The following is a 70,112-nucleotide window of genomic DNA, read 5'->3' on the forward strand; positions in this document are numbered from 1 at the left end:
CTTTATTTCCTGTAAGGCGATTTGTTGCCCTGGTGTTACTATTTCCTTGCTCTGTCTATCACTCATTTACCAGAACGTTGGAGCGAAAACCACTTTTCTGAATGGTCAACGCGCCAGGAATTCTGGGGGGATATTTCTGCTCATCGAGGTTCTTCCCAGGGCCTTCTGCCTGCTCAGCCGGCCGCCCGGACTCACGGCCTTGGGGCCGCCACCCTCCCAGGCCACGTGCTGAGGTCAGATAACTGCTCAAGTCATTTCCTGGGAAATGCAACAATGACACCTTGCATTGTTTTTCCAATTTTTTTTTTTCTTTTTTGGTTGCCTGTCGTGGTACCTGGAGTTCCCCGGGGCCAGGGAGTGGATCTGAGCCACAGGTGCAGCCTGCGCTGCAGCAGCAGTGGCAACACCAGACCCTTACCCCACTGTGCCAGGCCGGGGATCGAACCTGCGTCCCAGTGCTCCAGAGACGCCACTGCCGCCGATCCCCTCGCGCCACAGAGGGCACTCCAGACCCTCTAATGTGATGGCTGGTTTGACGAGCTGCAGAAATCCGGGCTGGAAGCCGCAGCCCTTCGGAGCTTAGAGGACGCTGGCTTCCTGAGCCTGCTGCCGAGAATGCTGATCTCACGCGGGTTCTGGAGCCTTGAAGGTCACGAGGTTTGTCCTCCCGTCTGTCTGACCCCACTTTTACTGCTTCCTCCATCACCGCCGTCCTGACGGCTCGCAGCTCTCAGAGCTGGTCTGTCCTCACTTGGCTGAGAAGGAGTCTCTGCACTTGGGTCGGAACCCGCAGGTGCTTCGGCCCCGGGAGCATCTTTCATTTCGGCGACATCATCTCCCTGCCACCCCGTTTGTTCCCGTCCCAGAACTTTTGCTCCCCAGCTTGAACCTGGGGGTGATTTTTCTCCCGACCTTTACGTCCGGGGCTCTGTCGTGGCAGCTTCTGTCCGTTTGCTGGTCTGAACGGGGTGTCCCCCCCCCAACAGTGTGCTTTCTCTTCTGCCGTTGCTGTGCCTGCTCCCCTGTCTTGTTTTCAGTTTCTTGTTCTCCGTGAGCCTTTATTTCTGCATCTCCTGACCTCACGGGCAAGGTTCCTGTCTCTGCAGAGACCGGGCGTGCTTCTGCCTCCTTTGCTGGTGTTTGTCCTGTTCTTCCCCCGTCGTCTGCATGTCTCCGAGGCCCTTCTCTGTTTGATGCTCTGGTCCTGTCCCCACGCTGGCGGTTTCCCGCCATCTCAGTGTCACCACCTTTAATGCCTCACAGTCTGGCTCTGTGGCCGGCGGGCCTGCCCCTCGGCTGCACCCAGGAGGCCACGTCCCTGGGGGGTCCAGGGGGGTCTCTGCTGTCTGGCCGCCCCCCCAGGGAAGAAACGGGAGGATGAGAGTGCACCCGCCTCTGCTCAGGGAGCCCGGTCAGAGCAGGGCTGGGGACCCCTCCCCTTGAATGCCCCCCCAACCCCCTTGGCTCTTCTTGGCGCCCCAGGTCCCAGAGAACTGCGCTGTCCATTTCAGAAGGTTCTTCTGCAGTCGCTGCCAGGCGGCGGGGAGAGGACCAGGCCTGCCTGTCCCTCAGAAGGACCCTCCACCCCCTGGGGCTCTGAGCACCGCTGGCCCCCCTTCCTGGGGGGCCTCTGTTCTCCGTGGCATCTCCCTGGCAGCCTCGCCTTGGGCTTCCGAGGGCCTGTGCCCTGAGCCACCTTCTGGTTGCCCTGACACCATCTGCCCTGTGGGATGTGGTCCGCGTGCTGGGTGCCCCATGTGTCACTTGAGGCAGAAGCATGTCCGTGTCTGATGCCCATGAGAGCCAGGAATTCCGTGGTCTCCTGCGCACATCCCAGCCTCAGGCACTGCCCCCTCCGCTGCCCGCCCCCCCCCCCCAGGTCCAGAGGATCGGCTGGGCCTCATTCAGAGACCCTGACGCAGGGGGGTGGCTCCTAGGGGGACCGTGGCCTCCGTTTTCAGAGCCAAGGGTCTGCAGAGCAGAGATGAGGATGGTTCTTCAAAGCTCACTTTACGGGCCGTGCCTCCAGGTCCTCAGCTCTTACTTCCTGCTCTCAGGAGTGCGGATGTGGGGACCATCCCCAGGTCAGGAGGGCCGATGCAGCAGGCATCACGCCGGGTGCCTCCCGGAGCCACCGCCCCGGGACCCAGTGAGGCTGGGGCTGCCGTCAGCCCATGACGGTGAGGGGCTCAGTCTCGGGGAGAGGCGACGGCTCACCGGGGGTGGAGCAGGTAAGGACGGAGTCACGGCTCAGGCCAGGTGTCCAATGACAGTGGCTCGGCTTTCAGCCCTTGGGGTCAGACCCCAAGGCAGCTGGCACGTTTTGCCAAGATTTTCTGCTGGGATTTTTTGTATGTTTCACCCCAGGATGGGGGCGAGGATTCAGCAGGAGGTGTCAGGACGTGCCTGGTCTCAGAGCCTCCATCGTCCTCGCCCCGAGCGTTGCATGCTAGGCTCAGGGCTGCTGCCCCAGAGGGTGGCTTTGCATCCAGATCAAGAGGCAAGTGGATGGGCTAGGCCCCGATGGGGAGGGCATCCCAGGCACAGCGGGGAGGGATTGCTCCAGAAAATACTCAGAGATGGAACACGCGTGGTGCTGCAGGAGAAAGTCTCCAGCCGGGAAGCCTAAGAGCCACATATGGGGTCTGCAGGGATGGAGAAGTGTCTCTTGGCTGGAGACAAAATTGCAGAGAAAAGCAGGTGATCAGCAGCAAAGAAAACAGCGTCGCCTCGAAGCAGAACCAGAAGCTGCTGCTGCACCAGCCGGAGGAATTAATTTAATTCCGTTGTTTGTGCGCTGGGGGCGGCCGCAGCGAGGAGGGGCGGCCGGCGGAGCCGCTGTGCATGCAGGTGATGTGATTATGCTCATATCTTAATTTCATCTGCCTGCTCTCACTCCAGACAGTTTGCAGAAACGACTAAATACGCACCACACGCCATCGACGCGGCCCTGGGCCTCCGGCTCCCACTCAGAGCCAAGCCAGCTCCCCGGGGCCGTGTGTGGCTGGTCAGCCAATGGTGACGGCGCTGAGTGCAGAAGTGACCGCTTCAGCAGCTGAGGATGCGGCCAGCGAGCCCCAGGCTCCTCGGGGAGCTCCGGCCACCTCAGCTTCTTCCCTCAGAGACCTGTGGCTTCCCTGGCCCTCCCCCCATGCCCGGCTTCCCAGCTTCTCTCCTGCAGTGCCCTGTCTTGAGCCTGTTGTCCAGGACAGCTCAGGACCCAGGGCCGTGCTGCCCTTCAGGCTTGGCCTGAGCCCCCTCCCCCGTCGGAAGTTCTAGGGGGCTCCTGCCCCCCACCACCTGGGCCCCTGTCAGCCCCAGGGCTTCTGGATACACGGACTCGGCCTCCATCCACCCTCCTCCCGACTCTGCCTGGGTTCTGATCAGGTCTGTAACTGGCTAGCTGTACAGGGCCCAGCCAGAGCACAAGCTCAGGAACCTGCAGCCTTGGGGACAGGGCGGGGGCGCAGAACAGGAACAGGGCAGCCTGGGAGGATGCAGGCATGGCCTTCCCTGTGCGTGCTGGGAGCTGCAGGTGCATAGCCTCCCTGGGGTTCCTGGGTCCTGGGGTCCTGGGGTGGGGGCAGGGAAGCACACCTGGAGAGGTCCAAGCCCCGTCCCCAGAGGGCCCCTTGGTGAGAGGAGCTCTGTGGATGCGGCATCCTCCTGAACTTTCTGGGAGAAACCAGTGTCATTTCAGAGGAGGGGGCGGGGAAGGTGGGACCAGAAGCCAGAAGCGGAGCTGCTGCCCTTAGAGGAGGGGGCGCGGCTGCGAGCCCAGGAACCTGGAAGTCAGGAAGCTTCTCCCCGGAGCCTATGAAGGAGCGCGGCCGGCACCCTGACCAGCCAGGAATGACGTTGGCTCTCTCTGGGCCCCTGGGCTGGGGAGGGCACCTGTGTTGCTTTAAGCTCCCCCATCTGCGTGGCTCCATTCCAGCTGCCCAGCATGTGCTGTGGAGGTGGGTGAGGAGGGCGGGCAGCGGGCAGTGCCAAGGGGCGGGCAGGGGCCTCCTCGTCATTTGTACGGAGGGCCTGGACATCTGGACAATTCACTGGAGGGGGGTGTGACCTGTCCAGGGAGTGGGGGGTGGGGCGGTGGGAGGTTCCCATCCTGGAGGTGGGAGGGGTCACTCTGGGAGGGAGGCACTGGGTGGGGGGGAGCAGATACAGCCACCTGTAGGTTGTAGGAGGAGGGGCCGGGGGGGAACCCAGGATGGAGACGCTCCCTCACGGGAGGGGTAAGCCTAGAGGGGGTGGGCCTGGGTGTCAGGGGGTCCCCAGGAAAGGGGCACTGACCATGGCCGGAGATCTAGCTGTGGAGGCTGATCAGAGCTAAATTAATCAGCAGCCCGGTGGCTTCCGGCTACCATGCTGGCTGGCACTGACCTTGAACAGTCCCCTCATGGCCGACCTCTGGAGCCAGCTTCCCACCAGCCGGCCCCAAGCCCGTGCCTGCCACCTCGCTTTTCCACCTTGGACCAGTTCCAGCCCCCTGTGCCTCCGTCTCCTCCTGTAGAAACGAGCGCAGGGAGGGGACCTACCTTCTGGAGCCTGTGAGGGTCGGGCGAGTCCTACATGGTCAGCCGGCACTGATGCTGGGACCTGGGGCCGGGGCTGGGCTCCCTTCTGCCTCCCCCATGGGTGAGTCCAGCTTGTCCCGTCAGTGTGAACAGGCCAGTGCCCCCCCCCCACAACAACCTGGGCCAGCGACTGCCCATGCCCGGTCCACTACCTTCCCCAGGGTGGGCGCCTGTGCCCCGAACCTTGGAAGTGACCCCCAGTCCACACACAGAGATGTGGCAGGACCCCGCATGGACTAGGAACTGGGCAGCCTGGCAAGGCCCAGATGACCACTGCTCCCAAAGGGCTCCTCAGCATCCTTGACCAGCTGGCCATCACCTGCCGCCCAGACCTGTTCTTCCTGCGCGTTCCCGGGGACAGCCTGCTGAGGGATGGCTTGCCTGGTGCCACAGCCTGGCAGCTGTTCTGCTTCGTCTCATTGACAGTGTCCCAGCCCTGAGGTCCCTTCTCCCTGAAATGCAGCCCCCCTGTCACCAAACTCACTCCCGGGATCTGTGCCCTTGAGAAGCAGCAGACGAGTCGCCAAGAACTGGGGCCGGCCGGCCGACTGCCCTCATTAGATGACTGATTAATGACCCAAACAGCAGCCCACGGGAGCAGTCCCTGCCCAGCGCAGCCAAGGCTGCAGGTTGTCCGCATTCCATCCATTGGGCACCTGATGGTGCGGGGGAAGTGAGCGGGAGGTGAGGACACAGGCTGGTGGATGAAGGACCCAGCAGCACAGGGGAGGATGGCAGAGAGGAGGGACCCAGGCTTGGGGCGCAGACACCCCAGCCAAGGAGGGCAAAGTAAGTGACATTTCAGACAAGACTCGGACGGGGCCGGGAGAAGCCCCGGTGGCTCCTGAGTGTCGGTCACTGCGCTGAGCCTGGCACGGACAGCTTGCCTTGTCCCCAGCCAGGCGGCAGGCGTCACCCCTGCACAGAAAAGACAGCACAGACCAGCACTGCAGGTGGCCAGGGGGAGGAAGGAAGGACAGGGTGGGGTGGCCTTTCCGGTGGGTGTTTGGGTCCCGGAGTGGAGAGAAGCGCTGATGGCACCGTGGGCAGGGCGGGGGCAGGGGGACCTTCGCCAGGGCTAAAGCCGCCCATCCAAGCTGTGCTGGGAGCGGGCCTGGGTCTCGGGAGTTGTTAGCTAGGGCCGAGCTCAGGAGATTCAGGAAAACTCCAGCGGTGGTTAGAGACCGACTCTCACCCACGAGACGCGAACACAGAATCACGGCCATCAGCCTGGAGAGAGTCTGGCCCTGGGCCGTCTGTGGCGAAAGAAGCACCCCTTCCCGGGTATGGATGGCTCCTTGTTTCCGTCTTATTGGGCAGGAGCTTGGAGATTCTGCTATAGCCAAAGAGGAGGCCAAGCGCCCGCGGGGGAAAAGTGTCCTTTGTGGTAAAATCAAGAGGGAGGTCAGAAGCGGCATCACAGCCACAGAAAGTCCTGCAAAAGGACCAGGACGTCTGGCGCAGCGGGGGCTCGGCGAACGGACGCCGTGCGGCACAGGGCCCGCCCCACGGATGGTTTAGCTGACCGCAAACCAACCCGCCCTTCCAGCGAGCCAACCAACCGACGGCCCTTCCCGCTCAGGAACTATTCTGGACAATGTGTCAAGCAGCAATTTCTCAGTGTGAGCGGCTTCATCCCCCGCCTGAGAATCACAGGGACCCATTTTCCGTCACTGGGCAGTTAGACAAGCGGGGACCCTTCACGCTGTACGGCAGCCACTTTCTCAATGACTTTGAGCCACACGTGCTGCTCGGCTCGGACACCCCAGCACGTGCTGCCTCCGGACGGGAGTCCTGCCCGTGGCAGGCGTGGTCGTGAACGGTTCTGTGCAGCAGAGGCGGTGCCGGTGCCGGGGGACACGGCCTCCAACCTCAGGGTCCCCTGGGGGGACCAGGACAGAGGGGCACACAGGTGGCCGCTGGGCTCCCTTTGCCCCCGAGCATGTGTGGGTCATCCTGCTGTCCCCCTCGTAGCAAAGCACATCAGGAATGCAGCTCGCAACACGGTCTTTCCGATGCGAAGGTGGCTCCGTGGATCTGATTTCCACACTTCCTGCAGAGCGGGGTGACAAGGGCAGCGGGCCACTCGCGTGAGATGACGTGAGGCAAGTAGCCAGTGTTATTATTATTATTATTTTTTAGGGCTGCACCTGCAGCATGTGGAGGTTCCCAGGCTAGTGGTCCAATCAGAGCTGCAGCTGCCGGCCTACACCACAGTCACAGCAACACGGGATCCGAGCCTCGTCTTCAACCTACACCACAGCTCACGGCAACGCCGGATCCTTAACCCACTGAGCGAGGCCAGGGCTCGAACCTGAGTCCTCATGGATATTAGCTGGGTTCATTAACCCCTGAGCCGTGATGGGAACTCCCCCAGTGTTATTTTTAAGTTTGTGCAGGTACACCCTCTCCCACACACACACACTCACACACCTACATATCACACTCACACACCTGTAAGGAATCTGCATGAAAAGATTGGCCACTGTCGCCAGATTCTTCCAAGTTCTCGAGGAGCTCACGGCTCCCGCCTGGGCCTGACCTTGAGGAGGGGCTGACGAGAGGCTCCAGCCCTGCCCTCGCTCTTCCTCTGCGGCCCGCCTGTCCTGTCTGGAGACAGCCCGTGCGGGAAAAGCAGGGACGTGCCCAAGTCCTGCCCCTTCATCGCCAGGCTTGGGAGGACCGGCTGATTCTGCAGTTTCCCCTTCACCTGACCGCGGTTTGGGGGAAGGGGCTGGGCGGCCTCCACTCAGCATGTTGGACGTGTCTTCACTAAATGTGCCTCTCTCTGCAGTTCCGCAGATCCGCCCCCTCCACCGCCGGCCTCCCTCCCCCAGAAGGCCGGGCAGGGGCTTCTGCTAACAGGCTGTTTATGGAAAGCAGGCTAAGATCACGTTCCGTTCGAGGCTCTGTCCCACCAAGCCGTCCCACCAAGTGCCTGCCGGGAACTCACCGAGCGGCTCCTCTCCTGTGGTTCCACTTCTGAGTCAACACACATTTGGAGCGCTTGCTCCATCTTCCACTTTTTGGAAGAGTTTTTCACTCTGATTTACTGCCGCTTTGTAATCATGCAAAACGCACATGTGCCGGGCCCTTGACAGGCGCGTGCTTGTGTCATCCTTCCCCGCGACAGGGAGCCAAGCTTCACCCCGGTTACCCGTGGGGAAGCTGAGGCACGGAGAGGCCGAGAGCCCTGCTTGGGGTCACCCGGGAGTGAGGGGCGGCGGAGCCCGTCTGCGGGGACACAGGGGTCGGGGGCGGGGCACGGCTGCCCTCCCACCTGCACCTCCACCCGGGAGATGAGGAGGCCCGCGAGGAAGGGCATGGAGCCCCCGCCGCCAAGGCAGGGTCTGGGCGGGAACGCACTCGGGCCCCTGTGAAGCGAGGCCTCTGTCCCAGCAGGAGGGCCCCGTGACGCTTCTACTCTCGCAGCCCCCAGCAGGAGATGGTGACTCGCAGCCCTGGGCACGTGTGCCTGGTGGGCCCCCTCCCCTGGTGGGGCGCGTGAGGGGTCTGCCCAGTGGCCCACAGGCCCTGAGGGTGGAGCCCACCTGGATGTCCCCCAGCCCTGCCCCTTCTCCATCAGAGCAGAGAGGGCAGGGGCCCCTGGGGGCTTGGGGCTAGTCCTGCTGCCATGCATCAGGATCTAGTACCCAGTGCCCAGTGCCAGGACTCAGTACCCAGAGCTCAGTATCATTACCCAGTGCCTAGTGTCAGTGCTCAGTGCCTAATACTCAATACCCAGTGCCCAGGACTCAGCACCCAGCGCCTAGTGTCAGTCCTTAATGCCTAGTACTCAATGCTTATTATCAAGTACCCAGTGCCAGTACCCAGTGCCTAGGGTGGCTACTTAGTGCCTAGTACTCAGTGCTTATTACCAAGTACCCAGTGCCAATACCCAGTGCCCAATACCAGGGCCTGGGTTGATCCTCGCCTGTCCTGAAGGTCCAGCACAAGGTGTCATCATGCCAGGCTTTCCCCAGGTTCCTGGAGGGCCACCACTGCACACATCTGAGTTTTGGTGCTTATTCTACTGAGCACTCAGACACCTCTTTGGGGGCCTGGGCCTCACGCAGGACGTTCAGTCCTGGGCCACCTTCCGATCTCCTTGGCCTTCGGCACGCCTCTGCCTGGAGCCCCGGCTGTTGCAGGCTCAGCACGGCACCAGCCCCCACAGGGTGGGCTGGGAGGGCCCCTGCCTCTTTGCCCTGGGATTTGGACCCCTGGCTTCTCTCTGGGCCGAAGACTTCTGGAAGATACAGCCCAGACATCTCCAGGACCCTGGCCTGACTGTCAGGCCGTCCCATCTGGCCCAGAGCCCAGCCCCCACCCTCGCCCAGGCTGGAGCCACAGTCCTGCTCCTTGACAGCCTGGGGGGAGCAAGCTAGCCGTGGTGAGCTCATGCCCATCCCAGACCAGACGCATCTGCACAGCGCCTCCCATACAATCGAGGGGAACACAAGGGACCCTCCATCCTGGGCACATGGGGGAGGGGCAGACCTGGGACCACCTGTCACCCTAGACCCGCCTGCCCGAGTGCAAGGGTGAAGCCAGACCCTGTTGAGGAGGGGGCCCAGAGCTCCTGCGGCCAGGCCACCCCCCAGTGTGCACCCGGGGTGGCCCAGGCACCGGCCTTCCTCAGAGGCTCTGAGATGCTCCCCTCCGCCTCGGTGCTCGTGAGCGCCTCCGGCCTCAGGGGGAGCCGTCCAGGCTGAGCCCCTCCCTCCCCCCCCCACCCTGCCTCCAGGGACACTCGGGTCCCCCAACGCGGACATCTGGCTTCCCTGATAAGTCCTCCTTCCAAAGAGACTTCATCTCCCGATTGATTTTTCAGCTGCTCTGGCTTTTTTCCCCCAAATTGAAAAGGGTTTTACCCAATTGACAGATTATAAAAATAGGTCTATCAAAGTGATTTATCTTCCCAAGGGAGAGGTCCCCCCCCCCACATGAGCCTGCGGCTGCTGCGCACTCAGAGCCCGGCTGCTTTCTTCCTCCTGCAGGAGAAGAGGAAACACCACCGTCTCCAAATCCGGGAGCTCAAAGTACCCTTGATCCTGGCGGGGCCCCGGGATGCGCTCCAGCCTGCTGGCCCCGGGGACCTAAACTCCGAATAGCAACCCCCTCCAGCCCCTTGGTGACACCACCTTCCGGGGGGGGGGCGGGGGCCCTCCCGTGCTTCCAGCAGGACAAGGAAGGCCAGTGTCCTGAGTGCAGGGGTGTCTCCTGGGACACAAGACACACCTCCTTCCTCCCGAGAGGTGTCAGGCCACGTGCAAAACACTTTAGACACGTTTTCCCAAGAAATCCCTGCAACGTGTTTTAAAAGCGGGGCTCCAAGAGGCCGGGTCACTTGCCCAAGGTCAGACCCCAGGATGTGGTTGCTGGGGGGACAGCCCTCTCCGAGGTCAGCCTGATGTCAAAACCGCGTCCTCTTGGCCACAGGTGGAAACTTTCTGAAGCCACCATCCAGGAAAGTGGCCGGCAGAGGCTCCCTTTCCGGGATCATCAGAGCAACGCTGCAGATAGAAATCGCTCCCAGTGCACGCAGCAGGCCCGGGGCGAAGTTGACTTCATGATTAGATAAATTATAAAGCATCCAATTTATCTGCCCATCTCTCTAATTAGCCTTCCCGACTAAACCAAACCGTATCTGCCCAGACGCTCAGACCCACAACTTTAATACACAGAAGGGAGCGAGGCTGCCTTAATCTCCCAGAAGCGGGAGATAAAAGATTCACCCTGTTTACTGGGGATTAGAGGAGCGCCTTGACCTTGAGCGGGGAGTTCTTGTTTTCTGAGTTGCTTTCATTGGAAACGTTGTTGTCTTTCAAAGGCCGCGGGCACCCAAGACGTAAGGAGGCACAGACCATGCGGGGTCCACACGGAGAGCCGGTTCAAGCTGGAGCCGCCTTATCCAAAGAAAATAGCTCATTTTAAACTGTGATCGCGTCCGGAGACGGAGGCGGCAGTGTGTGCTCATCTCCCGGAGGGGCGCTGCTGCGCTGATCTGGGTAATGCGTGCCTTAGCGATAAGGAGATGCTTAGTAGGCTAATTATTTTGTGAATCAAATCAAACAAAATCAAGTAAGCAAACAACAGACAGAATGAAGCTCCGTCCTGAAGGCTGGTGGAAGTCCGATTCCACCGGGTCATGAGGAGAGCGGGTTCTCTGGCACCCAACGCGGCTGAGGACCTGGAACCGGAGGGGGTCCCTAAAGAGCAGGGGCAGGGCCCCGGTGTCCTGGGAAATGCGGGGCACACGTCTGGTGACACAGGCCCTGGGGTGGTGATCATTTTCTCCATCAGCCTGAGCCTGACGGGCGGGGCAGTGTCCACTGGCTCACCTGCCTGACGACATCTGTCCAGAGGTTCTGCTCAGGGGAGGCGTGAGTGGGGGGGACAGCTACCGTCTACTTGCCGTCTGTCAGCAGCCCCAGGCCAACCCCTCCTCTCTCTGTGCTGGGTCCCCAGAGGGACGGGAAGACCCCGAGGACAGGCCCTAGCGTCCGGGACCTGGCCTACGGGCAGAGGAGGGCGCCTCTCCCCACCTGCCCAGGTGAGAGGAGCCTCGCTGGGGCCTGGCCGAGCCTTCCCGATGCTGTGTTCTGGCTTCTGACCCAGGAGAAGCCAGCCCGGAAGTCACTTCCCTGACTCAGACGCTCAGCTTAACTTCCACCCGGTAACCGCTGGCGGGGGCGGGGGCGGGTCTGGGGCGCTTTCTCCACCAGATCCTGAGAACCCGGTGAACACCAGGGGTTGGCAGACTTGTTTTGTAAGGGAGTCAGTGCTTGGTAAAGGACAGTACTGGTTAGTTGCGGGAAGTCCGGATAATCCCACAGAGGCAGGATGGACACATTTTAGGTTTCATGGGCTGTGCCGTCGCTGTGACACCCACTTAACACGCTGTGTTATTGCACGAGAAGCCATGGACCTCGAGTACACAAAGGACACGGTTGTTTTCAATAAAACTTTATTTGCAATCAAAAGGCGGGCTGCACTGGGCCTTTGGGGAGAGGGTGACAACTGGGACAGTTGTTGGCATCCCCCCCTGTCTCTGGAAAGAGGGGCTCTGGCCCCAGGTGTGGTCAGCGCAGGTCACCAGCAGACCGCTGAGCTGTGAGCGCTTTGCCGCAGAGCCTCCAGGCACCAGTCCCCTGCCGCATGCAAGCCAGGCCATGGTCTTCAGGTGACACCTGCCCCAGGACCTCTCCCTGGAAAGATGGACACCATCCTGCAGCCCAGGTGGGCTGGGCACCCACTGAGCTGTTGGCCTATTCGCAAACAGGGAGACTCCAAACCAAACCCGTGGTGCAGACCCCCTGTTCTCACGGGGGCCATGGAGCAGAAGGGTTAAGGCAGGTAAGATTTTCCTTTCTTTTCTTTTTTTAGGGCCGCACCCGCGGCATATGGAGGTTCCCAGGCTAGGGGTCAAATCAGAGATGCAGCTGCCGGTCTACACCACAGCCACAGCCACAGCCACACCAGATCTGAGCCGTGTCTGCGACCTACACCACAGCTCATGGCAACACTGAATCCCTGACCCACTGAGCAAGGCCAGGGATCAAACCCACATCCCCACGGATACTAGTCAGCTTCTTAACCTGCTGAGTCACGACGGGATTTCTGGACAGTGAGATTTGAATCCTACAGAGCGTTGGCTTACACGAGCCCATTCACCTCACGTCTCTGAAATCTCGGTTTTTACATCTTTTTAAAGAAAATTTGCATCTTGAGGAGTTCCCATGTGGCTCATTGGGGTAAGGACTCGGCATGGTCACTGCTGTGGCTCAGGTCACGGCTGTGCCTTGAGTTTGATCCCTGGCCCGGGAACGTCTGCATGCTGTGGGCACAGCCGAAACAAAAACTTGCTTCTCAAGATCCCTGCAGCATCCAGTGAGACAATGAATGTGCCTGTGAAATGACAGCACTTATTAGTGGGTCGCAAGTCCCAACCACCAACCCCACTTGGGAAGAACCCCTGCGATGTGGCGAGAGACAGTGGGCGGGGGCGGCCCCCCCCCCCCATAAAGCCAGTGTTTTCAAGCATCTTTTTCCACTAAGAAATCACACTTTAATCACAGCCTAACAGGGGAGTAGCGATGGCCGACTATCGGGTTAACCGCACGCCCAGAGATCTGGGACTTGGGGACGAGAGAAGAGTCTGGCCAGGCACCCAAAAATGGGATATTTATATTTGATTCTGACCCCAAATACAGACGCAGGTACAGCTGCCTGTTTTCATACAGTCTGGTGCGTCTGGAAAAGAAGCACACCACCCCATCCGCCTGCCTGGGGGGAATCCGATTAAGCCATTTCCACGGAGTGGAGCTGTTCAAACCGGGATAAAGTGGATTTGGAAGGTACAGTGTTGTGGCTGTTAAAATGCATGGGGTGGGGGAGGGGCAGAGCCCTGACTTCAAATTGGCTTAAACGTTGTCTGCGCCCTAACGAGATTTGTCCTGACCAAGTTATCCTCTGCCCCGGGGAGCCTTCCGCCCCTCCTGTCCCAGACGGTGGGCTGCAGAGGCGGCTGGCACACCGGGCCGGGGATCCTGGGCCCACAGGGGCCGACCCGCAGTCCTCACGGAAGCCCGAGGCACGTTGGCTCCGGGTAGCAGCACTGCCAGCAGCGGTGCCGGGGCCCTGGAGTCCGAGCAGAGCGCCCGGGTCCCCACGTGCCCACCGCAGCCTCCTCCCTGCCCCCTCCTCCCTTCGCTGCGTCCTGGAGTTCTTACCTGCAGCAGCCCTGTTCTGGAGCAGGGCGCCCCGCAGGGAGCAAAAAGGGACAAAACCCCTGCCCTCAGCAGGAAGATTCCCTTCAGGGAGGGACAGAACCTGGACGAGGTAAACCATAGAATTGGCAGCTCTTTAGACGGCAGTCGGGCTAAGAGAGGAACAAAGTGGCTGGGGAGGGGGCAGGAGTGTGCGGCTGAATTCTGCACGCAGACAGGTGCGTGGGGGCTGCCCCGAGGGCATATGGTGCTGGACGAAGGACCAAGGACAAAGGGGGGACATGGAAAAGGACCAGACGTGGAGGGAAAGCAGCCCCTGGAGAGAGAGCAGCTGTGCAGAGGCCCTGAGGCGCAGCCAGGGTCTGAGGTTGCCTGCGGAGGGGGTCCCCGGGGACACTCCGGGAGCAGAGGGGCCTCGTGAAGATGCGGCTTTTCTTGGGAGGGAGATGGAGGCCTGGCAGGCAGGGAGCAGCCCCCACTCACGCTCCCCAGGACCCCTTGGTGGCGGTGGCGGCGGCGGCTGGGGTTCGAGGCACCTGTGGCTGTCCAGGCCATCCAGGCCTTCCGGGGGCAGCTCTCAAGAGCCAGCCTCCTCCCCGCCTCACCTGTGGACCCCTCCTCACCCCCTGCCCCTCAACAGGCTGCCCTGGGCGCCGGCACCTGACCGCTGCATTCTGGCGCCCAAGACACAGCAAGTGTGTGTTTGCTCTGCCTGCGCCCCGGATGCCTGCTCCTGCAGCTGCCCTTCCTGCCTGCGTGTGTACATGTGTGTGTGTGTGCCTGCGTGTGAGGGTGTGCATGTTCACACCTACATAAGCCCATTCGTGCAGTGTGTGTGGCCAACGACCAGTGGTTAAGGAGCAACGAGCTTCCCTGTGACCATGAGGTTGGGCAGTGAGAGCAGCCCTGCCCTGAGGGGACACCTAAACCCCAGCCCGGGGGGGAGGGGAACGCCACCCCCCAGGCTTTCCGACCCCCGAGGCCTCAAACACGCCTGCACATGTGCACACACAGGCATCGTCGCCCCCAGGGTGGAAACAGCAACCTGATTTGCTGAAACCACTCCTGGGGGGGCAAAGCCCAACCCCGCCGCTCCCTGCGCCTGTGCCCTGTGGCCTGGGGAGTCTGGAGTGGATCCGTTCTGGCGTCGGCCCGGCCGGGCTAGCCTGGGGTTGGAGGAATGAGCTGTACGAAGAGACGGGCCCTCGTTTCTTCCTGTTTTCCCCCAGCGAGTTCCAGATCCCATCGCGCCCAGGACGGATGCAGTAGGCTCCCCCCGGAGTATCCCACAGCCAGAGAGCTCCTTTTGATCTGATTCCCATTTTCTAACAAAGAGAAGGGACATTTCTGAGTTTTGCCCGTAGGTGAAGCGCCTGCTAAGGGCCGTGTCAGAGGCATAGATGACGCACAGGGACCTGGAGCAGAACACGGGTGCTTCTCTCTCCCCAGAAGGGGTCCTGCTAGGCTGGGGCGCCAGAGCCTCAAACACCTGTGCATCCTCAGCTTAAATCCATCCATCCACTCGCTTGCTGCCATGGCAACACATGCACACGAACACGCACACGGTGGATTCACATGCATCTTACATCCTTCTTGAGTTTGAAGCTTCAGGTTTCCCTGATGGTACCACACGGGCCAACCCTGGCTGATCAGACAACTCTCAGGGACAGAGTGGACAGCCACCGTCCTTCAGGGCCCATCGTGAAGCAGGCTCTCCTTTTGGCCGATTAGTTAATCCTCACGGCAGCCCAAGAGCCAGGGGCCGTCACTGGCCATTTCTGCGGCTGGAACGCCAGAGCTGAGGTCTGGTGGTGTCCAGGGAAGGCTCCGAGCTGGCACCCACCCCTGGGCCCTGGACCACCGTGCCCCCTCCCCCCTCACGTTGCCTCCGCCTGGGGGCGAAGCCACGGAACATGAGGGCTGCTGATGGCTGTGTTCACGCTAGAGGCCAAGAGGCAGCCTGGGTGCATCTGTCAATATTCATGGGAAACCTGAGAAAGTGTCCCTATTTAAAGGCGCTTGTTGCACCTGCGATCTTTGTTTGCACAGCACAGAGATGTTTACCCCAGGGGTGCAAAATCTCTCATGCAGAGGAACCGGAAGTCCTTCCTGGCTGGACGCTCTGCCAGAGACAAAGCCTGCCACCCACCCCCATCAGCCGGAGCGTCCAGCCTCTGGGGCTCTGGAAGGCTGGATCCCCGATGGTGCGAGCCTCGTTCCTCTGTGTGAGCCATACCAGGCAGCGCCGGAGCCCTGGCCGGAGCACGTGGGCCTGGACATGTCTGCTTAGCAAGCATCCGTGGGCAATGAGCTAGTGCATGAGCAGGAAGAAACCACAGCAGCCCTGACTGGGCCGGCCAGTCGCTGCCTTGGTCTGGACGGCGAGGCTGCCATCTGCGTGGTGAGTTGGCTGTTTATTTATACATTTATTTATTTCTGTATTTTTAGGGCTGCACCCGTGGCATGTGGAGGTTCCCAGGCTAGGGATCAAATTGGAGCCAAAGCTGCTGGCCTCCACCACGGCCACAGCAACGCCAGACCCTTAATCCTCTGAGCGAGGCCAGGGGTCAAACTCATGTCCTCATGGATACTCGTTGGATTCGTTTCCACTGCGCCATGACGGGAACTCCCTGAGTTGACTGTTTAAGGTGACTTTCTTGCCCTCTGGGATCCAGCCTGGGTTGGGGTCCCGCTCCCCCACCGTCAGGGAGCCCGGGCGGGACTCCCTCCAGCCCGGTGAGTGGATGAGTGTCAGGCCAGGGCTGCCTCCAACCCCCCGCCACGGGGGCTGCACGCCCTCCTCTCCACCCAGAAAGATGTCGCCTCCACGTGTTGCCTCTTCTCCCAGCGTCCTCACCCTGGTCCCAGCGAATCCTCCTTCTCATGTCTCACCTGCAGGCTCGCTGCTGGCGCTGAGTCAGGGTGAGGGTCCTGCCTGTGGCTGGTCCTGAAGGCCAGACCCAGGTCCAGATATCGTGCAGAGAGCACACGACAAGAAAGATAAGGAGAGAGCAACTCAGAGTGATGGGCAGGCCAGCAACCGGGCCCCCTGGATGGAGACAGCTGCGGCTTCACCACCAGCACGCGAGTGTCTAGGAAGCAGCCAGAGAGCTTCGCATTCATTTTAGGATAAGTCCCACCCTCAGCACACAGCTGGGGACCGTGTGCCAAGCTGGCTCTTGATAAATCTTTGTTGAATGAAAACATGAAAGGTTTTCCATGAAGTTCTAGTTAATGAAAGTATTTTAATAGTACTCTTAGCAAAACCTGGAATTAGTTTTCACTTTTTTCCCAACTGATGTTAGAAATACCACCGGGGAACACATGGGAGGAAAAGAGAAAATGACAGGGAAAGATGTGTTGAAATATCTTTCTTGGCCATATTTAGGTGGAGCCATTGCCTTTTGAAATCGTGGAGAAAAGAAAGTGTTTGTTAGTGGCAAGAAAACCTCAAAAGTTTTCGCGAGTTCCGTTTCCTCCAGATAAGAACCCAATTATGTAAATACGTGTTCTTTCTCCTTCAGAAATAAGGTTCAAAATAATAGAACAGCAAATTCCAGCACAAAATTTTGTCTATTATTTTTAACTTCCATTGAGGAGGTTGGAGACATTTTATGCTTTGAGGGAAAAAAATACCAAGCTCCTGATGATTTTCCTTCCAAAGAAGTTCTACTGGGAAAAAATAACTTTAAAAGGCTTAGGACGAGGACGTGAACTTGGCAGAGACGAGCAGGCAAATGCGATCCCGTTAATGACTCAGCGAGAAGAGGGAGGCTAAGAACAGCATCGGGAGGAATCATTCCTCCTGCGGATGCAGGTCTGAAGGAACAGAGAGGTCGAGTCACTCACCCCAAGGGGATCAGCTGGTGGGGGGCAAACTGGAGATTCAAAAAAAGGCCGCCAGGATGCGAACGTCCATGCTCTCACCGCCTCCCTAAGCAAGAAACATCCCAGCTGGGTCCGTTGCTGTCTCGTTTCTCCTGTTACCCCGGTGGCTACTTACCGCAAGCTAGACCAAATCTGCTCCTTTAACACGGCGTTCATGAAGGGAGGGATGAAACCATCCTACAAAAGTCACCTCACCATATTGGAAATGCTGTCATGTCTTCAGATAGAAAATCTTAATTACCTGTAATGTCAGTTTTTCCTCAGGTGCCTGTAAAATTCTACCTGTTTTTGTTTCTGGAGGTAGGCAGGTTGATTGCAAAGTTTATCAGGGAAAAAAACGTAGCCAGGACAACCCTCGAATAAAGCGCGGTGGGTGGAGGGCTAGCCTGTCAGATATGAAAACATAGTGTGAGTTCCCTGTAATTATAAGAATAAGGTGTCAGTGCAGGAACAGACAAGCTAATGGAGGAAGAGGAAATCCAGAAATAGACACAACTGCACGGAAAATCTAGTACATGCGCTAAGGACACCGGCTCCAACACCCGGAGAAACATGGACTCGTGTGAGTGGCGTTGAGGACCTGCGAAACCCGGTGAAGAGCTGGATCCCTTTCTCACACTGTGGAGGAGGGTAAACTCCAGCTCCCAAGAAACAAAACAGAAACAAACAAAGCGAGAAATATACAAGAACACAGGATGAGTTTGGCTCTAACGCCAAGGATGACCTTGACCATATAAAAACCAAAAATGCCTTTGCCTGGCAAAGATACCACAAGCCACGTGATGTGATGTAGCCCAAACTGGTACAATATACCCGGCTTACCTGACGTAGGAGGGTCCTTAACAGACAGACAGCTTTTTAGCAACAAAATAAACAGACCAAACCCAGCCAGGAAGATGACCGGGGGCCACTTGCCTGGGAAGCAAATGCAAAATGCCACCCATCCTGGGAAGAGGTGTTCAACCTTTCTCAGAAGAAGAGAAATAGAAATGAAAAATGCACCGGCATGGACAGGGCTCCGGGCATGGTGAGGTGAGCACCCAGCCCCTGCCTACCCACCGTGAATCCCCGACCGACGGAATGCCAGAAGCGGGCCCGGAGGACTGGGAGATCGAGGGAGGCACGTGGATTGGTGCAGAAGCCCAGCCTTCCAAGTTCTGCCAGACCCGTGGGCTCCCCTCTCCTCCCTGCAGTGTCCCCCGGCCTGGGTGCAAAGCGTGGTGGAAACGTGTACCACACACAGAGCCAAAGAACTCGGAGAGACGCTGCCGTGGGGGTGGGGAGGGGGCTTGTAAGGACCAGGCAGCGTGGTCCCTTAAATGTTCCCTGTTCCCCCTTCTCTGCCAGAGGCAACACAGCAGAAGTGATGACAGCGGCACGATGACGGCAGGGCAGCCAGCTGGGCACCCGAGTCTGACCGGAGAGTGCAGGGAGGGACCCTCTGTCCACCCTCTTGTTCCTTCTAGAACTTCCAAACGGGTGGGAAACTGTTTCAGCAAGGGGCCCAGGTGCCGAAAGGGACAGAAGAGGAACAAGGGGGTGGACAGAGGGTCCCTTCCCTGCACAGAGCAAGTGTGCAGCAGAGCTGGAAACACAGCCTCAGCCTCTGGCCAGGGCCAGGAAGGGGAGTCTGGGAACTCGGCCGTGTAGGAGAGGTGGCAGGGAAGGAGACTATGAACGTGAGCCCATGGGGGGTGAATAAGCCTGGGCCTGTATGGCTCTGACCCTAAAGGTGTACCCAGACCTCGAGGACCTGAACGGCCCCTCACTGGGTGGTGTGCCCTGTGGCCAATCCGCATAGCTCTGCAGAAGCTTGAAGACAGGGCTGATCGTGGAAGCACAGCCCACAGAGGGCAGGTTGGAACCTGAGGCACAAACACAATCTGGATTTTCTGATTCCACACAGAAATCAACATTCCCCTTAGGCTCTAAAAGGCCCAGAGCATCAAAGTGCCAGAAAAAAACAAAACAAAACAAAACGAAAAACAGCTAACAAAGGAAAAACAATCAGCAGAAGTTAAACCCAAGAAGACAGACCTGCTGAGACGATCGGACGAGGACGTCAGAGCAGCCACGCGCATCCTGCTCGAAGAAGTAGTGGTAAACACTCTTGAAACAAATGGAAGACAGCGGGTCCACGAAGACAGAGAATCAGAAGGAGAATCAAGTGTAAATTTGAGAACTAAAATCTTCAGTAGGCAGAATACAGCACTCTCATTGCAGGCCTCACGCCAACGCGAGTGCAGGGAAACTGGCTTGAAGAGAGGGTCGCGGAGATTTACTTTGCACAACAGAAAGGGGGGGACGTGACGAGGGAGGTCCCGCTCTGGCACAGCAGGTTATGGACCTGGCATTGCTGCAGCCATGGTGCAGGTGCCAGCTGCAGCTCAGAGTCTGTCCTTGGTCTGGGAACTTCCATATGCTGTGAGGACAGCCATAAAAAAAAAAAAGGTATTGAAAAATATATACGCAGGGTTCAGGGACTTGTGGGATATTCGGAAAAGATCAAAAAGGGGAAAAAGTATATGAGCGACCTGAGGAGGAGACATAGGAAGGGTGCGGGGGATGGGGGATGGATGACAGAGAGGACAGAGGGGGAGTGGCGGACAGCTGGCTTCTCTGTCCCCGCCATGATGTCACCAGCTAGCGCTCCTGTCACAAGGCCTCCAGCTGCTCAGTCAAACACGGCTCTTTGGTGTGTATCAGCTGTGCCTCGGTAACGCCGTGCGCGTGAATTGAGAGGCTCGTGATCAGTAAAACCGCAGTCTCCGTTTTTGCTCATAACGAACTGGGTGCAATTTTAAAAGCTAGTTAGAACATGCCTGTACTTAGGAAGGCATAAAGGAGGCCAGTCACCTTCAGGAGCGTGAACGGAACTATACACGGTAAATTACCAAAAATCAACTTAAAACCACCCGTGACTCAGGGTTTCATAGGCATCAGGTCCAGACAATCCCTAAATATGTTCGCCGAACTTCACAGTTAACAGACACAGCCTTCTAGAACTTCCAAACGAGGCGGGCCGCTGTTTCATCAAGGTACTGAAAAGGTCATATGTTACAACCAAAAAGGCTGAAATCCGAATCACACGGATATCTCAAGTTAGGAAATGGAGTCGAGGGTATTCACTGTTCATAGAGAAGGCCTGCTTGGCTCTTGCGAAACACAAAATGCATTTCATGGATTGAATGCCCATCTGATTTTTAAAAGGCTCACCCGACTAATCATGCAAAGAATCCTCTTTAATTTGGTTATGTGAGTTTATCATAAACTTGCACCAAACACCCTCATCAATATTGAAAATTAGTAGTGTTTCCCCATCTGCAGCAGAGAACATTCTATCACTGTTTCCTGACGCAGCTGCTGCTTATAAATTCAAAGCAGTTATCACCACAGCCGGCACGGCTTTCCGCTCCCAGAATGTAAGCACCCAGGGACCTGTTCTACTCGGCGTCTCCAGCACCCTGAATGCAGACTGACATAAGATACAAGCTCTTAAGAAACCGTGTAGTGAATGAACAAGAAACGAGGCTCGAGCCGTCACAGCTACTTCCACGCTTGGGAGACGGAGTCTTCAACGCAGGGAAACCAGCTGTGGGCGAGAAAAAGGAAGAAGCCTAAAAAATGTGTAATTATGTACAGATGGGATGAGTCGCTGGAAACCCCAATAGAATGAAATAGAAACAACGAGAATTATTTCAAGAGTACAGAAGATGCCCAGGTGTAGACCAAACTACCCCAACCCACACCTTCACTGTAAGCCTCCCGCCATCAGGTCGAAAATGGTGTGTATTTATTTACCACATTCGTAAGAACAATGGAAAACTCAGACCACCCAGAAGAAAAGTGTGTACGAAAGGCAACGTCAGGATCTAAGAAAGTTACAAGCTTCATCGAAAAGACGTAAGAGAAGGCCCGTCTAAAAGGGGAGAGCCTGCGCTTTTGTTGGGGACACTTGGTGCAGCAAGGAGATGGCTTCTTCCCAGAAGACCGTCTACACTGAATGCACCTCCGATCCAAGTCCCAGTTTCCTGTCTTGGGAAACTTAGTCTTAAAATATAGATGCCTCCGAAAATTGGCAAATCTCACCCTGAAAACCTAGGCAAAGGACAACGCAGTGAAGTTTCAATCAGCGGTTGGGCCAGACGAGGCGAGCGCGAATCCCCACGATAAGGAATCTGCACAGGCGTAAACAGAGAAAAGTAACAGAACAAAGAACAAACATCCCGAGAAAGACCCAAGCATAGGAGCGAGGGAAAGGGCCGTGCTGACGCGCAGCTCTGAGGCCGCGGTTTTGGTCCGTCGTCTTGAGACTATGGCCGTCTCTCGGAGGGACAGCGGAGACGGAAAGCAGTCGCAGCCAGAGCTCAGAGGTGGTCGGGGCAGACTTGCCGACGTGGAAACAGACGGTCTGAGAAGAGCAGCATCGTACGGCTGTGGGAAGAGAAACGATAGAAAAAGGTCTGACCTACGAATGCACGATTGGAAATGACGACTCTTGAGGAGACAGGAGGTGCACAGAAGGCTGTGCTGGGAATGGGCAGGAATGCCCTGGGCAATTCGTGGGTGAAAGAAGGGGAAACAGCAGAGGGGATTAAGGACAGGGGGGCCTGTGACTGAGACCCCGAGGGGGCAGGATCTGACCTGCCTGGTGGTCCCGGAACCACGCCTTGGGTGAGCAAGCCCTCAGGCCACACCTTTCTGGAGGAGAGAGAGACACTAGCCACCCAATTTAAATGCACCTCCTCCTTGCTTCAGGAAAGACTCGCCTGTAAGCCGAGACCCAGCTAGCCTGTCCCGGTGACAGCGTGTTTATCAGGAAAGCCACGGAAGCAGCTTGGTGTCCCCCCCCCCCCCGTCAGCCAGGAAGCCGCTGCTCATAGCGCTGTCATCGCAGCAAGGGGCAGGCACCACGAGACAGGTGGAAAGATCCAGAAATGCTCCCTGAAGTGCCACACGGGGCAGCCGGGGAAGGAAAGCAGGTCGAAGTTGCTTAGGACCCAGGAGGGGGTCTGGGCCTGCCCGCGGGGGCTGGAAGCGCCTGATCTGTGTTGCACTGTGTGTTGACCTCGGGCTGGGAGGCTGGTGTTCTCTGAGCTTTCAGTCATGGTTTTAAAGATGCAAAGTGAAAAAAAAAGTCGTCATTAATGCCTCGGCTTAAGTCACAATCGAGGAAGCGCTGGTACAATTAGCAAAAGAACTTCTTCGTATTTAATAAGGAAACACTTTCCGTCGGTTTGTTTCTTCTCGAAGGGGCGCACGGCCCCGCAGCAGAGCCTACACGGGTGACCGGATTCCGTCACCTGGGGTCCCGGCTCAGGGGCCCGCCTCTGCTGCTTTGGGCAGAAGAGGCTCCTGCAAAGCTCAGGGAGGGCGCTGGCCCCTCGCGGCTCCGGCTGAGCTGCATTTGAAGGAGCCTCGGTCCGCTCCAAGCGGCGTCCTACTTAATGCCCCCAGGTTGGAAAAAATGTTGGAATTCAACAACCTGGTTTTTTATTTTTTTTAAAAAAGGACATTCAAAAACCAAAAAAAGAGGTGGGTGCAGGTTGGGGGAATACAAAGCAGGTCCCTGAAGAGAAGCGCGACCGTGTCCATTCACGGCGCACAGTCACGCGCAAGTGCACGGCCCTCCCCGCCCCGTGGTGGGTCAGCACCTTCCCCCTGGAGACAGGTGACACCGTGGGAGAGAGTTGCTCTGGGTGGCGCAAAGGTTAGGCTTCCTCCCCGCTGGAGCTAATAACGCCCTGCTGAACGCATGACCTACGGCGAGGCGCCTGCAGTGTTGCCGCCTGTCTGCCTGGAGAGGAAAGGTTGGGCGGTCCTCCCTTCCCCCTGAAAGAACCAGGCCGCAAGCGGATGGAGACGACGACCAGGAATCATTGCCCGGCGCGGGGGCGTGAGTGCTTTTAAGTAGAAGAAGGAGGTGGTGAAAGAGAAAACAGGGCAAGAACGAAGAGGAGGGGGGAGGGAGAAGAGAAAGGGGGGAGGGAGAGAGGGGGGAGGGAGAAGAGAAGGGAGAGGGGGGGGGGAGGGGGGAGGGAGAAGAGAAGGGGGAGGGGGAGAATGAAAGGGGAGGGGGGAGGGGGGAGGGAGAAGAGAAGGGGGAGGGGGAGAATGAAAGGGGAGCGGGGGGGGGGGGGAGAGAATGAAAGGGGGGAGGGGGGGAGGGAGAAGAGAAAGGAGAGGGGAGGGGGAGGGGGGGAGGGAGAAGAGAAAGGAGGAGGGAGAGAGGGGGGAGGGAGAAGAGAAGGGAGAGGGGAGGGGGAGGGGGGAGGGAGAAGAGAAGGGGAGGGGGGGAGGGAGAAGTGAAGGGGAGGGGGAGAATGAAAGGGGAGGGGGAGGGAGAAGAGAAGGGGAGGGGGAGAATGAAAGGGGAGGGGGAGGGAGAAGAGAAAGGAGAGGGGAGGGGGAGGGGGGAGGGAGAAGAGAAAGGGGGGGAGAATGAAAGGGGAGGGAGGGAGAAGAGAAGGGGGAGGGGAGGGGGAGGGTATGAGGAATGAACTAGAAAAAGGAATGCCCCCCCCCCCCCAGAAAGGGCAGGGAGGAGCTGACCTTCCTCAAGAGAACCTGCTCTGCTGAGACGTGCCCCCGCCCCATGCTGGTCATCGAGCCCCAGAGGGCAGGGAGCCCCTGGTCAGAGCGAGCTTTGTTGGCCTTGCTGGAGTCCCCCCTTCCCCTCCCCGCAGAGCTGGCAGCGTTTAGAGCTGCCTGGCAGGGGCACCGTGGACCCTGGCGCAGGAGGGCAGCCGTGCTCACCTGCAGCCACCGTCCCCTGAAAAACATCACTATGGAGGAGCCGAGCGTTGCACCTTCTTGGGAGCAGATTCCTGCCCAGGAGCCGCCTCGCCCAGCTCCGGGATCCGCTCCAAGGAGGTAGGTGGACAACAGACAAGACAGATAGGAGCTTTTGCTGAGAAAAAGGAAGCAAAAGCAGCACCGCGGTCGGTCAAGCATCAGAAGATTCCTGCGAATCACACACCCAGATACCTCAAGTCAAAGGCTGCGGCGCTTTGCTCTGGGTGGGGGGACGCAGGGGTCGGGCCCACAGAAGCCGACACCTCTGCCGTTGGGACCTGCGTCCTGCCTCTCCACCCGAGTCCCCTCGGGGCACCGTGGGGGCAGGCGCCATGGCTGAGGCCCTGATGGCTTCAACACCCTCTGTTTACTGAATGGGCAGGTGACACCACCCACACCCTAGCAGATTAGGCACAAAGCCAGGCCCAAGTGGCGTCGCTGGCTGTGTGTGCGTGCAGCTGCTTGTGTGTCTGCCAACACCGTGGCGCTTCGCCCCGTCTGGCCTGCGTCCCTCGGGCGTGTCCAGTCTGCCCCTGCAGGTGCCCTTCTGTTCCAGCACGAGGAGAGGTCATGGTCCTGCTTTGGGTGTGGGGGGCTCCTTGCAGGCAGGGACCCCCTCAGAGGGGCCCCCCGCTTGCTCCAGGAACATGGGCCCAGCAGGCAAGCCGTCCAGGGAGCACCTGCCAGGGCCACACGGGTGAGGCTGTGAGAGAGCGGGGGCTCCTCCAGCTTGCGCGCCCCCCACCCCCACACACTCGGTCCCCAGACCACGGCCGAGGAGTGATTGGTTCTGGTATCGGCACTGGGTATTGATAAGGGCCTTCAAAGTCACAGGTTGACTTGCCGGATCAATGACGGTGCAGGGAAGTAATTAAAACTGTCAGACTTAGAAAGTATTAGAGGTACTCAGCGCTTTCTGCCAACCGTGGAAAGTGGGGATTAATAGTGCTATCTGGACACTTCGAAGTGACAGGGCAAGTTCTCAAAGTCTTTCTTTGACACTCGTTTGCAGGGAAGGGTCCACATCCCGGGTTTCTGAGCCAACTGCTGGAGTCCATTCAGCCCCAGAGCAGCCGTCTGGCCACGCGGGGACCCGTGCCTTCCAGCGGTGGCTGTGAAATGAACAGCCCTCAGAGCACCGCACATCCGCCCTCCGTCCCCGTGCCCCGGAGGGGCCACAAAGGTTGAGCCCCCTTTGGGGACAGAGAACTCCCATGGGGGACCGGGGCCCACGCAGAGGCCCCGAGGGACTCAGGACGGGCTGTCGCAGAGCTGGATGGGCAGGCTGGCGGGGGCAGGGCTGGCAGAGCCTGGGGGTGTGTTGGGGGGACCCCAGCCTAGGAGGGGGTCTCTGCCGCCTGCCCCGCCAGGCCCCAGCGCTGCTCAGCGGCCCCCAGACGCGCCCCCATTCCTGTCACCCTGCCTTTAACAGCCTTTTCTGTCTAACGGCAGCAGGGCCACTCTCCAGGGGACAGTCCCTTGGCCTCCGCAGACACGGGAAATGAGCAGCGGGAAGGACAGCCTGGAGCAGGGCCCAGGGAGCCAAGTGCCTGTGTGCAAACAAGCTCAGGACGCACGCCCCGCGGCACGGCCACTCCACCGCCGCCCCACCCAACCCGGCTGATGCCCTCGACCCCTGGGACATCCAGGGAACACCGTGTGCACACCCCCGTGGAGCCAGGGCCACAGAATTGACGGCAGGGACAGCAGGGCCCTGGCTGTGCCCAGACCACAGAGCCCTGTGGTCCTGCTGCCAGGGGAACAGATGCAGCCGGGCCTGGGCCAGGGGAGGGGCGCTTCCCGGGCTCCGACCCAGCCGTCGTCAGGACAGGTGGGCAGGAGGGCCATCCGGGTGGTGCAGCATCCTGCTCCCAGCTATCCCCCGTGCCCACCTGAGCTCCTGCACTGCCCTGGCCCTCCACGTGCCACCTCTGCCCTGGCCTCATCACCTTGCCACCCTGACCCAGGCGGCCACGTCCCCAGGCCCTGCTGGAGCCTGAGCTACCTCACTGGAGCCCTGCAGGACCCTGAAGCCTCCGCAGGGAGCTAGCAGCATCCCGCGGGGTGCAGCCGGGAAGCCCCTTCGGGAAAGGTGGGTGGCAGTGGCCAGACCCCCGCCTCCTTCTCCTCATTTGAAAGGTAAAAACATTAAATAAACCTGCTTTTGGGGAGGAGAAGTGGTGCCTCGGAAGGTGGCACACAGGACATGCATCATTTCCTCGGGGCCTTGTTACTCCCGGGACCTCAGGCCACCCCAGTGTCCTGGCAGCGGTGGCCTGAGACTCAGCGAGGTTGGGGCCACAGGGTCACAGCACAGCCCCTGTAGCATCTGCCCTTGGGCCCGTCCTGTGCCCTGTCCCCCTCGGCCACAGCCCCTCTGGTTTTCAAACGCCCCCAGGCTGATACCCAAGTGCCCTAGATGGGCTGGGCTGTCGCACCTGCACACCGTCCCCCACCTGGACTCCAGCGCCCGCGCCACCTGCCAGGGGAGCTTCGAGGGGGGGTGGATGCAGACACTCTGATCAGTGCTCCTGGCCCCGTGGGACACGGCCTCAAACAGTGACCTGGGCTTTGAGGGGGTCACCTGCCCCTCAGCCCCCAGAAGCCCGTCCTGGCTTCTGAGAGCCTGGGATCCATCACCTGCTCAGCTGGGTGTGAGGCGCTGGGTGTGCTGTCGGGTGGTGCTGCCAGGTGGCCCTTGGCTCCGGGAATATTCTTGTCCTGGAGCCTGAGCCCAGAGCGGGCGAGGCCCCCGGACCACCTGGCCCACCTCCCTTTTCGCAACCAGACCAGGGCACCTGCTGCTGTGGGGCACTGGCCACGAGGGTGGGCGGTCCCTCTCACATCCCTCCACCTGCCACCCCCCCACCCCGCCGCCCTGACCCGCTTCTGATTCTGCCCAGGGCTCCTTCCAGGCCGCCTCCGAGCCCAGGCCTGGCCCAGAGCAGGTCTGCACGGCCTGGGGGCTCCCAGACAGAGTCGGGGCAAAGCCAGGGAGACAGGGCTCAGACTGGGGGGCGCTCGGCCATGGGGACAAAGTGGGGGCGTCCCTGGGAAGGATCAGCCCAGAGACGGTGTCCTGGCGCCTCGGAGGCACTAGGCACCTCCCGTCACTCATGCTTGTGCACAGGTCGCATCTCGCGTCCCAGCTTGACGGTCTGCGTTATAATTACACACCTGTGGGCCGGGTGGTGCTACAGTCGTGTAGCAAGTCGGGGGTCTCCGTGCAGGCTTCTGCTCCCCACTGTCCACACACAGCCCTCCGGCCCCCTCGCCCCCCGGCCTCACTCCCCATGGTTCTCACTCCTTGGGGACGAGCACGGTTCTGCGTGTTTTTAATTTAAATATATACTTCTGGATGGCTTCCCAAAGGAGCAGTTCTGAGTCACCTCTCTCTCCTGCAATAGCACGTGACTCTTCTTTCTGCCACTTTGCTCCAGGTGTTACCTCTTCATTTGGCTCATCTGAGAGGTGAAAACTGATATCTCCTTATTGAAATAATTTGCATTTTCTGGCTACTTGTGACTTTGAGTAAGGTTTCAAACTGCTTTTGGCCATTTGGGAACTTTCTAGTAAGTGCCTATCCCTATACTTGGCCTAACTGTCTGTTTGCCTTTTAACAAATCAGTTGTGAAAGCTCTCAGTGTGTCACAGCTGAGAACCCGCCACCCCCCGCACTCTGTGCTCTAAAATGATCCCATGATTTCTCTTTTGGGGTCACAGCCTCTTGTGTCACACGTTTGGTGAAATGTGGTCACATACATTTCTTTATGATCTTTTTTCTTTAATAGCTTCTTAGTTGCCAATACGTATCAAAAACATTTGCCTAAACCATAGGTGACACATATATTCACTTCCTTCTAAGATTTTATCCTTTTCTATTTTAATATTTGCTGTAGCTGCGACTTACTGCGCAACGTGAGATGAATGAGGAGCCCGGTGTATTGGCTTCCACGCAGACGGGCACAGGGTCAGCGCCCAGGGTCCATTTTCAAAGCCTCCTCCGGGGGTAGAAACACAGCCCTTTCCGTGCCCAGCCCGGGCTCCGTCCCCAGCTGCCACCTCCCCCCGCTGGCCCCGGCTTTCGGCTTTCGTTCTAAAGCTTTAACGTCGCTCAGGCAAGAGCCCCCTCGATCTTCTTCTGTACAGTTTTCTTGGTTACTCTTAGACGTGTGTTTTACTACGTGAATTTAAGATTATTTTATCCAAATTACACACTTACACATACACACACTGGAATCCCATTTGGGATTACCTTAGAGTTTTATATTAATTCGTGCAGAATTGATATTTTCTCTTTTATTATGTCTTTCCAACAATAACCCGCTATTCCTTTGCAGATGCTCAGACCTCACGTCCCTCCAAGAACACGTGACGCTTCTTCCCTGGAGTCCCCGCAGACCCCAATCCCCAGGTCCCCTGCTGCTCCCCAGCCCCCCTCTCTTTGGGCGCTGGTTCCCGGGATCCAGGAGGTGCCGTGATGCTTGGAGGGCTGGCACCCCGCTCCCTTTCCAGGCAAGACAGGCTTCTGCTGGGGGACCCTGGCTCCTGGGGACCCTGGCTCTCGGCAGAGCCCGCAAACCCGAGCCCTCCTCCCTCTCCCGCTGTGCTCAGACCTGGGGACACAGGCGTGCACACGCGGCTCTTTCCTTGCAAGACATCAAGGTTTAGACGGAGCCGAGAGATGAACCATCCCACTGCCTATCACACGCGTGTGTGAAGTGACTTCTACAGGCCCCTGGGAACACAGGTGAGGAGCAGACACTGTCCCACGGAGCCCGATGAACCGGCCTGGGCATGGTCACGTGATCGCACGATGATACCCTGAGAGCAGGACCCAGCGGAGCTGGAGGGAGGGGGGGCAGAGAATGTGGAAGCTCCTCTGTGGGGGAGCAGGAGCCCGAAGCCAGGCGTCGGTCTGGCTGGAGTCTGTCCTGAGCGGCATCTGCCTCCATGGGAGCAGAGGGAACAGCAGAAGCGCCGAGAGCAGCTCAGGCCCCAGGCCTGAGCATCGGGGAGATCAGCCGGCAGGGGCGCCATCTGGTCCTTTTAACTCGGGTATGGGGGCTCCACACACCAGCGCACCCACTGGCTCTTAATGGCGGGCCCACAGGCTGCCCACTGAGTGGGGGCTGGACATCCCCTTACATGTGAATTTCAGCCCCCTCTTTAGGAGTCGTGCAGGCTGAGGGCCAGGAGAGGTGAAGACAGCCAGGTGGCTCCCTGCCTGCAGGTGGCACAGGTTCAGAGGGCAGAGGGACCTGGGTCTACCAGCTCTGAGCACCTGCCTCCCCGCCCCATGAGCGGCCCTCAGCCCAAGTGATTGCAAAGCCCTCCGGAAAGAGAAGTCCCGGCGTCGCCGAGGTTTCCATTTCACTTACGGAGCAGGAACAATTAAAGACAACCTGAGGTAACCCCAGATATTATCCATCAGAAGCCTCACATCCAGTCCCGCTGGCACATTCATCAAAATGTCAGTTATTCCAAATACGATTGTATCTTATTAATGCTAATTTCTTCCACGGAAAGACTAGTGATTTTACCGTTCAGTGGTTATGAGGGGCCTGGAAGAAGCGCTTTGCATCTTAATTCAGGAGGTTGCCTTATTTCCCGGCAGCTTATCTACAGCCCGCTGCCAGTTTCCTCACTTCCTGGCATTGGGATCCCTCGCCCACGCTGGGCTGGTCCCCCGAGGTGGCAGCCGCAGGCGGTCACCTGGCAGTTTCTCTGCCCCTCCCCTCCCTGTGTGTGATGTAGGATCCTGAGAATGGCTGGTCTGCACAGGGCCTTGGAGCAGCCGCTCAACCAGCACCACAAGACACAGCACACTTCTGCTGAAATCACTCCGTGGCTCCCGTGGGACAACTGCTGGGTGAAGGAACAAGACGGGCCTGCTGGACAGTCCTTCTCTGAAGACTCCTGGGCCCGGGAAATGCCGTGCCCCCTCCTCCACCAGCCTTGCCCCTTCTGGGCATCAGGCCCCGGGAGGGAGGAGGCAGCGGGTGCACCCCAGGGGATGGGGGCGCGCGGGAGAGGCCAGAGGCTGCGTGGCGGCACGGAGTCTGAAGCATCAGAGCCTGCTTGATTCCCCGCCCCCCCCAAAAGGAGCTCTCCCCGTGGCTGCTCAGGATCCCAGCTGCTACTTTCAGGTAACACGTTTGGAGATGATTTCAGGAGTCAGAAATCAAGAGCCTCTTTGGCAGAAATGCATCATGAATGGACAGTCTGCACCTCTGGAGAAACTATGGTTGGTAAGGAGACAGACAATGGCCCGTCAGCGAGCGATGACACAGATGCTAGAACCAGCAGGTGCCACCGACCAGCGTGGGGGGTCTACTTATTTCGGTGCCACCAGATACTTTCTAGACCACCACTGGCGTTAAAATGTTCTGCCAGCGAAATTTAAATGGAGCTGCGCTAATCCGCCTCTTCCTCACTTGACAGGCTTGGGATCCACTGTTCGCTTTCTCGGTGGCTGTTTCTACCCTGGAACCAGCTCTCCCAGGGAGAGTGAGTGCCAGGCATTAGCTCAGGTGCCAGCCAGACCCGGAGGAGCCCCTGCTCCAGGACGGGGCTTGGGATAGACTCGGGCGGGGGGCGTGGAGTAACCAAGCACATGATGGGGTGTGTCCAGAGTGCTGAGGTCAAGGCCACCTGCACAGGCACTTGAGAGGACCACCTGGAAGCAGGTGCTTCAAGGCCATGCCATTTAGATCCCTCTGTGGTTAGCGGGCTCCAAGCAGGGGCGCATCAAAGATCTGTAGGGCTGCCGGGCGTGTGTGGCCAGGGCGAAGCCCAAGGTCACGTGCTGTCAGGTGGTCTGGACAGGAGGGCCTGTTCTCGATTGGGAAGAGCGCAGGAAACGCCTGCAAGAGAGCCTGAGGGAGGAGGGAGACGGGGCGGAGAGGGTGGCTGCACAGATCATCGCCCAGAGCACGGAGCTGGGGAAACGGCGCCCTTCGGCAGCTCTGACCCCTTCCCGCAGGGAGGGGGTGTTGATGGATCAGCTGCTATTTATTATTGTTGTAAATCAACGAATCATTCCTAGAAATCAATCTATTTTCTTTATGCGTCTTCCTGCAAACTATTCCAAGCAAACATAAATAAAACCATAGAGAATAAATAGTGTACACACAAGTTTCTCTAATCATTGTCTTTAAGAAAATTCATAAATTGCCTGCATTTGTTTCTGATTATGATTTTTGAAAAAAAAGTGATAGCTCTAAGTGGAACTCCTTCTGCTCCTCTGCCATTCCAGTCCTGTCCCTCCCCCATCAGAGTAAGCTTCAGGCACTGATTGCATCCTTTCATCTTCCTCCACCTTCTCCTGCTCCTGGAGTAGAGATGGGATGGCTGGAACACCAGCAGCCGTCTTGGAACGTGAGGCAACCTTGAGACTAGAGGTCACTCAAAAAGGATGGCGGAACAGAAAAATATTGGGAGCCCATCGTCCTCAAATCACCATGAAGCCACACACAGCCCTGGATTTTTGGTCTCTAGGCTGATACAAGAGAAAAGTGGCTTCCCATTCTGTTCAATCTGCTTTTACATGAACCGGTTTCGGGTTTATTTCTCACCGATGCAGCCACGCTTCTGAGTCAGGTGTCCATGGGGGTTCCCGTCCTGTCCTTAGTTCAGCCCCTCTTCCTCAACCAAGTGCCTTGCACTTTACACACTGTGTCTTGCTTTACGAATCACTCTGCCTCTCCTCACTCAATGCGGTTTGGGAGACTCTTCCAGACCGATAGACACGGCCCTTGTTTGTTCACTTCACTGCCAGAGAGTATTCCCCCTTCAGAGTAATGAATACTTAGGGTATTTCAAAAAAGGTTTTGTCATCAAAAGCAGCATTGCATTGGCACTCTTGCTGGCTTGTGCCTTTTGCACAAGGTCGTACCTCCCCTGGGGTGGGGGTGGCGGGGGGGCGGCGTCTGGAAGAGTATTTCAAGGTCACTGGCCTGTATGTTTGGTCTGCAGGAGGCGTGCGAATTTCTCGCCTCCATGGGGGGGGGTCGGTCCTCACTACCGGGCACGGCCCCTGCTCGTTGCACTTTGGACAATCCGAAGGGTATTATTTCACATTAGGTTGCCTGACTTTTTATTTTCCTGATTGCCATTAAATTCGGAATTTTTATCTTGGTATTTATTTTAATTTTTTATTTTTTATTTCTTTTTTCTTTTTAATGGCTGCACCTGCGGCCCATGGACGTTCCCAGACGAGGAGTCCCTTCGAAGCTTCAGATTCCGGGTGACACCACAGCCGCAGCAACGCTGGATCCAAGCGGCACCTCTGACCTACACTGCAGCTGGTGGCAACGCCGGATCCTTAGCCCACTGAGGAGGCCAGGGATCAAACCCCATCCTCATGGACACTGTGTCAGGTTCTCAACCTGCCAGGCCGCAGCCAGAACGCCAAGTTCAGAACTTTTAAAACGTCCTTGGCCACTGCGTTTCCTTTCTCGGACGTGTCTGCTCACGTCCTCTGCCGGGTGCTCTGTTCCGGTCAGTTCAGGTCCTCATCGCGTGCTTCGTGGCGTTTCTGATGCTCTGAACATCAGCCCTGTACCAGCCGCACGCACAGCATGTCGCCTGCAGGTCTGCGACGTGTCCCTTCCGCTCTCTGCGGCCTCTGGCTTTCCAGATGCGCAGGTGGTGTCGCTGAATCGGCTGCTCCCGCCATCCTTCAGGGTCCTCTGGCTTAACACGTCTTCCGACTCAAAGTCATGAAGATCTAACCCCAGATTTTCTTCTAAAAGTTTTGAAATATCGGTTTAGAGAGGGGGGTCTTTAGCCGATTGGGATCTCAATTCATTTCTGAGGTAACTGAGAGATGAGTTCCCGCTGTGGTGCATCGGGTTAAGGCCCACGCTGTTTTCTCTGTGGCAGCGCGTGTTCCATGCCCAGCCTAGCACAGTGCATGGCACAGGTCGCAGCTGCAGCTTGGATTCAATCCCCGGCCCCGGAACATCCACAGCTGTGGGTGCTGCCAAAATAAAGTAAAATAAAATGAGATGAGCTTTTAACGTGTTTCCATTGGAAGGGCCGGCCGTCCCCGCGCGCCCCTCCCTCGCTCGGTCCTGCGCTCACGCCGTGTGGCCTGTGTCTCCCTTTGAGCTCTTTCTGCCCTTTCCGTGGGTTTTCTATGTTGCTCCCTCCACAGAGTCTCACAGATCTTTGACGCTTTGGCACAGGGAGCTCTAACTGATGGGAAAGCCTGGAGCTTGGGCTTGAACGCCGCCTGCAGTGCCAGCCTGAGAATGATGGGCAAACCAACACGCACAAGCCACGTGCTCGTGTCTGTCCCTTTGGGCGCGTCCGCCTGCGAGGAAAGCCCTTGGAGAGAGGGCCCAGGCTGAGCTGCTGAGACCGGCCTCAGGCACACAGAGTGCCACGGCCAGGTTGCCAGTGAGGGATTCAACAGTAGGGAGAGCCCAACAGGACCCAGGGCCCCGCCTTGGCCTGTGACGCCTCAGATGCCCTCACATGGTGGCATCTCGGGCAGGAACACTATGGGAGATGCAGCGGGAGTGTGCCCACCAGGAGGGCAGGGTCTGGGCGCTAGTGGGCTCCCCACCGGGCTGAGGGCACAGAGGCCTTGATACCCATTCAGGCCAGGTTCTGAGGTTAGCTGGAAGAGGAGACAGGTGATCGCAAAGGGCCAGAAGAAGGAGTTGCCTGGATGAGGCTGGCGGAGGGCACATTGCATGCTGGGGCCAAGGAGGCGCATTCCAGAAAGTCGGCTGGCCTGGGTAGAGCCCCTGGGCGACCAGGACAACGGGGAGGGCTGGGGGACCCACCTGGGTCATCCCCTCCCCTCCTCCCCTCCCTTTCCCTCCCCCGTCCCCCCCTCCCCTCGCCCCTCCAAACCTGAGGCCCCTTCTCAGGCCTGGCCACGTGGAGCTCATGTCCTCGCTGATGATTTTTTTCTTCAGATAAGAAATATTCGGCTGTCAAGTCTTCATTTGCATTTTGTGGGGGAGAGGCCCAGTTGTTCAGCTAGTCTGTAATGAGATATGATTTTCCCTGCACTGCATTTGCATTTGCAAAAATCTTCTAAATGTTCTAGGCCAAAAAAGAGCATTTTGGTGTGGGAGTTGGGGGGGGAGGTGCAGAGCAGAGGGGGTGGCGGGTTCTCCGGATCCGGGAGCCCTGGGGACTCAGGAGGTGAGGCCCAGAGGCAGGCCCTGCGGCTCCAGGGGCAGGGGCGAGGGGTGGCCAGCAGGGAGCGGGGGGGAGGGGGAAGAAGGGCGGGCAGGGAGGCCCTCCCCGCAGCCTGGGCACTGCAGCTGCCGCTCTGCGGGCACAGGGCGCAGCGCAGTGGGTTCCCTTCACGAGGCGTCGGTGCTTTTTAGGTAAAAGGTTTTCCCAGGGATGACGGTCTCGGCAGAGGCCGCTGAGCCATGGACCTGGAGACCCTGGGCGCCTAGGTCAGCACAGAAGAAGCTGGGATGTGGGCCTGAGACCACACGACCTGGCTCAGGGGCTGTTATCCGCCCCACGAAACCTTCCACCAGCCCTCGACGGGCAGACCCCAAGCCAGATGTCTGCGTGGTTTCGCGAAGCTGGGAGCCCCTCCAGGGCAAACGCCATGTCCCTTTTGAAGGCAGTGCCCGGGGACCTAGACTTCCGTTCCTTGTCCTGATGGCTCTGGACACAGCGAAGGGCGCTGGGCGGCTGCCGGACCGCACTGTCCCTTTGATTTATTTCAGCTTCAAGAAGACAGACCCGTGAGCTGGAGGGGGGACCTGGCTCTCTGAGGACCCACGCCCACCTGGGAAAGGACAGCAAGAGGGACAATTCCTGTGCTGGACGACGCTGGCCGTCCCCCAGGTCCCCTCGCATCACACACCCTGCCCCAGCCCCTCCCCACGGGGCTGGGAGGGAGACGGCCCACCGGGTGGACGTCCCTCTGCAGCTGCGGGTGCCCCCACCACCCCCGCCGCTGGGAGGCTCCAGCTGCTACTGAGGGACTCAGATGGAGGGTCTGGCACGGAAGCAGGGGGCCGTCCACCCGGGGCCCCGGCCCTCACACCTGACCTGCTCCCCCATCCACTGTCACATGGGCGTTTCCCACGGGGAAACCCAGGCCGGGAACCGTGGGGAAAGGACAGAGCCGCAGGTGCCTCGCCGGTGCCACGGTGATGCTTAAGGGCTGGGCTGTCCCCCAGGGCCCCTTCCCTGTCCGGGGGGCTGTGAACACATCCGAGTCTTGGAAGCTTGAGGACTTCCTCTTCCCTGCCCTTCATCTTCAGAACTTGAACAAAGAACGCAAGAGAAAGCCAGCTCCTGGGGCTGTGCCTGGTGGGCCTGCCCTGACACAAAGCCTGGGTGCAGCCTTGGCCCTGAGAGGCCCAGGACCCCGGAGCTCCTGCGCACTGACCTAGAAAGCCTTCCTCAGGTGGCAGGGTCTGTGCTGGGTCACAGCCCAAGGGCGGCTCAGAGGAGCCACGTCCCACATGGAACAGCTGCTCCCGTCTTACCGTCCCCCGCCCCCGCCCCCCCGTGAGCTGCCTGGACCCCTTCCTGGCGCCATCAGGACAAACGTGTCACAGCTGGGTCTCAGAGGGTGAGGCGTAAAGCTCACCTCGACCGGGACTCCCGGACGCACGGGATCTTGCCGCCTCCCGGGTCCATCCTCAGGCAGGTCTCCGCACGGCAGCTCTGGTCCTGCGCACACCTCCCCCGCCTTCACGGCGGACCCCGAGTCAGAGCCTTCCTAACGCGGGTGCTGATTCTGCTGAGTGTCGTAACCCTTCGTCCTCAGGTGAGTGTGGATTTGCACGCAGCTGTAAGGCAGAGAGGGGACCTTGAACTCTTTGCCCACCTCCCCCCATGGTAACAGGCTGCAAAACCGCAGTGAAACATGTCACCAATCCACTTTACCAAACTTAGATTTCCCCCCTTGTGCTTGTATGTGTGTGCGGGCGTGTGTGTATGTGTGTGTGTGTGTGTGTGTTTCATCCTGTGCAATTTTGCCACTTGGATAGGTTTACGAGTTCACAGGTGAAACCCAAAGAATGCATCACAAAGGCCCCTTCTGCCACCTTTTATCCCCACTCCCTCCATCTCGGACCCCCGGCTGCCAACACCTCTTTTCCATTTCTGAACTTTTTCCATTTAAAAATGTCAAAGAATGAACCCCCACAGCACGTACACTCCTAGGACTGAATTTTCTGCTCAGCATAATTCCCTAGAGATCCATCCACATTGTTGGAGCTACGACTTGTTCACGCTTTTTTATTTCTGAGTGGTTTTCCAAGGTCTGGCTGGACCACAGTTCATCTAGCCAGGAGCCCACAGAAGGGCATGGGTTGTTTTCTTTGGGACTATTACAAATAAAGCTCCTATCATGTTGATGTCCTTTTTGTGTGAATTTATTCTACTTCCCCAGGATAAATTCTCAGGAGCATAATCGCTGGGTTGTTTGGTCATATTGCGTATTTAGTTTCTGAAGACACTGCCAGTGAGGAAGCTCAGAGCGATCTGATTTGTCTGCAGCAAATCAGCGGTCGGCTTCCCCTGTTTTTTCTTTGCAGCAGATGCACAGTGAGAGCTGATTTGATTTTGATTTCTTTGATAGCGAATGAAATCGAACACCTTCACATGTATCTGGCCTTCTGGACACGCTCTGCAGTGAGCTGTTTGTTCACGTCTTGTGCCCATTTTCTAACTGGATTGCTTGTTTCCTATGTTAAATCTTGACAGGGCATCATATGTTTTAGATTTTAGACCTTTGTCTGACATGCAGTTTGCTAGTATTTTCTCCAAGTAGCTTGAAATTTATAGCATTTTTTTTATCCTCTTCATAGGGACCTTCCCAGAGGAAAATTTTAAATTTCCTTATTTTGGTCTTTTTAGGGCTACGCCTGTGGCATATGGAAATTCCCCGGCTAGGGGTCCAATCAGAGCTACAGCTGCCAGCCTACACCACAGCCCTGTGGGATCCAAGCCGCATCTGCTGACAGCAATGCCCGATCCTTAACCCACGGAGAGAAGCCAGGGATTGAACCCTTGTCCCAGATCCCTTCGCCTGGCCTTTCCTTTCTGTCTGAAGAACTCGTGCGGCCACTTTCCAAGGGCAGGTCTTCTGGTGCCGACAAATGCTTGGTTTTTCTGCATCTGAGAAGGTCTGCGTTTCTCCGTCATTCCTGGAGGGTGGCTCTGCCGGGCACGGGATCACAGCGAGCTCTTCTTTCACCACCTGAAAATGCTGGGGCGCCTACCGCCCTCTCTGCGGTTCCGAGGGGCATCCTCTCATCCAAGTCGGTGTCCCCCCGGGGGTTGCATCCCTCCTCTCTGACCACTTCCAGAAGCTGCTCCGATTCCTGCGTTTTCAGTGCTAATCACAGTGGGCTCTGGCGTGGACGTCTTTCCGTTTAACCCGTGTTTGTGTGGTTCTCTTGGAGCCCCATGGTCATGTTTTTTGCCACTTCTGGGCCACTTTCAACCGTATTTCTGCAAATGCTCCTGCGGCCCCGTCCCCTCCCTCCTGGTCTCAGGACCGTGCTGGTGAGAGCCCTGGGTCCCTGTCATCTTCCCACAGGTCCCACAGGCACGGTCCATTTCTGTTTTCTGTCGATTTCTCTCTCTCGGGTGAATTCTGTCATTCTGTGCTCAAGTGCACTGATTCTGCTCTGCTGTCCCGACTACAGCGTGGAGCCCGTCCAGCAGGTGGGTGTGTTTGTCCCCGCACTTTCCGTCCTGTAATGTGCCTGTGGTTCTTGTCCATAGATCTATTTTGCTGCTGAGATTTGTCTCGGCTTCGTGCTTGATTGCTGAAGTGTCCTCTACGACGCCTACTCCAAACTCCTTGTCAGGTGCTTCCAGCCTGGGAACGGCGTCCATCCTGGCGAGGTGGCCTCGCTGAGACCCTGTGCCAGGGCCGGCATGAGGGGAGGCCTGGGGGGCCTGGGGCACTGCATTCGAGCTGGTGCCCACGTACCCTCTCCCTGCTCTCATCCGAGCGCCATCTGTGACCTGGAGAAATGAGACTCTCCCGGCCCTGAAGTTGCGCCCTGATTTCCAGGCATGTGTCATCACAGGCAGGGTTACAACTATGGCCTGGTGACAGTGACAGGGGTGGGGGTGGGGGGTGGGAAGAGCTTCCATGCCGGGGAGACAGCAGAAGGACCTAAGAACCCAGGACCCTCGGGTTTTCCTGCTGCCAGAGGGGGGCACAGGCTCACCAAGCCCAGCCGAGAGGGGCCAGCATCCAGGCCCCCCGGGGACTCACGGAGGAGCAGGTGAGCAGACACAGCCTCCCAAGCGTGGGCAGCGGAAAGTCACCCAGGCGGAAAGCCTCCCTCCAGCCAAGAACCTTCCCCCCTGCGGACTCCTGTGGCGGAGAAGACGGACGCGGGCGGGGCCCGGGCTCCTCCGCAGCGGTGGGGACGGCAGCCTCCAAACAGTGAACGGTACCAGGTGATTAGAAGTAAATGCTCGTGAGCCGAACGAGAAAGCCGTCCATCATCCCAAACACTTCCCCGGAGGGGCACGCGCATCGCTCTGCGTTTGTCTTTATTCTTCCGCACTGCAGCAGCCAATCAAAGAGTCAGCTAATCTTCCTGACTACAAAACCATCTACTAAAACACTTTCATACAATGCAAATTTCCAAGATTTATCATCTCCTGTACCCATAACTTAGAATGCATTAGGCTGGTGTTATCAATTTTAATAATAGGCTTCCTAGCTAAAATTTGGATCAACGTCGCTGGATTTTCAAAAATTCATTACGAGACTCACTGAAAACACAATATCCCATGAAGAAAGCGTATTTCTCTTGGTGAGAGCAGGGGTGACGGTGCTGATGGCTGACTGGCATTTTTGTCTCCCTCTTAGAGTTTTCACATCCTTTCAGCCTCTGTGACTTGGGTGACCTCACTTCACTCCTGCAGCCGTGGGTTCCTTTTTTTTTTTTTTTTTGTCTTTTTAGGGCTGCACCCGAGGCATATGGAAGTTCCCAGGCTAGGGGTCGAATCGCAGCTACAGCTGCCGGCCACGGCCACAGCCACACTGTGGGATCTGAGCCGCGTCTGTAACCTACACCATAGCCTACGGCAACGCCGGATCCTTAACCCACTGAGCGAGGCCAGGGATCGAACCTGAGTCCTCATGGATACTCCTGGGGTTGGTTACCCCCTGAGCCACAACAGCAACTCCTTGCATTTATGGGTTTCAATGTCTTTTCTGTGCTTTCACTCATTAAATTAACCCACTGACAGCCTAGAGTTGTTTTCTTATGACCCTCAGGGAAACAAGGGTTCATTTTCTGGAGAAAGTGTTCTCCAGGGCAGGTGGGGTGGGCGGGGGGGGGGGGCCGAGACCTGCCCGTTAGACGGCCCTTAAGGACCCTGACCGAGGCATCGCTGCCTCTCCTGGGCAGGGAGGCGGTGAGTCTGCGCAGGCAGGCGCCCCTCGTGGAAACCCTGTATTCTGGGCTTTCCCTGCAAAGACCAGACACCAGCCAAGAACCCTATCTTTTTCAAATCTTGGGTGAACCAGCCAGGATCAGGCCCCGGCTCGGCAGCTGCAGAGGAAGGCCAGTTCTGACATGCTGGCCCCGGATTCCTCACCAGAAATGAAGGTTGCACACCCGGGTCGCCTCCGCCGCCTGCAGCAGCGGTGGGAGGGGCCTCTTTCTCTCTGGACATCAACGGTCACCAGCATCTCAGGAGGGTGAAAGCGTCGGGGAAGAGGGGCTGCCATTGGCGGCTGGAAGCTCACATCGGGACCAGTGATGTTTTCAGCGCCAAATGGTGAAAACGCACGCGGGACGAGTGCAGGCCCCTGGCGCCCGGCGCGCTGTGACCTGCGACAGTTGCAGCAGGGCAGACGTCCCGCTCCCCGGCCCCTGGGCAGCATTTCTGTGCGAGAGACAAAGCCGTGAAGACATGCACAGTGAAGAGACCACCTCTCACTCGACAGCAGGGTCGTGAAAGGGGACAGATGGGTGAGGTCTGCTGTGGGGTGACGGGCGGGGCGGGGAATGGAGAGAGGCCACCGCCTGGCCTGAAGCCTGTTCCCGGCCTCTGAGCAGCGGGCCCACTTTTTGCCCTTCGTGTCTCTTTCTTAAAGGCGGAGGATACGGGCAGGGGCCCAGGTGTCACCCTACAGCACAGGGCGTGCCCATGCCCAGGGTACAACCAACTCCAGGAGAGGCTCCCTGAGCACCTCGCCTGTGTCGGCTCGGCGGGGGCTGGAGGGTCTCTGAGGATCCGTGGGACCCCTGAGGGCTGGAGATATGTTGACACGCAGTGCCGGTCTGAAGGGCATCTGGGTCCAGGGTGACGGAGCAGCCAGGTCCGCCAGGGAGGAGGGGGCCAGGAACCACTTCAGCTGAGGGCTGGTCTCCAGAGCGTGGCCCTCGCTTCCTGGCATCGTCGTGTTGATCTGGGTGGGGAGCCCCCAGGCTCAAGAGGAGACCAAGCAAAATTGGACGGAGACGCGTCCTCCGACGGGGCTCAGCAGGTGAGGTGGCTCCACCCATGGACGCCTTCGGGGCCTGCCGGACACAGATAATGAACTCCCCAGATGAGAGAACGCAATTTTGAGAGAAATAAGACAGAGCTGAGACCAGAACCACTGGCCTCCAGCACGAGCGGCTTCTACGCAAAGGCCCTCTCGGGACCTGAGCGGCCAGGGCAGGATCCCCCCAACTCTCCCCCGTGGTGGCCCCCCCGCAGGTGTCTCCAGGATCTGGATCTGCAGGGCCAGGCATCAGGTATGTGCAGACAGGTGCGGAGGGCTGGTGTGTGGTGTGCGTGCACATGTGTGCGTGTGCACGGCAGGGAGGGCCCCCCTCCCACGTCCGGTCCTCTGAAGAGCATGTCACAGAGGCCTCGCATGCCTCCCCCGGTCTCAGGGCTCAGGGGGCTTTGCTCCCTTTATCGGGGGCCCGGAAAAGCGGGCCGTGCCGCCTCCGGTCATGGGGAGGGGGGAGGGACACAGGAGGGCCTCGGGGTCAGGACGGCGTCGTGGGGAAGGGAGGCCCGCGGGTTCTGCCCATCTCCTTCTGCAGTGTGCCCAGGGGTGGGTCAGCATCTCTGCCGTGTCACCCGGGTGAGGAGCCATAGGGAGTCCCCCAGCCACGGGACCACGGACCTGCCAGCACTGTCATCCGTGTGTCTACCTCTGATGCTCCCAAATGCCCGGCCAGTGGGCCCTGTCACTCGCACAGACGGGCACTCTGTCTGACGATCCCACCCTCCTCCGTGGGTCCCTGGGCTGGCGATGGAGCCTCCGCTTAGAAACTTCCAGCGAGATGTCTGCAGGCACTTTCTGGGCTCAGGACAGAGGGGAAGCCCGCTGGCCCTGGTCCACTCTTAGAATTGCCATCACATGCCCAGGGTACTTTACTCAACACTCGAGCCCAGAGAAAAACTCTGTAGACGTGTGGCTTCCTTCAGAGACGTGAGGGAACGAGCGCGGCTGCTTTTCCAAGCGGGGAGGCCGCGTGTCTATGAGGAGTGTTGATAGGGCTTCTCCTCCTGAGCGCTTTCTCCTCGCGTAATTGATTCTCATGGTCCCAGGAGACCCACCTGGTGCCGGGGCCTCCTGATGCTGCGAGATTAAATGGGGACATCATTCCCGCTTCTTCCCACAGCCTCGCGAAAGTCAGAAAGCTTTTAACCCAAGAAAATAAGGAGACGGACATCAGGCGGAGGTGGCCGTGATGCAGTACTGCCGGAGTAGGTGGCCCAAGAAACGCCAGCCCCGCGGGGCCGGCCCGACATCAGCGAGGGGAGAAGGACACCAGGAGAGGTGTCCGCGTCCAGCTGCCTGTGGACCCGGAGGTCAAGGTCACTGGCGTCAAGGAAACAGGGAGCCTGGGCTTCGCCGAGGCCACGTGCCGCCGATTCCCACACACGTCTTATTTTCCATCTTCCCAAGAAGCAAAGAACAGACCCAGTGAGTCCAAGTATTATCTTTCTCCCGGAGGCCCGGGCCCTGGCCCAGCCTGGGGAGGCGAGGATGGGCCTCGGCACAAGATGGGGGGGGCAGGTCTGACCAAGCTGATGGGGGGCAGAGTCAGCTTCGGGAGGGGCAGGGGCTGGCCCTGCAGGGCTCGAGGGAGGGAAGGACACGCCTCCGCATGTTCCGGGGTCTCCCCTCTGCACCGAGTCTGCGCAGATGGGAAGAGATGGGGCCCACGTGGACCCCGGGGGGCTCCTGGCTAAGACGGCATATGTGGAGTTCCCGAAGTGGCTCAGCGGAAACGAATCTGACCAGCATCCATGAGGACGCAGGTTCGATCCCTGACCTCACTCAGTGGGTTAAGGATCCGGCATTGTCATGAGCTGTGGTGTAGGCTGCAGATGTGGCTCAGATCTAGTACTGCTGTGGCTGTGGTGTAGGCCAGAGGCTAAAGCTCTGATTTGACCCCTAGCCTCGGAATGTCCATAAGCCTTGGGTGTGGCCCTAAAAAGACAAAAAAAAAAAAAAAAAAGGATGGCACATCTGCACATCTCCATGAAATTGCCAGAAATTACTCCACTTTCGAAGCAGCAGAGCGGTCTTACCAAGTCCGATTAGGGAGCGAGTGGCAGAGAGAGAGTTGGGATCCTTCTCTTAAAAGGACCCATCCTTTCTGTCCTGGGCAACGGCTGCCTATTTTTCCTTGACTGCAAAGATCAGGCTGAGCCTCTCGGGAAGGGGCCTGGATGTAAGGGCCACCCCTCTGGTTAAATAATCAGTTAGATGCAAACGTGGGCGAGGCGCGGGGCAGAATCCGGGAGCTCGGGCTTTGCTGGGGCTGTGGCGCCCTTTAACCGGCACTCTCGGAAAGCCTGGGTCCCCTTCTCCTGGGGCCCTTGCAGCCCAGAGCCCCCTCCCTTCCAACGCTTCCTGTTTGCAGAGGATCGGATCGGGCCTAATCGGAAACATCTAATTCGATTTGCAGCTTCCCGTCTGAGGCAGTTTTATCCAAAAGGATCTCTTATCACGGTCAGCCAAGCGCGCAGCTCACAGCTCACGGACCAGCTGGGAGGTTCTGAGACAAGACGCGGACAAAGCAGGGACGGCGGGCATCCAGACATGGGTCAGCTTCCTCGACCGGTGGCTTCTTCCCAGGATGAGTCTTGCTCAGGCTCAGGAGCCAGGCTGCTCCACCTGCGGCTGCCGTCTGGAAGTGGAGCGGCTGGCACTCGCAGGGCCACGGGTTGCTCATCTGTGAAATGGGAGACTTATACACCTTCCTTCTGGGGTTCCTGTGTCCAGGCCTTGAGGCTGTGAATAGGCACGGGTGTGACCACACGTGAGGTCAGTCCACACTGCCACGGCTGTGTCCTCACAGGTTCAGCCCCCGGTGAGGTTATTATGGGCTAGGAATACGGCTCTGCCGGCCAGGATGGAGAACCAGGGGCCCAGGCTCTCACTTGTCCACCCGGGAGAGTTTACAAAAGTCCCCCCGCGTTTGGGGGGACGGGATGTCTGCATTCCCGGGAAAACCACCTTCCCCGTGTGACGCCTTGGGAGGCGGGGCCTTGGGGAGGTGACTGGGTCAGGGTTAGAGTCCTTAGAAAGACCCCGCAGAGCTCTCCTTCTGCCATTGGAAGGTACCAGACGTCAGGTCTGCCCCTGGGAGAGGGTCCTCGCCAGGGCCCCTCGCCCTGGCCCCTCGTCTGGGACCCGCCGCCTCCAGAGCTGTCGGACGAGCTTTCTGCTGTTTCGGGCCTGGTCGGCGGGGTTTTGCTGCAGCAGCCACGCTAAGACGGCCCGGAGCAGACGCCACCGTCACGGCGCCCACTGCGCGGAGGAACACTTCCACCCGGCGGCGGCGACAGGGCCCGCGCACGGCCTTCGCTGCCAGTCCGCTGAGGGTCCTGCACGGGGGCACCGCACCCCCTCTCCACACCCCGCTCCGCTGGCGCTGGGGGTCCCTGGGGAGAATTGCCCAGGTTGGGGAGGGGCAAAGCCCGGGCAGAAGGGACGGCAGGCCACAGGCTCTGCCCTCCAGGCTGGCTCTGCAGCAGCTGGCCGGGAGCACCGCGTGGCTGTCTCGGGCGGGCCGCCACTGGGGAACCTGCTCGGCACCTGCGGGCTCGGGGCTTTGGGATCCCGGTCCTCGTAGGCGGGTCTGAAGTCTAGCACGCTTACCTCTGTCTGTGGGGCCCGGTCTTATCCAACCTGCCTTGAGGTTGTCCCCGCAGTGTCCCGTTCCGGCTGCGTCACCGGAGATGCTTCTGACCCACAAGGCAGGCGGGGCGGAAGACGTTGCCGTCAGCCAATCAGAGAAGCGCTTGTCTCTGGGCTCTAGGGGAGGACCCTTCCTGCGGGGTCCCACTTGAGGGGGGGCTCCAGGCTTCCTTGGCTTGTGGCCACCTCACCCCCAACTCTACCTCCATCCTCAAAGGGGCCTCCGGGGGCCTGTCTTCCCATCCGTCCCTTCTCAGGACACTCCGTCCCGGGATTGGTGACTCCCCTGGACGGCATCTCAGGATCCTCACCAACCCCAGCCTCAAAGACCCGAATTCCATCACAGCTTCCAAGTGGGCACGCGTTTTCGGAGAACACCACTGCCCCGCCACAGCGCTTCTGTTTTCCAGCACATATCCAGGCGGCAGGGGCTGGCGTGGGAGGCTGGCACTGAGCGCTGACCAGGAAGTTAGCCCCGGGGCCAGAAGACCAGGCTCTGGAAACTGCGTCGCTGGGAAAGGTCAGACTTTACACCAACACCCTGAATGTGCGTCTCAAGTGCATGTGCTTAATCTCCTGCGGCAAAACCCTCAGATGAGCAGAAAATATTTTTCCTGGTGAGTCATTTCCCGAAACAGTCCCCGCGTGCAGCTCTCAAGCCTTGGCAACAGCCACGGTGACAATTGGCTGTGATTTAACTTTCAGATTTGAATTCGCAGGCTGATGGCCAGAGCGACAAATGGCCAGAGGTTCTCTTTATTGGAGAACAAACCTCTGATGATGGTTCCAGCCTGGGGGGTGGTGCGGGGGAGTGGATTGGCTCTCAGGTGGAAGGCATGGGCTCAAGTCCCGTTCCCCCCCCCAACACTGTCCCCGCTGTGTGTCCTCACCAGCTTTTGAGGGGCCTGGGTTGGCCATTGCCCCCTCCTCAGCAAAGACCTGCCGCCCCAGAATGTGTCTGGTCCTGGCTGAGCCCCCTTCACAGACCGCTCCTCTCCCCGACCCTGGATCTCTGCTCAAGCTGTGATGGTCCTGCAGCATCTCTCAGGAACTCCCCAAACTCCTGCAAAACCCCCCTCAAGGGTCTGTCTGGGATGAGCTAGCCCAGCACCAAGGGCGGGGGGAACAGAGCACAGCAGAGGAGGGGCTGCTCTTACAAGCAGTGAGTGGCACTCCCTGGGCACCTGGAGGCCGGCACAGATTCCAAGAAGTGGTCAAGGTTTCAGCTACAGAGACTGGAGCACCAGACCCTTGGATCTTCCTGCTACAGAGGGAGCCGGGGTGTCCTGAGCGGAGACCTGGCTGTTCTCGAGACCCCAGGAGGAAGCCATTTCAGCTCCAGGTGCACAGGTGGGTCCCGGGCCAGGTGAGGGAAACTGAGTCAGGTTTCCACCCTCCTGTCCTGCGGGCGGGGCCTCTGCAGCCCCGTCCACGTGTTCCTAGACAGGTGCATTTCTTTGGATCCGGGTCTTGCACCTTTTCCTAGTTGCACTCTGTAGGACATCTGCATTTCTGATGTTGGTCTCCCTTGCAATTTGTCCATCCTGGGTATTAAGGATAAAACATACAAGGAGTTCCCACTGTGGCTCAGTGGGTTAAGAATCCGACTGCCGTGGCTCTGGTCACAGCTGCAGCTCAAATTCCATCTCGGGCTGGGGAGCTTCCACAGGCCTTGAGTGCAGCCATAAAAAGAAAAAAAGAATAAAACATGCAAAATAAGTTAGGGCATTGACATCCAGGGGCTTCTTTTCAGGGCTGGGGAAAGCTCTCATAGGCAAGAAGCCAGAAGCCCACAAGAGCAAGCCCCCCCTCCCCAAAGAGGCTGTGGCTTAATCATGCCTCGCCCCGCCCCCCGAAGAAGCCTCGGTCTTAACCCCTTGCACCTTGAACTTGACTCATTTGGAAGCAAGGTCTTTGCAGGTCAGGTTTAGATCAGGTCATTGGGGTGGACCCTCATCCTAATCCAGCAGGTCTAATCCTGAATAAAGGCGAAAGTCGCCAAACAGACAGACAGCTGCAGAGGAAAGAGGAGCAAACACACAAGGAGAGGCTGACCCAGGGCATGCCGAGGGGCCCCTGTGGCCCCAGGGCCGGGAGAGGCTGGAGCAGACCCTTCCTGCCCTCCGAGCCTCTGGAGGAGCAGCCCTGCGCCCACCTGGACCTCAGATCCCGGCTTCCCTGCTGCTGTTTAAGGCCCGTCTGTACTTTGTCCAGAAGCCCCAGGACGCTGACAAAGCCTGTGTCCCGCCACGGCCTTCACTGATGCGGTGACATGGGTGACCGTGCCGGGGAGTGGGGAAGGCAGGGCTGGTGGGGAGGGCGTGGCCTGGGCTCGATAACGGCCCCTGGCCCCGCTCCCCTCGTTCCCCATCCCGTCCTGGGCCTCAGGAGCCCCAGGGGTCCCCTGGGTTTTCTCTTTTCCTCCAGACCCTGGAGGCCCCAGGGGGGACCCTGTGCTGGTAAAAGAGCTGTGTTCGCGAAACTTTAACTGTCTGGGTCCCGGGGCAGAGACCCGGGGACAGGCCCGGGGCTCTGACACCGCCCCGTGTTTCCTGCTCCCTGCGAGACCAGCGAAGGGTGGAGCCCAACCCCTCATGATCCCTCCGCCGTCCACACTTTGCCAGGACTCCCGCTCAGCAGAGGACAGATCCTGGGAGCCCCTGCCCTGGGGAAGCGAGTGCGTGGCCCTGGCCCCGGGGAGCTGAGGCTGGGTCCCCTTCCCTGAGGTCCAAGGCCTCCAGTGAGCCCCAAGCTGGCCTGTCCTGGAGGCCTGGGGACCACAGCATCCCTGGGTCCTACACACCAGTGACAGTGCGTCTGCAGTGACAGGGCTGCCCTCCTTGGGACTCTGTCCTGAAGTCCCAGGCACCATTTTGGACTGTGGCGGGGCTGCATGTACCAACGTTGAACCCATGGCTCTTCTCCGCTGGGTGCGTCTCGTGCAGGTTATGGAGGCGCAGTGATGACAGCTGCACCCACTGGGGTTGGAAGGGGCGGGGGAAGGCTATTAAGGCTCGCTCGGTGTCCCTGCCAAAGTTGTCTTAATTTCACCGAGGCGTGTTCACTCCCCTTTTGGGAAACAGGCTCTTAGGATGTGAGAGTGGTTCCTCATTAGCAGAATGCCAAGCACGAAGCTGTGTCAAAACCCCGACGGATGGGCTGTCATTGGCTCTTGCCCCCCCAGCTGGAGACGCTAGATTCCCGCGCGTGGGGAAGGTGCCCTCCCTCCAAGGCAACAAGGCTGTCAGCTGTCACTCGGCATCATTTAGCGTCCCGGTGAGGCCGTGGCAGTGGGCACCTGGAATTGCTGCTCCAAGCCAGAGACATGCCGCGAGGCTCCTCACCTCCGCCCATTACCACGTCCAGGCTTTGAGGAGCAGGGGCTCCGTGTTGCTGGAATATTGAGCGCCTCCGCTTCCTCTGCGGCTGGAAAGCCTGCGTGTCACTCTTTCCACACCAGGGTCTTCAGCAACAAAGTGCCCACACAACCCAGTGGTCTCTCTCGGGGCAGAGCAGACCGAGGGACACTTTCTAAAAGTCACTCGGGGGCGCCGGTGGACAAGCTCCTCTCTGTCCCCAGGACAATGGCACTTGTCTGGAATCGCCTTCTCGGCCCAGGACCGTCCCCACACTTGTCCAGCGGGTCTGCCCGCCTCCGCCCGGGCCCCTTGGTGGGGAGCCCGGCGATGAGGCCGCACGGAGCGAGATGCCCACCTTCAGAGGGTTTCCTTAGAGCAGGAGCTCTGGAGGCGTCAGAAAGCTCATCCGGTTCCCAGGACACACTCCCGGGCAGATCTCTCGTCCCTGCCCGTCCCCACTCGAAAGCGCGTGCTGTAGGCTGTCTAGCATCCATCCCTGCCGCAGCCCCACCTGCTCCCGGGGCTGGAAGGCGCGGCTGTGGTCACCCAGCAAGGGCTCATGTGCCTGAGGCACAAGAGAAGGCTAAGCTCGCCAGCAGGTGTTTGCCGCAGAGTAAGGCTGTGTTTACAGAGCGCCAGGCACCAAGAAGGCGCTACAGACTTGAACTCTGGTGACTTTCAGGCAAGGTTTTTTTGTTTTTGTCCTCCACGACATATGGAGGTTCCCAGGGTAGGAGTCCAATTGGAGCTGCAGCCGCTGGCCTACACCACAGCTCACGGCAACGCCGGATCCTTAACCCACTGAGCCAGGCCAGGGATCGAACCCGCAACCTCATGGTTCCTAGTCGGAATTGCTTCCTCTGTGCCGTGATGGGAACTTCCAGCAAGGGTTTTTAACGGCAGTGTTGGAGAGGGAGAGGGGTGTGTGGCCAGCTTGTGGACCTTCTGATTGGCTGGTGATGAAGTAGCAGGGAGATGTTTCAGAAATCTTAATACTCAACCTTCTGGGTCCGACCAGTCTGGGTCTGCGGATCTGTGGGCAGCAGGGAGCTGCCGTCCTCCGCCGGGTGGGGGGTGGGGTGGGGGGGGGTCTTAGATTCTATAAAACAACGCAGATATAGCTCAGATTGTGTTCTGTATCCCTTCAGGAGGAACCGGGGGTCCTGTGACACTTGTTCTCATCATTAACTGCTTGCGTCTGCTCTTGGGAACTCGGGGAAGGCTTAGGAGACTAAAGCCTTTTTTGTATAAACACGAAATGGGGGACACGGAGGGGCTTTTGTACCAAGGAAGCCCTGCAGAGTCCTGCTTGGTTCCAGTTCCCCCTTTTCTCTGATACGCCCCAGTCCTGATGGGAACAGGGGCGGGACAAGAAAGGGGTTGAAGTCTTGGGTAGAGAGATTAATCCTAAACTCAGCGGGGGACTCAGTGTCGGGGGCTTGAGGACAAGGGGAAGGGATATTCGCAGGAACCTTGTTGCAAAGCACCAAGCACGTCCCTCTCAAGATATTAAGATGTGAGGCTTGTTGCTTCTTTCACGGCCTCCCTCCCGCCGCTCTTTTCACTTGCTATTTAATGTCATTCCAGACAAAGGCGCTCAAACCCGACATCGCTGGCGTGCATTTCTCTGTTCACACTGAGCGTGCAGAGCCACTGCAGTTACACCATTGTGATGCCTCCGCGCCTGGACGCAGGGGGACCTCGTTCTGTCCAACGGGAAACGGCGCTAAGCACACTCAGCCGTCCTCCCTCTTCTCTCTGAGCGCAACACAGGGAGAGACAAAGAGGCCGCACGGCCTGTGGCCACGTAGGGTCATCAGAACCCCGCGCCCCTTCTGTGTTTGAAGCAAGTTCCGGTTTGAGGGGAAAAGATGGCCTTTCAGGGCCTGTCCGCGCCCTCTCCCCTCCAGCTCACCCAGGTGCAGCCCTCGCCTGGTCACGATGTCCACGCAGGTCCCCAGGAAACCCAAGTTCACGGGCATCACAAATGCTCTCTGGGAACAAAGCATGACAGGTGGCAGCGGGAACACGCAGGGACCTCAAGGGCTCGTGCACAGGCCCCGATGTCCCATTAAGTCTCACTTATAAAACACAAGATGAAATTAAGAATTTCAGGATGACAGCAGAACATGGAAGCAAGTGGGAGGCCCTCCTGAGCTCAGCATGACCCCCGCCCCCTTGAAGCTGGGCTGTATGTCCAAAGGCAGCTTTCTGAGCTCTCCTCACCTCCCGAGCTGGACACACACCTGCGGTGGGGGGGACCTCGCTTCTCACTGGACTAGGGAGGTCCCCTTCCCACGGGTGTTTCTGACCCCATCTGTCCCGCCCCCAGGGTGGCCCCCAGGGGCACAGAGACTGGGCTGAGCCTTCTGTCCTGAGCCAACCTGGGAACACAGACCTGGGGCACCAAGCCTTCTCCAGGCCCGGCTGGCCAGGGTGGCCGGCACAGCCTGAAGCCTAGAGCAGAACAGCTCTGGTGGAAGGGAGGTCAGGGCTGGGGACTCTGGAGGGCAGAAAGGCCTCATGTCCCCAGCTGTGCCTGCCCCTTGGGTGGGAGGCACTCAGAACAGCAGCAGGTGCACAGGGGGGCATGTCACTCGGACAGTGGCAGTTGTCCAGGTGAGAATCCCTACTTAAAGGGCAGGCAGACCTGCCAGACACAGGCTTGGAGCCTCCGGCCACCAGGCTGGTCAGAAGTGAAAAAATGACGTGGTCTCCACTGGAAGCCCCACCCGCAAACCCTCGGCCCTCTCCCCCCCCCCGCCCCCGCCATCCCGGCCCCTCCTCCTGTCTGGAGGGCCAGGCTCCTGGTGGGCAGCTGGCCGGCTGAGTCCCGCCTTCTCCCAGACCTCTGCCTCCTGGACACGTAGCTCCCTCGCAGGCGCAGGCAGGCGTTGCTCTGGCCCTGCAGATGGGCTGCCCGAGAAGCAGAGCCGTGCTCTGTCCCCTGCGCGCCCAGGCAGCCCATCTTCCAGCTACATAGTACTGCCTCGGCCTAGTTTCTCAGCTCTGGGGACCCTGGGGGCCATTAAGGTGGGGGATGGAGCGGGAAGCGAGCTGCTGGCCAGCCCGGCGGCCGCTCTCCGCTCTCCGCTCTCAGGGTGGGAAGCAGGCATCATCCGCATCCCGGCCCCCCCACGGAGCGCAGGGCTTTTTGCTTCTAAGCCGGGCGGATGGCCTCACGCTCTGATTGTTTATGGATTCTATTTACCATGGACCTGAGGAGGGAGATGGGGAAGCGGAGTGAGGCTGCGGCTGCCCATGAGGGACCCCGGTCTGAAAGTGAGAAGGCGTTTCCATCAGCACAGGCCCCTTTGTGACCTCGGCGAGGGCACTGCCACCGAGGGATGGCTCCTTCTCGATTGTGTGGCCTCATTGGAATCTCTGAGACCATCGCTCATTGGACCAGAGCTTAAATCCAGAGGTCGGACGCCCAGGTCCAGCTTGGGGACATCAGAACCTTCGGGTGTCCCCTGGGAGAGTGGGCGTGGCCGCTCCATCTGGGGCTGTTCCTTCTCCATCACTTCCTCATTCTGTTCAGGCACAGCCACCGACCACAGGCTGCCACCTCCTGGCCCCGGGCCATGCACAAGGGACCCCTCGGTGCCCAAGCCCATGAAGCCCCGCCCCCAGGTGCTTAGGGCCTCCTGAACGTGGGCTCTGGACACGGTTCGCTGCTGAGGAAAGGGACCTGGAGCTCTGCAGCCAGGTGCGGGCTGCTCCGGGAAGGAGCCCAGAGGAAGACCCACGGAGTCAGGAAGCACCTTCTTGATGCAGTGTAGGCAGACGTGGAAGGTTCTGGAAAACTCCTCCGGCACCCAGACCCTCTCTGGGGTTCCCAGGTCTGTCCTGGGGTGAGGCTGCCCTCCTTCAAAGGTCCAGGCCACGATGGGTGTCTCCTGGTCCTGGGCCCTGGGTCCAGCAAAGCCACTTCCGGGCTCCCGGCTCCTCCAGGCTGCAGGGAGACGCGGCGGTGGGGGTGGGGGAGGGAGGCGCTGTCCTGGGTGTTCAGCTCCACGTCGCCCTCTGCGCTCATCACCGCTCGTCCCACAGCAGTTGGAATGCGCTGAAAAGTGGGAGAGGAGCAATTCATTAGTGAACTAGAGAAGACAGAGAGGCAGCATCAGAAGGGCTGAGGACGCGTCCCTGCGATGGGGGCGTGGGGAGGGGCGGGGCCCACAGCTCTTTTTCTCCCCAAATCCGGGCGACCATCCCGCCCACACGGGCTGCAGGGAGGCTGAGGTGGGGCGTGAGCGCCGCCCGGACCTTCAGGCGAGGCCCAGAGTGAGAGCCACAGAGAGGACAGGGAGGGACCCTGCTCAGATTCTGCGTTTCAGGAATTTCTGGGGTCCACAGTCTCCCGTCTGCAGCCAGGCCTGGTTTGGCCCATGAACTCAGCGAGGAAAGGAAGCTGAGCAGGGGGCAGATGCTCCTCAACCCACCTCGGAGGGTGGGGATGCTGGGGGAGGGGGCTGGGGTGCTGGGGGAGGGTCCTGGGATGCTGGGGGAGGGTCCTGGGTGCTGGGGAGGGGCCTGGGAGCTGGAGAAGGGCCTGGGGTGCTGGGGGAGGAGCCTGGGGTGCTGGGGAGGGGCCTGGGGTGCTGGGGGAGGGGCCTGGGTGCTGGGGAGGGGCCTGGGAGCTGGAGAAGGGCCTGGGGTGCTGGGGGAGGGGCCTGGGTGCTGGGGAGGGGCCTGGGATGCTGGGCGGAGAGGGTGAGGGACAGGCTGGGGCAGTGACTTACTGAGCCAGGGCTGAGTCCAGGACAGGCCTGGCTGAGAGGCTGAGGAGGGTCGGGGGCTGGCCCAAGTCAGCCCATCATGCTGCTTCCTGGCCTCTAGCCGCACACCCCGACCCGCCAGCGGTCACTCCCCCAGGCCCTCCTTCCTCCTCCGGCTGCCAGGGCTGGGTGTCCTGTCCCCCCTGAAGTCCCTCACGGAGCCTGTCCTTCCCCATGACCTTGGGAACGGGTGTCTCCCTCCAGATGTCAACCATGGGAGGAGGAGCCCAGTCCTGTGCAGGTGGTTCCAGCGCTGGGGCCCCTGGAGGGAGCAGAGGGGTCCCAAACCCGTCCACACCCACTGCCCTGGGCTAGTCCTGGGGGTCTCAGGTGGGGACACTGCCCCCATCGTGTCCCCACAGTCCAGCCTGGACCAGAGGGCACAGGAGGGCCAAGGGGTGTTCTGGGAGAGGAGCGCCCATCAGGAGGATCCAGCCCAGTGTTTGAAGGTCTCATCTGAGCATCTGTCTCCTTTCTTTCCAAGGTGGAGCCCAAGGGCAGCTAGTGGCCAGGTAACATCCTGCTAAAGCTGGGGCCCGGGAAGCGTCTGGTGGCTGCCTCCAACTTCTGGGCGCCCAGAGCTCCCTGTGTGGAGCCGCCTCCCCAGGATCAGGGTGGGCTGGGCCCCGGGGCTGCCTGGTTTCCTCCGTGGCTGCTGCCACCTGTGTCTTGACTCCAGGCGCTGCTCGTGAAGAAACCCTCAGACCTCAGTGCACAGAGCCTGCCCCATGCTGCACTCACAGGGTGGGACAGGCTCGGGGCGCACGGGTGGGCCGGGGGGGGGGGCGGTGCATCCTCCCGTGAGCGCCCTCCGCTCCCCTGGGGGGTGCCCAGGCAGGCCGGATGGGCGGCTGCACACAGGAGCACACGGGGCAGTGAGGTGACCCAGGCTCTTGGTCCCTTTCTTTCCTGAAAAACTGCAGCCAGGGTCTGCCTTGAGTCTGACCGCAGTGACTGCTTGTAAACTGGAGCCCCTGCCCCGCGCAGGACAGACTTCTGAGTCCTTCCCGGCTCTGAGCGCCAGCCCCCACCTCATACCACCGTGTGGCCTTGGGCGAGCTCCTTAGCCTCCCAGAGCCTCAGTTTCCCACCAGTAAAACATCAAAGTGACAGAACCCGAAAGTGAGCTGCGACTGGACCCCCCAGGGCGTGGTGAGCACACCTGCCTGGCCCTCAGCCTCGGGCGTGGACCCCCCTTCAGGGCAAATGCAGACCAGTGCCAGGGTGCCCAGGGGCACAGAGCCTGAAGCCTGGAAGTGGGCAACCTGGGATGGGGTCCCGGCGGAGACCCACGACGCCTGGTGTGTGTGTGTGTGTGTGTGTGTGTGTGTGTCTTTGTGTCTGTGTGTCAACCTGTGTGTGTCTGTGCCTGTCTGTGTGTGTCCGTGCGTGTGTCTGTCTGTGTGTCTGTGTCTATGCAAGTCTGTGTGTGTGTGTCTGTGTGTGTGTGTCGGTGTGTGTTTCTATGAGTGTGTGTCTGTATTTGTGTGTGTGTGTGTGTGTGTGTGTGTGTGTGTGTGTGTGTGGTTGTGGCTGGCCCGCTGGGAGCCCTCGGCCCAGGACTGTGGACTTCAGAGGGATAGAAGGGGCGCTGGGCCTTCCCTGTTGAGCAGCCCTGCGATGCAGACACACCCCGACCTCAAGGCATCAGGCCAGGACCCTGAAGGTGGCACGGAAACCCCACCCCCCAGGGACCCCCGGAGCCCCAGGGACACCCACAGCCAAAAGCCCAGAGTTTCAGAGGCCCCAGGGCCCCCGACGCCCAGCCAGGGAAGGCGGCCTCCTCCTGGGCAGCTCCTTGTCCAGTTTGCATGCCGGCCGCCGGGAGCTTCGATTGGGCTAAAGGGATCTGCTGTTGGAAGGGACCCTCGGAACCTCCGCAGCCCAGGGGTCTCTGATCCGTGTCCAGGCTGTATGTGTGTGTGTGTCTATGCGAGTCTGTGTGTGTGTGTGTCGGTGTGTGTTTCTATGAGTGTGTGTCTATGTTTGTGTGCCTGGCTGCTGTCCCTGTACTTTTTCATCCCTGGAGCGACTGCCCCCAGCCAAGCCGCCACCTCCTCCAGGCAGGCTTCCTTGACTTCCTTCCGGCAGGCTGTGTTCCTCTCTCTGGGTTGAAGCCCCCCTGACCGGATTTTGCTGATCCACGTGAGCTCGGCCGTGAGCGGGGCGCCCGGTCTGCGGGCGGCCCTGAGGAAGCTGGGAATGCGTGAGGGAGGGAGGGACCGGGAGAGTGAGCGGCTGCCAGGAGAGCTGGCCGGGGGCTGCAGGGGGGATGCCGGCATCAGATGGCGTCCGGGGAGGCCTGCTGGGCTCCGGGCAGCCCAGGCCTCCTGCCTGGCCAAGGGCAGGCACTGGAGTGGGGCCGGTGCCCCCTGACCGGGGCCCACCTTCCTCGCTCTATTCTGCCCCGGAACGCTGCCTCCAGGGCAATTTATGGCCGTATTACCATCCAGAGGCATGGATTTTTTTTTAATACAATTTGCGTTTTGGGGAAAATTGATCACCTCTCTGCTGTCCCCCCTGAATCTGGGTCAGAGCTGCCTGCTGGTGGCTGGTGTAGGCCCTTCAGAGGCACGTGGCCGGACCGGCCCCCACGTCCCTGGGCCCTGACCCGACCTCACCTGGGCCGGGACTTCATCCTCCTATGGGCAGGGGTGGAAGACGGGCCATGCTGTGACCCCTGCCGCTGTCCCGTCGTCCTGGGCTGTGGGCCTCGTCGCACCCCTGGGGGATGCTGGACAGCTATTGATCCCCATTGGTTAGTAGAAGATGCCACTCACACCGAGTTCCCGTTGTGGCTCAGCAGGTTAAGAACCCCGACCTTGTATCCATGAGGACGTGGATTCCACCCCTGGCCTCGCTCAGTGGGTTGAGGATCCGGTGTTGCTGTGGCTGTGAGGTAGGCCGGCAGCCGCAGCTCTGATTCGACGCCTAGCCTGGGGAGCGCCCTGTGTGACGGGTGTGGCCCTACAAAAAGCAAAAAGGAAAATGCTGCTCAGAGATGCAAGCTGTGTCACCAAAGGGCCAGGTTCACAAGCTCTGCCCGACGCAGGCCCAGTAGAGGGAGGTCGGAGAGCTCCCAGGCCAAGAGTACTCTGTGACCTGAAATGCTTAATGTGTATAGTTTGTGTTCCCATATGAGACACTGAAATAAGACCTTTGTAAATGGAGCGCTTACTTTAAGGATTAGCTCTGCACACGCACAGGAATAACAAGAATGGGGCACCCGCCGGGGTGTGACCGCCGTGGCTCCCAGCCAGGCCCTGGTCACTCAGGCGCCAGGCCTAGGCCCCTCTCCCTCCCCCGGCCCCTGCTGGCCTTCCCCTCCTGGCTCCCCTTCCTTCTGGGCGGGTGAATGGGGTCACAGGTGGACACCCCCCCCCAGGCTCGGCCCCGAGCCTCCCGAGGGGGCAGCTCTGGCTCTCCCTCCCCTGGCTGAGTGCAGGGACCTCCCGGGCCCGGGGCAGGGGTGGGAGGCGGTGGACAGGGCCTGGCTCTCTCAGGGACCAGATGGACAGGGAACAGCCACGCTGCGGGAGCAGGAAATACCTGCTTTGTGTCTTAAGCCCTGAAAATTCCGTGTTGTTTGGTGAATGGGCCACCTGCTTTGAGGGCTCAGAATGACCCTCTGAGGTCTGGGCCTGCTGTTCAACAAAGATTAGGGGAAAAAAGGAGCAGCAGCAGCAACAAGAAAGCAAGCTTGCGACCGCGACACAGTGGCTGGTGGGAAATGAAGACTCAAAGAAGACAAAAATAAGGGACGGAAGGAGGGCAGGATGGGAGGGAGGGGAGCACGGGGCTGGGGGCGCCCAAGGCCCCGGTGAAGGCAGCGTTTGCGGTGTGTTCGCTTCAGGTGTGCAGCCAAGTGAGTCACTTCTACACGGACGTACAGCTGCTCGTTTTCAGATTGCTCTCATTAGAGAAGACTAAGGGAGTTCCCGGTGCTGTACTGCAGGTCCTTGTTAGTATCCACACGGGTCAGTGTATCTGTGTCAGTCCCAGACTCCTCAGTTACCCTCCCCCGCCTCTGATCGCAGAATTTGTATCTTCTCAGTGAAGCCCAGGGATGCTGCGCCAAGGTCCCAGCCCTGTCCCCTCCCTGCCCCGTGCCACTGCCTCCTTAGCCTCTCAGGGTTGTGACCGGTCCTGCCAGTGGGACAAACCCCCCCATGTCCCTCCCTCCTGGGTGGGGCACTTGCAGCAGAGCAGATCTGAAGAAGCGGGGCCGGGGGGGGGGCACACGTGCACCTGCTGGCCGTGCCAGGGGGCCTCTTGCCTGTGAACTCCTCTCAATCCCCTGGGGTCGCCCATCACAGTGGGTGGGGCAGTGGCTTGTGGGAAGGGGAGGGGGTGTCCTGAACCCTGGCTGGGCTGTGGCAGGTTGGTTCTGTGCCCCAGGAGGGAGAACCAGCCCCAGGGTAGAGCTGGAACAGCAAACACCAGCAGGGCAGGCAGGGTGATAGGGCACCAATGCTGCTTCTGTGCTTCGGTGTCTCTACAGCACTTGGTCCTGTGTCTTGAGTAAGGCCTGCGCTTCCTTTCTGTGCCCAGAAATGAAAGGGCATAGGGGGCACTGCCGGCTGGGAAGACCGACTGGCTCTAGACTCAGAGGAAGAAAAATGGAACAGGTTTGGAGGGAAAGACAGTCAAGCATCTCTGTTAATGGATGATGCGCAGGCTGCAGGGAGGGTCAGGCTGAGGGGGAGTTGACCGGGTTCCCAGGGCCTCAGGGAAGCACCCAGAGTCAAGGATGAGGACAAGGAAGCCTGGGCAGAAGCCAGCGCAGTGGAGAGCAAGTGTGGGTCCCGGGTCGCCCTGGCCCAGGACTCATGAGAAGCAGGTGCGTGGCGCTACCGGGTTTCTAGGGCGTCTTGGCTGCAGCCACCATCAAAGGCCTCTTGGACCATTTGAGATTTAAAGCAGTCTGGGCTCCTGAGCCTGAACAGAGCAGTGGGGAATGACCACCCAGCCCATGCATGTGCATAACGGGGAGGCACGAGGAGGGACCCAGAGAACGTGCACCAGGCTGCTCCCAGCAGAGAGCAGGATGGGCCGATCTCAGGATCCTGCCCACTCAGGTGCTTTGTGATCCACACAGTAAGTTCTAGAGCCTCTATGGGCCGCCGACCACTGTGTGTCCCCCCATCAGAAGTGACATTTCCTGTTCATTTTGTTTCGTCACCATGTGTATCATGCCTCACTATCTCATTGCTGCCCAAAGCAAGGAGCTTACACTCTCCTTTATCAAGGGACCCCACAAGCCAAGCATTCTCCTGGGGTCTCAGTTTTGCTTCGTTGTTTAAAGTCAGAACTTTTTTATCCCTACTTTCTTGGATGTGAAAACCAAGTGTGAAAGATGCCCAGTAGGCTGCCCACGAGAACCGGGGGAGGCAGGGGTTGTTAGGAACATGGAGTCCTGCCTCCTGGCTCCTGGCCATGCATTTTCTTCTGCGCCTGACCCCTCCTCACCCCAAACCAGAACAACTATTTCTTTGGAAATTTCCTCTTCCTTTTTTAAAAGACTGAGTGGAGTAAGTCATGCTGTAACACAATGGGAAAGAGACCTTCTATTTTGACCTCGAGAGAAAGCCAGGGACAAACGGCAGAAGGAAGAAAGCAGAGAGGAAGAACTATCTTTAGTGAGACAAGAGGAAAACATAACCATAAACCTTGAATTATGAGGGAAAATGTCCAAGGCATGATATTTGAGCAAAAGCTACAAAAATGTTGTCAATCCCTGAAAATTACTGATTTCTCCAGAGCAGAAAGTGGAGCCAGGATGGCTGGTCCTGGGAGGTGGATGTGCCAGAAGGATGTTTCTGAGCTGTGTTCCAAACCTCGGAGGAATGGTAACAGAGGGTTACCTGCAGTCTATGGGGCAGTGGGCTTATGGCACAGGGACTGCATCGGCCCCATCACAGTGGGACACAGGAGACATGTGGGGACCAGACCTACAGCTGTGTCCCCTCCAAGTCCTGCACTGCACATCACCCCCACACACCACACTCAACTGGCCAGGCTCCCTGGTGGCTGTGTCTGAGATGAGGCCCCAGTGTCAGGTCACCTGTCCACCTTCCCAGCAGTCACTCTTCCCAGGAGCACTAATGTGCTAAGGAACTCAATCCAATCAGGGCCTCGCTGATGCTGAAGGTGGGATCAGATACTTGTCAAGGAAATAGGGAGCATGGGTGGGCAGATGTCCCCCCAAAATCAATGGACTGGGATATTGGAAGTCAGAGTAAGAATCCCCACATTGGTTCCTTCACCAAAGTAATAAGAGAATCTTGAGGAACCCAGGTGGTAGACTTACTAGACAAAGAATTTAAGATAGTTCAACTATCTTTTTTTTTTTTTTTTCCTTTTCTAGGGCCGCTTCCACAGCATATGGAGATTCCCAGGCTAGGGTTCTAATCGGAGCCGTAGCCACTGGCCTACAGCAGAGCCACAGCAACGTGGGATCCGAGCCGCGTCTGCAACCTACATCACAGCGCCAGATCGTTAACCCACTGGGCAAGGCCAGGGATCAAACCCGCAACCTCATGGTTCCTAGTTGGATTCGTTAACCACTGCACCACGACGGGAACTCCTCAAATATCTTCAAAGTACTAAAGAAAACCATATCTAGATAATTAGGGGAAAGTATGAGGATAATATCTCACCAAATAGCCAATATGAATAAAGGGAAATGAATTATTTTTTGAAAGAACCAAAAAAGGATTGGAAGTGGAAAAGTATAGCAATTCAAAGGAAGAATTGACTAGTGGAGGGATTTAATAGAAGAAATCAACCTTAAATTTCATATTGAAAAGCAAGAGGCTCAGGATAGCTGATACCTTCCAGAGAATGGAGGACTCACATTCTCTAATTCTAAAATTTACTACGAAGCTACAACAACCAAGACAGTGAGATGTTGGCATAATAGACATACAGGCCAACTAAACAGAGTTGAGAGTGAAAAAATAAAGCCGTAGATTTTTTGATCAATTGATTTTCCACCAGGTGGCCAAGACTATTCAATGGGGAAAGGATAGTCTTTGCAATAAATGGGGCTGGATCAGCTGGATATTCACACGCATACTAATACATTTAAACTGCTATCTCAGACCACACAGAAATTAACCCCAAGTGACATCTAGACATCAGCATGAATTTGAGTAGACATTTCTCCAAAGATGACATACAGATGGCCAATCAGCCATGAAAAGCTATTGAAAATCTTTAGTCATCAGGGAAACGCAAATTGAAACCCCAATCAGACGGTTTCTCAGACCCCGTAAGATGCTTAAAATAAAAGGACCGACAAGAGCAAGAGCCGACAAGAGTGCAGAGAAAGGAGAATCTTCACGTCTTTTGCTGAAGGGAATGTAAAGTGGCGCTGCCACTTTGGAGAAAGATGGGCAGTCTCACAAAAGATGCAGCCCAGTGGTTCCGCCTCTTGACATGCGCCCAAGAGAAATGCCAACCTGTGTCCACACAAGAACTCATTCTTGAACGTTCCCAGCAGCAGCCTCACAGCCAAGAGGGGAGAGTGCCACACACCCGGCCATCAAGTGATGAGCTGGTAAATTAGATGAGTCATATCCCTATAACTGAGTGTTATTTGGCAGTAAAAATGTAATACTGACATTTCCTGCACCATAGAGGACCCTGAAAACATTATTCTAAAGTAGCCAGTTGCAAAGGACCACTCATTGGATAATTCCATTGATATCAAATGTTCGGAAGAGACAAATTCATAGAGACAGAAAGTAGGTCCATGGTTGACCGGGGCTGGGGCAAAGGGAGACGGAAAATGATGGCTAATGGGATTTCTTTGGGGGATGCTGGAAATACTCTGAAATTAGATAGTGATGATCATTGCAAAACCGGAAACATGCTAAACACCCCTTAAATGTACACCTTAACAGGGCGCAACACACAGTCTGTGGATCACATCCCATGAAGCACGTTTGAAAAATCAGGGCTGCTTGGAAGGGAAGGGAATGGGGCAGAGGAGGTGGGGAGGAGCTGAGAGGTCTTGATTACAGAGCGGATCGTGAGGACGCCACACACGGAGATGCAGAACCCGCAGGTGGAGCGGAGGGTCTGCTGGCACCCGGGGGCCCGCCCAGAGGGGGAGGAAGGCCAGACCAACAGAAAGAGAGCTTAAGCGGCATGTAAAGATTTTATACGTCTATGTGTAATAAACTCTGACCAAGACACACACACACACACACACACACACACACACACAAGAGTGGGCAAGTGGGTAAAAAAAGTGTCCGTGCCCTGATTTATTTCATTCATAAGCACTTTTAAATAGTCCGTAAATAGGCCAAATTTTAGATTATTACAGGTGCAAAAGCAACCTATGCAAATAAAAAAGTAGAAAGATCAGAAGACGGTGACCGTATCTAGGAAGTGTGTCCACGAGCTCACCTCCTCTTTTTACCCAGTGGCAGGGCTAATAGACGATCTAAAGGAAACCAGTCGGGAAGTAAGTTGCTTTAATGATATTAAAAGTTATCAAGGCAAATGCCAGAAAAAAAAATCCAGCAGAAGAATTCAGTTTCCAAGCTATCGAAAGGGAAACACACAGAGAGAAACTGCAAACAAAGCAATAAAAGACAGGAAACAACGGAAGCATAAAAAGAGACATAGGACACAGGAGGTGAAGAGGCCGATAATTAAACGTGTGTCCCCAGCCGTTAAATATAAGTGAGATGTATTTACTTCCTAAAAGAAGATTCTCAGATGAAGTTCAAGATCAAAATCCAGTACCTGCTACTTTAAATCCAGCATAAAGGACCCGAGAAATTCATGGGGAAAGACACACAGATAAATGCAAGCAAAGTGAGAGCCGGGGCGGCCAGGGGACTGTCGGCTAAATTTGTGACCCAGGCAGAGGTGCTGAAGGAGCCACGGGAACCCCACAGCAGAGACACTGAACACAGACTCAGAGTCTGTCGCTCGAGCCCCACGAATGTTGGGGTCTGTAACCAACATAAGGGAAACCCACGGGGTACAGAAGGAGCAGCCAGGTGCCCAGGAGTCAACGTCTCTTGGGTGGGGTCCCTGGAACAGGACCTTGAATGAGGGGAGTCTGGGGGACGAGCCAGCAGGTGGCAGGTGGGATGGGGGAGCCAGTTACAGGTGAGTCACTGAGCAGTGGCCACCTGTGGGCACAGGTCGGCCCTCCCTCCAGCATCCCCGGGTACCACTTTATGCACTTCTGAGCTGTCCCTCTCGGGCCAGCGGCTGAGGTATTACCCTCAGTCCTGTTCCCACAGCGGGAGGTTTGTAAATCCCACAAACCACTCCGGGTCTTCCTGCAGGCCCGGGGCACCCCAGGAGAGACAGAAAGAGTGGGGGGCAGAGCCATGGCAGCGGCACAGCGGCCCAGGTGACCATGCGTGGAGGAGAGAGCGTGGCCCGGGACGCCAGGGGAATTGGCCTCAAAGAGGGCATTCACCTGACCTCGCTCGTTCTCAAGATCAAGTGGACAAAATGCACGTGAGATGCTGGAGGGACACGGAGCCTACACAATCACACACCCTGGCTCTGTTCTGAGCACTGGGAACACAGCTTCTCATCAGATCTCGTGAGGTGTGTATGGAAAAGGTCCATATGTGCTTAGACAAAAAAACGCTCAAAACCTTTTGCAGGAAAAGCACCTAAAACTGCTGAATAACTGCAGGAAAACAAACCCGAAATATGATGCGACGCAAAAAGCTCCCTGATAGTATATTACCATTTCTTCCCAGAACAAAATGATTCATCATGAATAGTTTAAATTCTGAATTAAAAAGATGATTCGATAAATTAGCCACTCAACTAAAAATAGAAAACTAATAAAAAAAGGGAACGCAGGATTTTCTAGAGGAAAAATAGAAATGAAGGAGCCATTAAAAAGAAAAAAAGGAGAATTAGTAAATAATTGCCAGAGTCGCTTCTCTATAAAAGCCCTACAAAGTACAAACTAGCAAACTTAATTACAAAAGGGAGATGAAGAGGAGCAAAAATAAAATAAGAAACTAGGGTAGGAAACAGCCAAAGTGGTGGCAGATTATACGTATTTTTGATTGGAAGAAATAAGTGGTTATACAAGAATAGATAGGTAGATAGATCCAGAAAGAGAATCTTTATTTATCTATCCATCTATCTGTCTATCCATCTAATTGTCCATATACAGAGAAAGGGTCCAAAGTTGACCTTTAAATGAGATTGGAAACCTAAACGGATCAACTGCCTTCGACAAAATCGAGAAAGTTCTCCAGTAGCTACTTTCTCTTAAATCACCATCGCCATGAAAATTCTTGATCGAATCCTATCAAAACTTCAGACAATAAATAATGCCGAAGTCATTTAAATTTTTGGAAACATTTCTCTTCCAGGTTTGTAACCAAGCAGAACCCAAAACATTCTGTATTCACACAAGGCTAGAAAAGTACCTCGTTCGTGAACAGAGATGCAGAAACTCTACCTGGTACCTTAGCAAGTAGAATCAAACTGTTCATGACGAAATAAAAATGCCCTAAATGAATACGGGTCTTTCCAGGAACCAGAAATGATGTCATATTTGGAACTTAATTACTGAGTAAGTCCATAAACTATCAAATAAAAATGGTTAATGATTTAAAATACATTCTTGATTAAATTGTTTAAAATATTTAAAAGGTCAGTAGCTCCTTCTCCCCTCTAAAAAAAAGTCAAGAATATGGCCGTGTCATTTCCAGCAAAAGAAACACATGTAGCCAATAAACATAATACATAATATCCAAATGGCTTGAAGTGAAAGAAGAGCCAGTCTTCTTGGAGGGTCCACCCCCATCCAGGTGTGACGGGCGCTGGATTGACAGGTGGCCCAGGACAGCTCCCATCCCCTCAGTGCCCAGGTGACCTTGATGGTCTCTTTGGGGCGTAACTCTAGAGCATCTTAAGAATGGTCCCGTGCACTGACCGCCCATCCTGGCACCTCCACATGTAGAAGGCTACCCTGCACGAGGACACACACACAAGAGCAAAGAGAGATTACAAAGATTTCCATTTTTTTAATAATTACAAGTGCCTGGAACCAATCCAAGAACCTCTCATTATGAGAATGAGTAAATAATTTATGGGATATCAGGGAGCTATTTAAGAAAGAAAGGATTTGAATTTCTCCAAAAAAGCACCACAAAATGAGAAAAGTGGAATGCAAAACAGGGCATACTAATGCTCCTTTTAGTGTTTTTAAAGCTGGTGATTTATGTATAAATGTACTGGGGGTGATGGTGAAATGTCCTGGAGCCCCAGGCAGGGGTGCCTCTGGGAGGGTTGACAAAACTCGGCTAACAGGTGTTGCCTCTAGAAGGTGAAGGGCCCGGAGGCTAAACTGGCTTTTAGGTGCATAACCTTTGACTGGTTTGATGTATTAGCCATGCTGAAGTATGCCTCTTTCCAGTAAAACATACATGCATACTGATGCGTAAAGTCATGCATATGCGTATTTACATATACATACATGTATGTGCAACCCTCACACCTACATACACAGGTGTGAGGCTCCGGGAGAGGAGCGTGGCTTAGCAGCTGGCAGCAGGGAGTCTTGCCCAGGGTGCAGTCCCCATGGGGCCGCCTTGCCAGCCTTCTCACATCCGGGGAGGCGGGGCAGTATAAGCCCCTACCTCCGGGGCTGCGGCCAGGACGGAATTTACACACGCCAAGCCCTTCGGGTGATGTTGGGCTGGTAGGAGGGCGACAGGGGCTGCTCTTCTGGGCATCACGTACCATCATTATTAGCCTCCTCGGCTGTGTCCTGCTGCATCCTGAGTCCCAAAGGAGCAGCTGGAGCTGGACACATGTGCCGAGTCCACAAATGGTTGTGCTGGCTGGACTGCGGGGCTCAGGGGGCCCATGACACAGCCTCCAGGATTTAAGGAAGCATTATGGTTCTTTCAGCGAGAAAGGAAAGAAGACATCAAACAAATAACTGAAACAAAGATATGTTCCTGGCTTGATCACCGCTCCCCTCTTCAGGGATATAAATGCTACAGAAAGCGCTAAACCACCTCGCTTACCGGGCAGGGGTGACAAATACCTCTGTGGACAGACAGAGGGCTGCAAACATTTGCAAACGCACATGTGCACTTTTGCTTTGTGACTCAGATATCCTCAGGCACAGAGAAGCATCGGCGAGCGATTCAGCAGACGCGGCAGGGAAAACTGGTGAGCCATATGGGAAGATAAAAATGTTCTCTCTCTCCCAAGCCACACACAAAAATGAATTCCAGATGGCATAAAGATCTAAACTTTAAAATCCTCGAAGCAAATGTGTTTCCTTGCTCTTATTCCTATTCCTATTCCTTAAATACGACACAGAAGCACAAAACCTAAAGGAAATGAATATTGTATTTCATCACATCAAAATGTAAAGCTTTGTACAGCAAACCACCCTCAATAATCAAGAAGGAGGGGACTGCTTCTTACTCCAATGAAGTCCATAGGCATTTTTATCTGGAGTACACAAATGACTCCTAAAAAGCATCAAGAAAAGAAAAAAAGGAATAAAAAATGTTTAAAAGCTGTAAAGATGCCATTCCAAAAGCGGGAACGCCCAAAGGAAATGAGAATTTAATCTCGTTCGCACGTGAACGGTGAGACCGCCTAGGTTGCGTCTGGTTTGTTACCACTGCGTAGACAACAGCGCGTCCGAGTGAGCGTGGTGTGCTCACGGGAGGAGGGTCCCTTGGTGCAGCCGAATAAAATTGAAGAGTAAAACGGAGGCTGCCTCCTCTGAAGCAACTTACCCACTCGTGCGGACACACAGGCAGGAATGTTCTGGCAGCATCATTAGTTACAGCAAATACGCAAACAATATGACCGTCAACAGGAGAACAGATACATAAGCTGGAATGTCACAAAATGCAAGTGTTTACAGTTGGTTTCATGAATGAACTGTGTGTATGAGCCTCACCAAGCAGAGACCTCGCAGTAGCACAGGGACTGAAAAAAGCCAACTGCAGGATCGTGCGTACAATGGGGTACCTTGGGCGTAAAGGGTAAAACAACAGCTGCGCTTGTTGCAGTGTTTACAGCGACAGACTTGTGTAGGGAAACTAGAGAAAAAAGGGTGGGGACGACACGAGTCGTTTTAGGGGAAAATTCGGGGGTGTACAGAGCAGCGTGGGCCAGGTCCAACGCTGGCCTGATCTGGGATCGTTCGCGTATTATTTTCATATGCATTTTACTATTTTGGCGCATTTTAAATTCACAGAGAAACTGAGCAGATGTACAGAGGGGTCCGTATACCCACTCCACCCGCCCCCCAGGGAATGGTTTCCCTGTTGATAAATCGTGCAGGACTTGTGTTACACTGAATGAACGAGCATGGATGCTTCACATAGTATTATTAAGGGAAGCCCACCGTTTCCACCAGTGGGGTCACTCTTGGTGTCGTATATTCTACGGATTTGGACGAAGGTATAAAGATGTGCCTCCACCATGAGGGACCCTACAGAGGGGCTCGGCCACCCCAAACATGCTCTGTGTGCCCATGTTCGCTGCCTCCTGCTTGCTTCACCCCCCACCCCCACAACCACGGGTCCTTTTACTGTCGCTCTAGGTTTGCCTTTCCCAGAATTTCAGAGTTGACATCACACAGCCCGTGGCCTTTTGGGATGGGCTTCTTGCACTTAGCAACCTGCATTGAGCATCCCTCGGTGTCTTGTCACAGCTTGTTCTTTGCAGGACCGAATCACATCCTATTGTCTGGAGGGACCCCCATTCATTTACCTATCACCTTGTGCGGGCACCTTGGGTGATTATAAACAGGATGCTGTAAACGTCACCTCCAAGAATCTGTCCACGTGACCGAGCATGTGTTCCTGCCAGTGTGTGGCCCTGGCAGCCCCCGTCCAGGATTCACCTGCCTCTCCGATGACAGGTGATGACTCGCTCGGCCACCACAATGCTCCGGTGGCCCAAGAAGTCATGCATCTTCAAGTTCGTTCAGCCCTTTTCGTGCCAGGACGGGGGTGAGGCTCCCGAGCTATTTGCCTGGTGCCGCTACACCCGCAGGTCTGCTCCTCTCTGACCTCGTGCTCAGTCCTGGCTCCGTGAGGAGACAGACTGTGGCCTGTTCTCCCTACCCCCCGAGATGCTGCAGTGCGGAGGCCCTCCAAGCAGTCTGGGGCCCTCCGACCTTCCTGTGTGCCTGCTGACCCCCCCACGAGCCAAGGCCTCAGCTCTGAGTTCTGCTCTTCTCCAGCATCTCAGAGCCTGTCCCCTGGTGGCAAAGCTGCATCTCACAAGCCCCCACTGACTGGGGCGCAGGGGGTGGCCGGTGGGCCGGCCTCGGGGGGTCCGATCCGTGGGAGGCGGTTTCCTTGGTGGCGCTTCCGCAGACGCCGGGTGCCCGGGCTGCGCACAAGCATGGCCTGTCTTTGAACCTCGTTGCTTTGTCTCCTCCTCTTCACATGAATATTTATCGCGGGGAAAGCAGAGCCGGCACGCCGGCCCCCCATTCACGGGCTCCATCAACAACCCCTTTGTCAAACCCGACCTGGGGATGGAGAACCGGCGGGGATGAATGTGTTTCATTCTCCAAATCACAGGGGCCGTCAGGAACAATGGTCAATGGGCTTTTATTCTCGAATTTCTCCAGGACGCAGAACGTCGGGAGAGAGCAAAGTGATGGCGGGTTCTTTGCAAAATGAAATGCTGTCTGTCCAAAGGGGGGCCGGTGGGGGCTTCCACGTTGTGCTCCCAGAGACTCTGGTCGCCCGCCACGTGCGGGAGGGTCTCAGCCCTGCAGGAGACGGGAGACGCCCACCCGCGCGAGGCCCGGGCTCCACGAAGCCTGGGTGTGGGCACAGCGGCCACCAGCCTCAGGGCTTGGCCTGAGTGCAAGAGATGCTTCTGGGCTTGGATGCAGGACTCATGCCCAAGCCTCCATCTGCTCAATGTCCAAACAGGGCCACATCCAGCCAGTTCGGAGCGAGATGCATTTCAGACAGCTGTCTGGTGTCCTGTATGCAAAACAGCAGGTGGACCAGAGAACCCCTCCTTTCAGCCGGTCCCCCAGCGGCCTCTCGCGGGAAAAGCCCAGGGCTCCTGGGTCTGTGCAGCCCCAGCATCTATGCATGAGGGGCCCGGAGCCCCACCCCAGTACCAGCCAGAGACAGGGAGCCCCTGCCGACACCCTCCCCCCCACTGCTGGGGGATCTGCCTGCTTTCCCAGGAAGCCGCCCCCTCGGAAGCCCATCCCAACTTCTCCTCCCGACCCCCACCCCTCCCTGGGCACATTCTCTTCCACAGGGCAGCATGGACCCTGCGTGTGTTCATCTGTCTGTCCGTCCATCTCTCTCACATACAAATCACCCAACTTTTTCCTCAAACCCCCAACCTCAGCACCTCTTCCTGAGAAGCGTCCCAGGTAGCCTTGGCCCGGGTCCTTCTCCCCAGGCCCTGGAGGAGACGCAGTCCCGGGTGCAGGGGACAGAAGCCCTGAGGGGCGAGGCCTGCAGAGTGGGCACAGGAGGCAGGAGCTCGCGTGGCCAGCACGGCACACCCTTGGCGGCAGGCCGCCGGGGTCCAGCTGGCTCTGAGGGAGCCACGGGCACTTTTGAGCCCACGGTCACCCACCCAGGATGCAGACACGCATGTGGGGTGGGCAGTGTCTTTGCGTAGGAGCCCTGAGGGCTGTGGGCAGAGGCTGTCAACTCCCAGGTCCTCCCAAAAGCTTGCAAGGAGGCCGGGGCTCAGAGTTGGCCTCCAGGACTGCCGCTCTGAAGCCACCTCTGTCTTGAGAGGAGTCTGTGGTGACTGAACTTCCATCAGGTGAAAAAAAGTGAATTTCTCTCATAAGCTGCCAGGGAATTAGAACAAAGTTCAGACATCCTGCAGGGACCCAGGGGTGGGCGGCCAGTGCTGTCACCTTGCACAGGGGAGGGGATAACCGTGCTTTAGGTAGTTGGGGGGGGAGCCTCCGTCCAGTCACCCTGGGGTCTCTGCTCCCCTTCACAGAACACTTCCTCACGAGAGCTGCTTCACACAAAGGTCTCAGCGACGCCCCCCCAGTGCACCCCTGTGTCCCCGTTGCAGACCAAGCCCGGACAGAAAAGAGTCCCTCGGGCCCCTTTCTGAAAGCAGCGTTGACGCTCATCTGCCACCCGCCTGAGCTCAGTGCACCTGCGCACATAAACGCCAGCAGTGAAGAGGCCGCCCTCTCTTTTTCGTGTGTGAGCCTCAGAATTTTATGAGACTGCGTCGGGCACCCTGAGCAATGCAGGTTAAAACGGGGGAATCCCAGTCTCCGCTGTTTAAACGGAAACGAGTAACAGAAGCACGCGGGAGACACAGTACCCTGATCGTTCTGCTGCAGTCTGTGCCCGGGAGCCCACCAAGGCGTCTGTCCCCTGAGGACTGTGACGAGGAAAGACAAAGAACTTGGGAATCCGCCCGGCGGGGGACGCTGGGAACAGCAGCGGGTGTGGCGGTATCTGGTCGACCGGTAGTTCTTGGCGCGTCGACGAAATCAAAGGCACAGCTCTGCTGGTCCAGAGATGCTCAAGCCGGGGAATCAGAGGGACGGGTACGATAATCATTCAGCAAAGAGCCCTCTCGGGTTTGACCCCTGCCTCTGCGTGCGCGGCGATGAGAAGCAAAGGGACACAATAGATACGCCAGCTTTCAAAGGCGGCGGCCAAATGTAGCTGTGGGAGCTGAAAACCTAAATTCTGGAGAAAAATAAGTGCCCACAGATGAGTAGACACCCGGGTCAGCTTCGGGCCGTGGGAGGAGGGGTCTGGACTGGGTTTGTGCGGACAGGGGGCCAGTCTTGCTCAGATGCGGGAGTTTGCCACAGGAGGGGATCCCTAAGAAGCTGAGAGGAGTGGCCAAGGAGTCGGATCCGGAAAACACTGTCTCAAAAATAAGTCTTTTAAGCAGACATGACTTTTTCCCACCCACTCCCAAGTGTTATAGAGAAAGTGGAAACCCGAGAAGTCAGAGAAGCAGATAAAAAGTGCGTAGATCTGGGCATCCTTGGGTTGTTGCCTTTCTGGCCCTGCCAGAGGTGCGTCCGTGGGTGAGAGGAGGGCTCTGAACGGCAGCCCAACCTCCAGCAGCACCACCCAGCAAAGGAGGGAGGGCGTGTGGGGGCAAACCACAACCAGACGGAATCTAAAGAGAGACTCAATCCCACGTCAGCAGAGCTCGGTCTGCGTCATCACCGAGGCGGGCAGACAAATGACGGCCAAAAGTGGCCACGTCCTAGCACTCGGACCCCACGGACGGTTTCCTTACGTGGCAAAGGGACGTTGCAGATGCAGTTAAGTCAAGGCCCCAGTCTGATCTTGGGACCACTCGAATGGGAAGGAGGAGGCAAAGTCAGACCCAGAGGCACAGCATCACGGGACAACCAGCCAGCAAGGGCTGTGAAGATGGAGGAGGGGCCCTGAGCCACGGGTGCGACACCTGCAGAAGCCAGAAAAGGCAGGAAACAAGTTCTCCCCTAGAGTCCCCAAGAGGCAGCCCTGCCCACACCTTGGTTTTAGCGTGCGGCCTACGCCAGAGCCATAGCAACGCGGGATCCAAGCCGCATCTGCGACCTACACCACAGCTCATGGCAACGCCGGATCCTTAACCCACTGAGCAAGGCCAGGGATCGAACCCGCGACCTCATGCTTCCTAGCGGATTCGTTAACCACTGACGGGAACTCCAACTTGTGCTGTTTTAAGCCACTCGATTTGTGGTAATTTGGTACAGCAGCCCCAAGACTGTCATACAATTAGTAATTTACTTAAGCACCACAAAGAGGGAAGTTTTCGTATTCGCACGTTCTCTAGAGAATACAAAATAACCCACAATACAACAAAAACTGCAA

General features: G+C 57.7%; 1 long non-coding RNA gene across 2 annotated transcripts; it reads left to right on the plus strand.

Annotated features, from left to right (window-relative positions):
- Nucleotides 1–23,737: 23,737 nt before the first annotated feature.
- Nucleotides 23,738–26,341, plus strand: LOC125131637 (uncharacterized). Of its 2 annotated transcripts, none has more exons than XR_007135994.1 (3): nucleotides 23,738–24,073; nucleotides 25,008–25,178; nucleotides 25,448–26,341. It is a non-coding gene; the product is annotated as an uncharacterized LOC125131637 (long non-coding RNA). The 2 variants fall into 2 exon arrangements; XR_007135995.1 differs by having other exon boundaries at nucleotides 25,451–26,341.
- Nucleotides 26,342–70,112: the final 43,771 nt, after the last annotated feature.

This window comes from Phacochoerus africanus, chromosome 7 (genome assembly GCF_016906955.1).
Source record: "Phacochoerus africanus isolate WHEZ1 chromosome 7, ROS_Pafr_v1, whole genome shotgun sequence".
Classification (NCBI taxonomy): Eukaryota; Metazoa; Chordata; class Mammalia; order Artiodactyla; family Suidae; genus Phacochoerus; species Phacochoerus africanus.